The following is a 58,642-nucleotide window of genomic DNA, read 5'->3' as shown; positions in this document are numbered from 1 at the left end:
GAGCTTTGTTTTGTGCGGCAATCTTGGTCGTTGTTTCCATTGTGAAAATTACGATTAGTTTTTCAAGAAATGCATTTTGGATTTTTGAAGCCTTAGTGTCTGGGGAATATTTATTGAGCCACCTTGTGGTTCCTAATCCTTGTTCTAGAAACATCAGAGAATTACTAGAATTTGAGAGACCACAGTTATGTACAACCTCATTCAACAAGTGCACCTGTGTTTGAAAAGTGCTATAGTTTCCCTTCATCTCCTTTGTGGAAGCCCATATCCCAATTAAATATATTAATATTCTGACAGATTAATGTAGACATCTAAACCATCTCAATAATGAGTCATTCTTTCCTCGGACTGTTTAACTGTCTCATAGGCTCATCCATATTATATTAAATACTGTGAGTTTCATCCAGACCCTGCGATCATCATCTGAAACCTTCTCCATGAGAGATCTGGAAGGTGGCAACACAAGAACGGGCCTTTTCTGTGGTGGCTCCCCCGTTTGTGGGATGCTCTCCCCGGGAAGGTTCACCTGGCACCTTCATTATATATATCTTTAGGCGCCAGGCAAAAACCTTCCTTCTCAACTAGGCCTTTGGTTGATTAATATTCTAGTCTTTTAAATGTGTTTGTTTGAAGGGGGGCTTGTTGGTTTGTTTTTGTTTTATTATATATATATATATATATATATATATATATATATATATATATATTGTGTTACTGTGTTGTATTTTTATATTGCAAACTGCCCTGTGATCTCCAGATGAAGGGTAAATTTAATATTCTCTTTTCCTCTCCGTGAATAACCTTGTGGTGTGGTTTTTCCGTCCTGTTCTTCAAAAATAATTGCTCGTTCCAAAAAAGGAAAAGTATTATTTTCAGTGTAATTCGTGTTATCAATAGTTTAAGAAAGTGGTCCGAGCCACATGTAAGGACTTGCGTGATGTTGGCCTCTCGGCAAGGCTGGATCCGCATGCAGACATCTTTGCCCTGGAATGTCATTGCCACCTCCCATTGCCTCTGGCTCCTTTTAATTTCGCTCTAGATTTGGTGCTGATTGCTTTCTTTCTTGGAAAACTAAGTTGCGCAAATGCTCCCTTCAGCAGAGTTCCAAGAAATAGTGACAAAAGAAAAATGCCCCTTACTGCTACCCTGTCCAGAGGGTTCCCAGGGCCTCTTCCTTAAATCTCTTCCTACATTGTTTAGTAGATCTGGATCTGCTCTCATCCTTTGCAGACTGTGCTGTTTCTCTGCTTGCAGAGCTGAGCTAAGGGTGTTGCTTGATCTTTGGGGAAAATTTGAGGGAGGGAGCAGAGCTGTGAAATAATAATAATAATAATAATTTATCATTTATACCCCGCCCATCTGGCTGGGTTTCCCCAGCCACTCTGGGCGGCTCCCAACAGAATATTAAAAACAGGATAAAACATCAAACATTAAAAACTTCCCTAAACAGGGCTGCCTTCAGATGCCTTCTAAAAGTCAGGTTGTTGTTTATTTCCTTAACATCTGATGGGAGGGCGTTCCACAGGGCGGGCGCCACTACCAAGAAGGCCCTCTGCTTGGTTCCCTGTAAACTCGCTTCTTGGAGTGAGGGAACCACCAGTAGGTCCTGGGAGCTGGACCTCAGTGTCTGGGCTGAACAATGGGGGTGGAGACGCTCCTTCAGGTATACTGGGCCGAGGCTACTTAGGGCTTTAAAGGTCAGCAGCAACACTTTGAATTGCGCTCGGAAACATACTGGGAGCCAATGTAGGTCTTTCAGGACCAGTGTTGTGTGGTCTCGGCGACCACTCCCAGTCACCAGTCTAGCTGCTGCATTCTGGATTAGTTGTAGTTTTCTGGTCACTTTCAAAGGTAGCCCCACGCAGAGCACATTGCAGTAGTCCAAGCGGGAGATAACCAGAGCATGCACCACTCTGACTAAGCCCATGACTTCCAGGTATTCAGAGGCATAATGGCTCTGACAGCGGAGGTAGAACATTGTGGCTAGTGGTCCAGGATAGCCATGTCTAATCCTCTCTTAAAGCCATCTATGTTGGTGGACATTTCTGCCTCCTATGGGAGTGAATTCCATAGTTTAACTGTACATTGTGGTGCCCCCTTTGTACTGCTCTTTCCTGCGCAACTGCTCCTGCATTGGCACAGCTAGCAGGTGCCACAGGCTGCATGCGCCGAGCACTTATTTGTTTCCAAAGCTCTGGGAGGGGTTCCCAAGCTCCGGTTACACAAGCTTATCCACGTCCTGGTTCTCCACGTTGCTGATTTCCCCTGGTTTCTTTTCTGCCCCACCCTCCAAATATTGTCACTTGTGGTTGACATCCTGGGATGTTGGGAGGCACGTCCAGGGCTCACAGCAACTGCTGCCCATCCCTTTGCAAAACCGCTTTCATTACATATTATTAGGGCAACACCTATATAATTGCAGTCCAAGATCAAAGCTTCACTTCGGCCAGCACAGCCTTAAGGAAGAGACAGTCATGGCCATTCATAGCTTTGGATTCAATGAGTGGACAAGGCAAAAAGCGGGGGGGGGGCTAGACCAAGAAATGTGGAGCCAAATCCTCAGTTCATGCAACTAATGTAAACTGCAAGGGAATCTCATCTCCCCAGCCCCAACCACAAGAAAAGTCAGAGTTTGGAGTGATAGCCATGTAAGAAAATTCAGCACTAAGAAAAGAGAGAAAAGAATTCTGCAAGCTGTATACATTGATGTAAGTTTGAGTTAAGGCAATGTATTTTTAATGTAATTTATTCTGCATCATTCATACACACAGGCACAGACACACTATTTTGTAAATGTTTATTCCGGTTTCGCTAGTCAGAGTGGCCGGTTAATGGAATCAAACTCCTAAGCATTGAAAATCTTATTCAACCATATCTCTGCTCTCACATTTCCAAGCACATCTGTGCAGCCATGAGATCTAGAAACTTGCTTTTTAAAAAAAAAAGAGAGAGAGAAAAGAAAAGAAAAGAAAGCTGAAATTCTCAAGAAGCTGAGCCCTGCCCACTACTGCAACATTCTGTGCCTGCCCCCTTTTGTCTCCACATAACTGCCTTAGATACACAGCCCTGGTTGGGAGGCGGGGGGGGGGCCTCTTACAAGTCGGGGGGGCTTGTTATGTACAGGAGTTTGTATATTTTGCACCTTGAAATGGCTACATTCTGTACCACCAAGAATGAATTCTGCAACCTTTATAAATTATGCAAATTGGGCATATTTCCATAAACTAGCTAGCTTATTTATTTATTTATTTCATATAATTTATATGCCTTTTGATTGTTTAAAGCACAAAGCAGGTAAAAAAAAACCTCAAAGACTTGCCTGTTTTGTATACTTCATTCTGATTCTGCTAGTTGATAGCTCCTGGGCTTGTTTTAAAATGTGGAGTTTATAAGATGGGAGATGGAAGGCCAAAATAAATATCTCTTGTGACAGGCTATTCTCCTCCTTGCTCGCAAGTCTCTACCATGTTTTCTTTTAACCTCAGAATGAAGCTGTTTGGCTTCACTGGGAACTTGTTTTGCAAAAAGAGGTGGGGGAAATCTCTGCTTGGAATCAAGCCTAAAACGCAGCCTCCTTCCTTTGAGACACATACCTGCTGTACACCTGAGCATATCACCTCCTCTCCCAGCCACATAGCTTGCCCTCCCCAAATTGATTTAACTCCATCAAGTAAAAGGCAACTGGACTGCTTCTCAGAGCCAGTTTGACAAGGAGGTCAAATGTGGCACAAAGAAGCAGAACCATTATTGCATTGTAGTCCCGTTCCCTGACAGGAGCATATATAAAAATATAATAAACCATTAAACACACAAAAAAACCTCCCTGTGAAGGGCTTCCTTCAGATGTCTTCTAAAGGTTGTAAAGTTACTTATCTCCTTGGCTCAGGGGTCACATAACTCCATATTCTCCAAGATTTCGCCAATTAAAATAGGGACATCCTAAGAAAAAGTGAGTGGTGCTGTGGGTTAAACCACAGAGCCTAGGGCTTGCCGACCAGAAGGTTGGTGGTTCAAATTCCCGTGACGGGGTGAGCTCCCGTTGCTTGGTCCCTGCTCCTGCCAACCTAGCAGTTGGAAAGCACGTCAAAGTGCAAGTAGATAAATAGGTACCGCTCCAGCGAGAAGGTAAATGGTGTTTCCATGCGCTGCTCTGTACGCCGGCTCCCTCGGCCAATAATGCGAGATGAGCACCGCAACCCCAGAGTCGGTCACGACTGGACCTAACGGTCAGGGGTCCTTTTACCTTTAAGGAAAAGCAGGACATTCCAGGATCAAATCAGGAACTGGGACAGCTTCTGTAAATCTGGAGGTGCCCCTGGAAAATAGGGACACTTGGGGGGTCTGTAGCTCATGCACCAAAGCATGCTCTGTTTTCTACATCCAAGGAAGCCACCTTATTCCAATGGCACATTCCATTCAGATGCGGAGAATATCACATTAGTTTTCCTGATAATAATGCTAATATTTCTGTCCCACTTTCCAGTGTTCTTTCCACACTGCAGTGCCTGTTGTGTTGTAGAAGTGTGGTTTTTTGACTGATCTACAGGCATGTCGCATTGCATTTCATCAACCCCAGTGGATGTGGTATGACACAACGACAAATGTCATGGGACGTATTGTTAACCCTCCATGCTTTTTTTCACATGTGCATTTCTGTTCCCTCTATATTCCCCTGACAAAATCGGCGGGAAAGAACTGTGTGTTGCTATACTGCCCCACATTTCGCCACTTTGTTCCAGGAATTTTGCTGGGTTAATGGCGTTTCAAATGGTTTTTTTCTTTTCTTTTATACACAGAAATTAGGGCTAAACCTCCACTTGAGATTCCAATAGATTACCAGAAGTGTTTTTTATGTGAAAGCTCAAATACAGTGGTACCTCGGTTTAAGTACACAATTGGTTCCGGAAGTCTGTACTTAACCTGAAGCGTACTTAACCTGAAGCGAACTTTCCCATTGAAAGTAATGGAAAGTGGATTAATCCGTTCCAGGTGGGTCCGCGGAGTACTTAAACTGAAAGTACTCAAACCGAAGCATACTTAAACTGAGGTATGACTGTACAATGCAGAAATTAACAATGGGGGGAAATGTCTGGGAAATGGAATAAACTGCTCTGTGAATGCAGCCCAAGTCTGATCATTGGGTTCACCTAGCGCAGTATTGCATCTGACAGTATTGTATTGTATTTTTAGGGGTTCTGGCAGGAGTCTTTTCTGACCCTAACTAGATGCACCCAGGATTGAACCTGGAACCTTTTGGATACAAAGCATGTAAAAGATAAAAGGACGCCTGAATGGTTCAGTCCAGTCAAAGGTGACCATGGGGTGCAGTGCTCATCTCGCTTCAGGCTGAGGGAGCAGGCGTCAGCTTTCCGGGTCATGTGCCCAGCATGACTAAACTGCTTCTGGCGCAACAGAACACCGTGACGGAAACTAGAACTCACAGGAATGCCATTTACTTTCCCACCACAGTGATACCTATTTATCTACTTGCACTAGCGTGCTTTCGAACTGCTAGGTTGACAGGAGCTGGAACAGAGCAACACGAGCTCACTCTGTTGCCGGGATTCGAACCGCCAACTTTTCGATCGGCAAGCCCAAGAGGCTCAGTGGTTAGACCACAATGCCACCCATGTTCGATACAAAGCATATACCCTACCACTGAGCTGGAGCCCTTTGCCATGGTTCTCTCTGAAGGGGAATTTGCACAGCTGGGCCCATGTTGCCAGTGAATGACAACACCAGGAATTAATAATGCCTAGGGGTGTGCAGTGAGCTGGCCAAGTTCGCAGGTGATACCAACTTGTTAAAACAAACTCAATGAAGATGTCACCCTAGTATGCCGTAGCTGTGAAACAGGCAAATTCCACTCTAGAGATCAATAGGAAAGGAACTGAAAACAAAACTGCTGATATCATGGCACAGATTTAGGACGCAGCCACATTTGGAATACTGTGTACAGTTCTGGACACCTCAACTCAAAAAGGATATTGCGGAGTTGCAAAAGGGCAACCAAAACGAAATATCTCGGGAACCGCCCTGTGATCTCTGGACAAAGTGTGGTATATAAATTTAATAAATAGTAATAATAATGAATGAGAAGGGTATGGAGCAACTTCTCCACAGGGAAAGGCTGCAGCACCCGGGGCTTTTTAGTTCAGAGAAAATGCTAGTAAGAGATGACATGGTAGAAATGTATAAAATTATCTTGCAAGGCATGGAGGAAGTGGATAGAGGAAACTTTTTATCCTGTCATAACAATAGGACTTGCAGACATCATACGAAGCTGAATATTGAAGGATTAAGAAAGTATTTCTTCACGCGGTGTCACAGTTCAGCTATGGAATGATGGCCACCAACTTGGATGGCTTTAAGAAGGCAAATTCGTGGAGAATTGGGCTATCAGTGGCTATTAGTATCCATCCTTCTGAATGCCAGGTGCTGGAAACAGCTGGAGGGAGCTTGCTCTTGCACTCTGGTCCTGCTTGCAGCTTTCTGATAGGCATCTGGTTGGCCACTGTGAGAAAAGGATGCTGAACTAGATCTGGTTGGCCTGATCCAGCAGCATCGTCTCATGTTCTTACTGGAATTGTCTCCAATTCCTCCACAGAGGCTACGTGACGTAAAAGCTGATGTCACAACAAGTAGAAAACAATGGATGAATTATTTCCTGCAATAACAAAGAAAAACTTTGCCTGTTGATTTTGGACTGTGATGATGCCTCTCATAAAGCAGGGGTGAGGAACCTGTGGACCTTCAGGTATTGTGGGACTCCAACTCCCATAATCCATGGTCATTAACCATGCTGGCTGAGGCCAATGGGAGTTTGGAGTCAGGAGAGTCATGGATTTCCAACCCATCTTAAAGGCACAGAGCCTCTTTTCCATAAAAGTTGGTAGACTCTCCAAAGCTTCCCAGCCAACCACAATTCCTGGATGCAATTCCATGGGACAACATTGTGTCATGATGTAATGCTGCGTACCCTCCAACATTTCTCCAATGAAAATAGGGACATGGTATTCCATAATGATGATGGTGGTAATTATAATTTTACTATTTATACCCCACCAATTTTACTGGGTTGCCCTAGCCACTCTGGAAGGCTTCCAACATATATAAAAACATAACAAAACATTTTAAATTTTTTTTAGAAAACTTCCCTATACAGGGCTTCCTTCAGATGGCTCAGGGGTCAGATAACTCCATACCCCCCAACATTTTTCTGCTGAAAATAGGGGTGTGCTAAGGGGGTGGCGCTGTGGTCTAAACCACTGAGCCTAAGGCTTGCTGATCGGAAGGTCGGCGGTTCGAATCCCCGCAACGGGGTGAGCTCCCGTTGCTCGGTCCCAACTCCTGCCAACCTAGCAGTTCAAAAGCACGTCAAAGTGCAAGTAGATAAATAGGTACCGCTCTGGCAGGAAGGTAAATGGTGTTTCCGTGCACTGCTCTGGTTTCGCCAGAAGTAGCCTAGTCATGCTGGCCACATGACCCAGAAAAAACTGTCTGCGGACAAACGGCGGCTCCCTCGGCCAGTAAAGCCGCAACCCCAGAGTCGTCCGCAACTGGACTTAACTGTCAGGGGTCCTTTACCTTTACCTTTCTAAGGGGGACATTCCAGGATCAAATTAGAAGCTGGGAAAACCTTCTGTAAATCCAGGGTTGTCCCTGGAAATCAGAGACACTTGGAAGGTCTGATGTTGTATTGCGGATATTCTAGGAAGTGTGATCAGGCAAGAGGCAATATGTTCTGGAGAACCTCACAAGCATGCACAAAGCCAGGCTTTGTGTGTGTGGTGTTGGTGTTTAAAAGAAGAGATGCAACATCAAAAGTTAAATGGGTTAAGTGCAAAGTTCCAACTCCCATCTGTGAAAATCTCACCAAAATCTCCTCACCGCACGCACGCACACACACCCCTACTTCCCAAAGCAGCAGGAGACATTGTCAACGTTTCCTCCCTTGTGCTGACATGGTGGGGGGAAATCAGAAGCCTTTTCTGGGAATGCCCTAGGAGCCTTGGGGTGGTGGGGTGGAGAAGGTGTTGAACCATTTGCTCTGCCCAGAAAGTGGAAGATGTGGGGGGGTGAGGGGGGAGGATGTTGGCTCTTGCACAAAGAAGGAATTTTGCTCTCCCTGGTGAGCCAGTGATAACCAATTCCGGAGATAAACAAACATAATTTGTAACAGTCTGACCGGAAACCACTCCTCCACTCTCCTCTGGGTCATGTTTCAGTGATGCAATCTTCTTCTTCTTTTCCTCCAGGGGCACAAAGTGAAAAAGAAGGGGAATCTGAACCAGAGGTTTCTGATGAGGAAAAGGTGGCCAGAGAAGACGGATTATTTTTTGCAGTTTGCACTTTAACCACCCTCTTTCTAGTTAGGATTGCTGCCCAGCTGCTAGTGACATGCTCCTTGTATTATTAGAATATATATTAAACATGCACAGTGGTGTCATCTGCGGAACATAAGCAATACATATTGCCATCTCAATATGAGACAATCAAGTCCAGAATCTAAAAATACTTTCTGATCACACCTAAGACTTCAGAAAAATGAGGCTTGGCGGGTTTTCTCAGGGAGGAAGTTTTACAGCCTGAGTACCACTGCAGAAAAGGCCCTGTCTCTGGTATCCAAACCTTATTCAACACAGATATTCTAGGACCACAGTTCCCATCAGCCCCAGAAAAGATGGCCAATGGTAAAGGTTAATGGGAGTTGTAGTTCAACAACATCTAGCTAGTCCCAGATTCCCCATTCTGCTTTGAAGGGATGGGAGAGAACAAACCTGAAATGTTGTATGTCTTGATTTCAAATATATGTTTAGAGGTCTTTATCATGCCAGCTGCTAGATTTATTTGGGGACAGAGTGACTGCTCTTGGCACCCGACACACATTACTGCAGACTGCTAGAGCCATAGATGTTCGGCAGCATCCAATGCTCATTTTGCAGGTGCTGTGGCTGCGCATGTGCAAGGCCTTATCCAGGAATGGAATGGGGATGGACTGCTTTCGTGACCCTGAAGCCACAATTGAAAATGGTCTTGGCCCAACTGGGTAGAGATCTTTTTGATTGGTGAGCTCTCATGCTCCAAATCTCCCACTTCTGGAACAAGAAAGGTCGCTGGGTTTGCTTACAACGATGTTTTCAAAAGGCAGCTAAGGATATGCAATGCATCTTATTTATTATGGCTATTTATATGCTGCCTTTACAAACATTCCTTTGGAAAAGCCCCAAATTCAGGTAAAAGAAACTGCAAAAAAACTAATAAAACATAGAATCATAGAATAGAATCATAGAGTTGGAAGAGACCACAAGGGCCATCCAGTCCAACCCCCTGCCAAGCAGGAAACAGCATCAAAGCATTCTTAACATATGGCTGTCAAGCCTCTGCTTAAAGACTTCCAAAGAAGGAGACTCCACCACACTCCTTGGTAGCAAATTCCACTGCCGAACAGCTCTTACTGTCAGGAAGTTCTTCCAAATGTTTAGGTGGAATCTTCTTTCTTGTAGTTTGAATCCATTGCTCCGTGTCCGCTTCTCTGGAGCAGCAGAAAACAACCTTTCTCCCTCCTCTAACAGTAGAATCCAAGCAGTATAAAACAAAACAAAAGGCTTGGGAAAATAAGGAGAGCCTTGCCTGATAATAACAAGGTGAGGGCAAGTGTCTCTGAGAAGTCCCATTAATTCAGGTGCCCTCTTTTCAGTAGCCAGCTGTGCCCACTTCAGATGGTGGAGGCACTAGAACAAGGCTCTCTGTTTAAGGAAGGGCAAACTCACACTTTCTCAGCTACAAGCTGGCACAGAAGCAGCAAGGAAAAGATTAATAGGGATGTGTTGGGAGGCTTGTCGAGCTGCTTCTGGTTAAAATCACTGCAAAATTCTAGTGACTATAGCTGTGTAAATGAGCAGAGGAAAAATTAACAGCTAATAGTGGATAAGAAAGCTGCAGTTGTAATGGACAGTGTTTCGCATCAACAACAAAAATTCAGATTCTTGGGAGTCACAAGGTTCCCTATCATTATAGAGAAGGCAAGGCAGTGCTGCCTCAAATTTTAGTCAGAAAGTAATATGGCTTGTGATGATTTGGTAAAATTGTAGATGCCACTGGTTGGTATATGGTAGGATTTCATGCTGGAAACATGATGTGTAAAGTTATGTTGGTACTGGATCACTTGAATGAAACTCTTAATGATGATCCAGGACTTGGGAAGAGGAGGATAAAGAAGGCTTGTTCTTCTGTTGTTTGCCCTGTATGTGGACACTGCTTCATTGGAGGTTTTTAAGCAGAAATTGGATGGTCATCTGACTTGGATGCGTTAGTTGAGATTCCTGCATTACAGGGGGTTGGACTAGATGACCCTCGGGGGTCCCTTCCAACTCTGTGATTCTGTGGGATGCGCACCATTTTCGGTGCCCACACTATTAGAAGGTAAGAGATAAAAGGGGCTGGAGTGTTCTGACCAATGAGGTGAAAAGTACTGGGCTGGCCCTCCCCAAAGGCAGAGTGAGGCAAGAGTCTCGGATAGCTGATTCCCCACCCCCACCCCCACAATTTGTTATTGAGTTTAGGCAATTGAGACAAGGCGGACAATGGAAGTTTTTACATAATGTAACATCAGACAGCTGGTTTCAGGTATCATGGAGTAGCAGCAAGTTGCCAATCCTTTTATTTATTATTGGTGTATTTTTACTCCAGGGTGGGAGGTCAGGGGGAAACTCGTCCTTGTGAGATTTTCAGCCAATACTGTATAACTTGAACGGTACTATTATTACCATCCACTATGACTGGGAGGGGAGTGCCATTCCGCAGCAAGCTGCCTTGGGCTGGCCAGAGAGGAAATGAAGCGGGGATATAATTATTTTTTAAGTTTGTTTAGTCACTTGCCACCTAAGAAGGCTCCAAGCAGGAGAAATGATTTTGAGGAGATACAGAGGGTGTTTGTAGAATTTGTACTGTTAAAATGGAAAGGGGTCAAACTATTGCAAGAGGTGTTGAAATTTTGGGATGTTACAATGGAATGGTCCCGGTGGTGGGGTGCACTTTTTATTATTCTTATTACTTTGTAAAAATAAAATAAAATAAAAAGAACATATAAAATGTAAATAAATGTATAAAATATAAAGAAAGGAACGAATAAAAAAATTTAAAAGAAGACTCCGAGCAAAGTACAATATTTTAAAGGCATAAAACATCACATAATGTTGAAAAAAAGAACTTTGCAATAAAAGCCAACAAACCCAATAAAACAGCAACAATTGCAGCAGCTGAAACATTCTGCCAACAAACAGCAAAAACATCAATACCTGCCAAATGCCAGAGAATTAGGAGATGTTGTTACCTGCTGCTAATAATGGCAGCAGGCAGAACTCATGGAGTATATGACTGTTGTAGGAGAGGAAGAATTGATAGACACTTTTGGCCATCAAATTTTTGGATTCATATTTCTTAAGCTCTGGGACTTTGGCCAGTCCTGTCCTATACCTTAATATGCGCAAACAGAGTCTCAAGTGGGTGTTAAGCTATGCAGAAAATCCTGCTGTTTTGTGGATAGCCAGCACTTTCAGTAAAAAACAAAACTGCATAACTGAGAACCAAATGTCACTCTGCAGATTCTTTTAAATATGATGCATTCAGGACAGCAGAGAGATGGGGAGCTTCCAGCCCTCCAGATGTTTCTGGACTCCCAACTTGAACCTCAGAATCATAGAACTGTAGAGTTGGAAAGGAACATGGGGATCATCTAGTCCAGGCATCCCCAAACTGCGGCCCTCCAGATGTTTTGGCCTACAACTCCCATGATCCCTAGCTAAGAGGACAAGTGGTCAGGGATGATGGGAATTGTAGTCCAAAACATCTGGAGGGCCGAAGTTTGGGGATGCCTGATCTAGTCCAAGCCGGACCTGCAATGCAGGAATATGCAGCTGTCCTATATGAGGATCAAACTTGTAACCTTGGCATTATGAGCACCATGCTCTAACCAACTGAGCTATCATCCAGTCAGCATAGCCAGTGGGATGATGGGAGTCCATAGTCCAAAAACAATCGGAGGACCGTCGGTTCCTCAACTCGAAATAGCAACATCCAAGGAAAACACAAAATGTCCCAGTACTCAGGGGGCATATTTCAAAATATTCCAGCACTCATTAATCCTTACATGATCTCCTTTAGGTAGGTTAGCAGTATCTCTGCCCGGACACTGAGGTCCAGCACCGAGGGCCTTCTCGCGGTTTCCTCACTAGGCAGAGGGCCTTCTCGGTAGTGGCACCCGCTCCATGGAACGCCCTCCCACCAGATGTCAAAGAGAAAGACATCTGAAGGCAGCCCTGTTTAGGGAAGCTTTTAATGTTTATTATTTTATTTTATTATTTTATTGTATTGTATTTTAATACTTCTGTTGGAAGCCGCCCAGAGTGGCTGGGGAAACCCAGCCAGATGGGCGGGGTATAAATAAATTATCATCATCATCATCTCCATTTTGCAGATATGGGGGCAGGAGGAGCTGAGAAACAATAAGCTTGGTGAAGGATTTCAAATGCAAAAAAGCAGACCTTGTACTCCTAGGCATATTTACACAGAATTCAGCCCAGTTGTGGGCTTGTCTCCTAGGTGTGTGCGTATGACTGCAACATTAGTTACTATGTTAGACCAGCTCTACCATCTCTGTTGCCCCTTAAGCCAAGAGTGCACAGACTTCAAGTTTGTAGGATCTTCAGACCAGTGGTAGGACTCTCCTCTGACTGCTCGTGCTTGGACCAATGTTTCTCTGCTGAATTATGATGACTTTGGATCCAACACGGCTGCCTGCAACAAAATGACTGATGGGCTGGAATCTGGGAGGGCTGGGAATTAATTTCTGCTGAGCAGAATTTTGCTGTGCATCACCTGTGATTCTAGGATTCCCAATGCAGCTGAACTTTGCGACTTGAAGTGATAAGCAGAGTACCAAAAAAATGCCCAGGTTAGTGTAGCTTTCTGATGGGGGAAGAAAACCTTGTGAACTGTAGCATGCCTGCCACACACAGTTAGCTTTCACTGCACATTTTGGAAAGCAGCAAAAGCATACGAGGCTAAAAGAACTTTGCTCCCTGGGATGTGGCAAAGCAACCAGAGTTGGTCTCCGCACACTTAAACAGGTCCACCGCAAGCCAAAATAGGCTGGGCTTTCTTTGCGAAGCAACATGCCATTGTGCTGCTGTGGCTTCACTGTCTCTTCCAGCACCCTTGGAGCATTCAGACAATTCCTTTGGCTCCCCAAGCAGAGCAAAGTCTGAATGGTAAACCTCTTTATGCAGAACAGGAACTACCAATACAAGGTCTTAGATTTCCCAGACCTCCAAAAGGTACAAACCAGAGGAAGTGCCATTTATAAGCTGCTTCTACCAAGTGGCCCAATTTCCCCATCAAAATTTGTGTGTGTGTGTGTGTTTTAAGAGATCATTCTTTAAATTCAGGACTTCTGGAGATGTGCAAGGGGGAGAGTGGCACTCAGATAAATTATTTTATATTACCTGTACTGTCATCACCATCCCATGGGCTTATGCCTAGATGGTTGACGTAAGTTCCCTGCTTCTGAATTAGACTAAAATACCATCTAGACCAGCATTCTACTTCCCGCAGTGAACACGTATGCCTGGCCTAAGGAAGATTCTTGCATGTAAGGCAGGAGTGGGGAACTTCAGAACCAGGAACCAAATAACTGAACTTCAGGACTCTTCCCCCTCATTGGCGCTGTTCTTTGCCTGGTGTCAGGGCCTGGCTGCCTGAAGGAATGGTAGGAGGCACCAGCCGGGGAACCTCCCAGAGGAGGAAGGTTCAGAACCTGGGGAATGGTGGTGGGGTACCCAGGAGAGCCCAGAGGGAAAAGATTGAGAAGAGGTACTGGATACTGAAGGAGCAACATGGGTATGTGAGCAGGAAGAGCCAGTGACAGGGGGCAGTCCAGACTCTGAGGCTGAAGCAGAGGAAGGGGGTCAAGAGGCTGCAGAAGAATCCAGGGTGTCTCCCTCTCCTACTGAGACAAGCTCCCCTAGCCCCCCTGGTCTCCAAGAACATGCAGAATAATAAAGAGAGCAGAACAGAGGCCAGAGGTGTGCAGACACAGTTCAACACTGCTTGGGAAACATCCGGGAGGGGAGGAGCGTTAGAAAGGGTAGAAGGCCCCTTTGTCTGAAGAGCATAGCTGCCAAGTTTTCCCTTTTCTCGCGAGGAAGCCTATTCAGCATAAGGGAAAATCCCTTAAAAAAAGGGATAACTTGGCAGCTATGCTGAAGAGGCACTTCTACACGTTCTGTTGGTCCTATGGGGTCACCACTTTGGACTCAAAACAGACATCATGCACGCAAGGCAGGGCTAGAGCCTTTGGCCTGGTCCCTGTGAATAGAGGGAGATGAGTCAAAACCTCCCCATTATTCATCACCATAATACAATTATGCAAGAGAAAGCAGGGGTTGTTGTTTTTTTAAAGAAAGTACCAGTTTATTTTATCAAATCAGTGACAGTGAAAACAAAAGCAAATATACAAGAAATCTCATTTGAGCAATCAGGAGGCAGACATGTTTTCCAAGCAATCGTTATAAAAAAATGTGTTAAGTATATAATCCTCCCCACTCAGCCCCCTACCCCAAACTAAACAATTCCAGAAGCCAGGTTTGAAAAGACATGTGTTTGTGCCAAAGAAAAATCCATCGCACAGGCTTAAAATTTTACCCATATGTTCATCAGAGCAGTCTAACATACACATGATAAAAAATAATAATCGCATGAATTCACTGCCAAAAGTGTTTTGTTTTTGTTTTTAAGGGAAGAGCAGGTCGTACATTGTTCTGGTAATGTCTTATCAGAGAACCTTGCACAGGCCCCTTCCATTCACGCAAGGACCACAAAGTTAGGTGTTAAGACTATGTCACGTTATTAAAAGCTACAGCTCAAAGAGTGCAAGTAGTTCAAGATTATGCCAGGATCTGTGTGGTTAGGAGATGGCCCTGCGCTGCACAATACCCAATTTCCTGCAAATTACACAAAATGCCCCCCCCCACTGCATGGAGACCTCCCTTTGCTCTCAGAAGCAACAAGACTGTGCAGATGCAATCTAATCACATCGGAATCAAGCGGGGCCCTGAAAAGCAACTTTCGAAGAGACTCGCTTCCTAGGAAAACCCAGCTTACAGCAGATACACTGCAAGTCGCTGCACAGCAGCCGTAGTCCACGCATTGCAGCTTAAAGGTCCTTGTAATACCACTATCTACATCCCCAACCCAAAGAACTAGGATCTAAGCCTAGCTCTGCTGCAGCAGTTGCACACTTCCCTCTAAATGAGGGGTGAGGAATCTCAAGCCAGGATGCCAAACGCAAACCTCTAGGACACTACCTGACTCTCAAGACTCTCCCCAGACAACACACCTCTTCATACCCCCTTTTTGCCTGGCTAGAAGGTGTCCCTTCAATTCTGAGAGTGCCTTTGGTTGCCTGGAAGGAGCAGAGAGAAATTAGCAAAGGCAACATTTCCATTCACTGCTCCATCCACTTTTGCTCCTGGCTCCTGCCCACTAATAGCATGTGGTGGTCCTAGAAGTTTGCCCAGCTGGAAATGTGGTCCTTAGTCCAAAATGAAAAAGAAAAGGAGAAAAACCACTCCCGCACCCCCACTTTAATCTTTGCACAGCACAGATATGTTGTTCAAAACTTTTGTACCATCCTGGCCTAACCATCAGTGGATCAAGATTCTCCCCAACAGGTACCAGCATTTACAGTCTGGCAGAACCAGCAGCTGGAGAAAAAGCTTGGCCCTGAAGATGCTCTTCTTTAGAAGGGGAACAGCAATGTGCCATTCAGAGCTCTGAAAGCCAATAGCCTCAATTAAGAGCCCCAAAGAAAAACATAGCATGTGCATTAAAAGAGGAGAAGCAAACAGCAGCATGTGGCTGAATCATATCCACACACCCCAGCAGTGAAATTCCATGCTACCCATGCAGTGAAGCTGGGTGTAAAAGCTAGACTCCAACCCACACAGTTGAATTGTTCAGCTGCCATTGATTAGCAACACCACATGTGAAGGAATGACTCCATTGAAAAGAGGAAGACATTTAGGGAAACTCTGCAAGGATGAGAGGTACCCAGCACCCCTTGCAGGAAGGCTGTACAAAACCTATTCTGAAATTCTTGTGTTTTCATTTTGTAAGTGTGCATAACCTCCAATTACATTTTAGTCATGTTCAAAGAAATCTGATTTTTGCATAGAGACATTAATTCTAGCAGAATCTTATTGCCTTCGGGTATAGTACACAGAATCAAGCTTAAATAGTTTTCACAATCATTAGGAGTTTCATTATATTAGTGTTTTACGTATAAAAAGAAGAGTTACCAAAACAGAGCAGCCATCTTAGAAAGTATAAATAGCTCTATATAAAAACAACCCAGAAACTTATTTGCTCCAGAAAATATATTTATAATTATATATAAATATTCTCTTCTCAACTGCCTAGAATAGCCTATGATATGAGCTTAGAGAGCTTTAACGTACTGTAGCTGCTGCATCAGTTCTGGCAATGAGCGATATAAAATGCCGTTCATCTGGAGAGATGTCCAGCAAAGGGGAAAAGGGGACTTAAAAAAAAGAACTCATGAAAATTACAAAATATATATACTTTTTAAAATTTCGGAATACTTTCTACAAACTTGTATAGGCAGGGAATTTTTCTTAGCGTCATTTATTTAAGGAAACCCTCTTCTAAAAATAAAAAGGTTATTTCTTCAACTCAGCTCCATTTAAAAAGTGGGAGACATCCCCCCAGCCAGCCACACACATTCACACTCACTCACTCTCACACACACACCATACACACTGCTCTGCTTTTATAGGCTACTCCGCCCTCTCTCCATCAAGGAAGAAATCACTTCTTCACACAGCCAAGTTCAAAATAGTATTGAGATACTCAAGTCTGCAGAGAGCAAATTTGCTCTCTCCCAAGGCTAATGAGCACTGTAGCGCAGGAGATTTCATAAGTTCTTTACCAAAAAAATGAAAAAGCCTTGCAGAGCTGGCCTGCTACGCTACAGGTTAACCTTCTTACAGGTAGAAATTTCTGCAGACAAGGCAAGTTGGAGCACTGCGACCAAATGCAAACAGTTTCACATACGAAACCCCTTCACCCAACCAAAACAGAGCAATTGGCAAAATTTGCTTTGCATTTCAGGACACAAGCACACTCGCACACCCCACAAGGGGTTTTTTCTCCCTAGGACGCTGCCCTTTTTTTCTACTTTGCGTCCTCGTTGGCTAGCGGGATAGGAAGGGTCACAAAGTTTTTATAGATATATATATAAAATCACTTTGACGGTTAGATCCAAGAGAGCATTTGTCTCAGAGCTTCTTGTCCGCAGTCCAAATGCTTTTTTTTTTTACAAAGTCCGTTTCTGACTCCCCCATGGGTTTGTGGCGTTGGCAAGCCTTAGGCGTAGAATTCGTTTGTGGGTGCTTTCTTGTAGATCGGCTTCTTGCCAAGGTCGTAACTGCCCTCATCCTTTTTCTTCATGCGATAGATCAGGAGGAGGATTGGGAAGACAGCAAACAGCAGCAACCCAACTGCCCCACCTGCAATAAGAGCTAGAAGTGGGGGGGGGGGAGAGAAAGGAAATAGCGGCATATAGTAAATACTGTAGAAACAGAAGAGATTTGCACCTACTTCCAACACATCCCATGCAATGCAGCTTCTGTTTCAAGCTTCCGCTACACAGTACTGTAAGTGCTGGAAGCTGTTTTGTGCCCAACTTTAGTTTCAGTTGATACAATGTATTTATTATTATTATTATTACAATTAAATCATTCAACTGTTGCCCTAAAGAACTCAAGATGGAGCACAACGTTCTCCCCCTTCCCACCTATCCTTGCAACAACCCTTGTAGGACGGGCTGTGCTACGAGGGTCAAGGTATTGCCAGCCATGACTTTGAGAGTCATTCTAGTGCTCCAGGAAGTGTGTGCAAGAGATATCTCATCTACTGGAATCACAACTGCTGCATACGTCAGCTCCTTGCCCGGGTCGGAATGTCTGTTCAGATTCAGCATAATAATAATTTATTATTTATACCCCGCCCATCTGGCTGGGTTTCCCCAGCCACTCTGGGCAGCTCCCAACAGAATATTAAAAACACGATAAAACATCAAACATGTTTCATAAAGCATGCACAAGCACCAGCCCTACTAAAATTCAGAGCACAGTTGATGCTCTCAGAAGCTATGCAGATGTTCCAACCGATGGAAGGAAGCCGGGTGCATGGAAGGAGCATGGCCCTCTCTTTGTACTTATCGTCTCACTAGAGACCAAATTTGCTTCACGGGGCTCCAATCTCTAAACACAACTTCTTGTACCCACTCACGTGGAGTTGGGGAGAGGGGCTGCTTCTGTGAAGAGAAACTTGCGGGATGTTTAGGCTGAATGTAAGTTTAAGTAACAGAAATGCTTCTTATTTTGGGTAGCGATGTGAGTAGACGACCGTGAGTTTCCCAGAACTGTGGCTGCCCATCTACAGGCCTTCACATGGTTATAGAGAGGATTGGCCATGTTGTTTAAACAACAGTTAAAAATACATCCTCTCCCCACCACTCCTGTATATTTTCGTATTCCTCTTATTTGTGCAATACATATCCGTATTGTTAGTCCTTTGTATTCCTGATAAAAAGCTTCTCTTCAGCAAATGAAGCCTCTTCCCATTTTAAGGAGTGGCAAACTTAATTCTCCCATCAAAAAGAAGATGGTTACCTGCCAGAACTTCTGTCCTCTCAAAGATGCTGCCATTGGCTGTGCTGGCCATCGAGATCTTGTTGGATGGCTCGTCGCCTTCTTCGGAGGGTGCAGGTTTCTTGAGAACAGAATCGTTTTCTATTTCTATCACAGCAGGCTTGCTATCCTTTGTCTCTCCTTTGGAATAAGGGATGGAGTTGTCCATGGGCTCCTGAATGAAGTGAAAAGATGAGTCATGCCTTTGTACCTACACAGCTGAGGGCAATGCTTCACAGAACGGAGAAGAAAGAAGGGTGAACGGTTGAACCCATCTGGGCGCCAGCGCCTCCCTTTAAGTGTTCCAAGAGAAGGATAATAACCAAGTGTCAGCACATCTAGAGACAATATGGCAGGACTGGCCAGCAGCTGTAGATGCTGCTCCAGAACAGCTTTATGTTGTGCAGGCGGCATGAGGCGCTTATATAGCAGAGACACCCTGGTATTCTGGAAGCGGATAGCACTGTCAAGTGTTACTACACTGTAGAAACAGACTTGTCATGGACAAATTTTACGATGATTTGGAATTCATTTTTATAAATACCGTATTAGGTTAAGTTCTGGTTAAACTACAGTAACTTTTGTTTTTTGTAATATATATATAAAATTCCTTTTTGTTTTTTCTACTTTGTTTTCTGCATGGGTACTATTTCTTTTTCCTTTCTCGTGTCTTATCCTGCTCTGTGCATTTGTAATTATGTACTTTTTATTTTCCAATAAATAAAAATAAAAAAATAAAAAGTACTACAGTCGTACCTCGGGTTACGAACACCTCGGTTTGCAAACAGTTCGGGTTACGAACTGCGCAAACCCGGAAGCGTTTTCGCCGCGCGCGCACTTTGCGCATGCGCAGCGTTCGGTTTACGAACTATTCAGGTTACGAACTGCGATCCGGAACGGATCACGTTCATAACCCGAGGTATTACTGTACTACGCTGTACTGTTTACTACCATGGTACAATCGCAATTTACCTTGCATAGCACACCTTTTTTAAAAAAAAATGCCCAGGGCTCTTTAACATGCGCCATTTGCCTACGCCAAAGCCATGCAGATCTACACAATATGTACACCTACCCAGCAGTAACCCATCCCCTCATCCCCTCGCTAAAAGGATTGCCACTTGTGCAATGGGACTCTCCACCCCCTTTCCTTCTTCTCCCACCACATGTGCACCACACCTGCCCCAAATCTGCTCCAAAGGGCTGTGGGGGAAACCCCGGGACAGTTTTAGAGAGCGCACAGTGGGAGGAAAGTCCCATTTGACAGGCATAAATCCTTGTGCTGACAGGAGGTTCGCTCAGCCATGCAGCAAATACAAGCCACTGTCGCTTTGCTTTTCCAGTTTTCAATGTTCCTGCAGGGGTTCGGTAACATAGCTGGGTGGCCTGTTTGCAGAAGCCATGTAAAAGCAAGTCCTAGGTGGCACATCAACTGAATGACTTCTTCGCCAAGTGGAGAGCATTTGCAAATACCTACCATAGGACTTTCAGAGGCTGGAAGATAGGCATTCTCTGTATCATCTGCATAATGAGAGGAAAAAATGTATTAATTCTCACCAAAATGAAGGAACTGTGATTTATACTGCTGTTGGCTTGATTCGTGTATCCTTCAGAAGACTTCGGCAAACTTGCATCACCTTGCTTATCGCCTCATCGTGCACACTCCTCTTTCACATCTCCACCCAGCCCCCGACTTCCCTGACCTAGTGGGTTTTGCTCCAGGCAGCCAGTTGCAAGGGCTGCCACTGCAAGTCCACACACAGCGTGCTGTTTGACTTGTTTTCAAGAGAGGAGCTGCCCTTCTTTTCAAACACCCATTCCTTGAGGAGAACTGGCTCATGTAAAGCCCCAGATCTGCCCCAACTTGTTGCATGCTAGTTTCGGAGTTTGTTTTTCCTCCGTGTTGAGAACGCAGTTGTTGGAGCAAGGCTGTGTTGGGGGTTTGGGAAAAGCAAAGGGCAGAAAAAGCGAGGCTGTTGTGCCGTCAAAAGGCTGCAGTAATGAGAGGGGAGGGAGAAAGAAGAGCCATTTCCAAAGAAAGGAGGGAAGCTTCTTCCTAAACACAGCCGCAATGGGGGTTGCCCGACGGAACCACAACAATGTGGCAAATTTCCCTGGCAGGGCCAGCCCTACGCCCAGGCTGGGTGGTGCAGGGCACCATGGCGCCGGCCTGCCAGGAGGGCACCGCGAGCTGCGCCCGCCCGCTGGCCGGCCGGTCTGCCGCACAGTTGCGCCCATGGCAACCGCGTTGTGCCTGCCTGCCCGCCGTGCAGCAGCGCCTGTGGCAGCCACGCTGCGCCCACCCGCCCACGGAAACGGGGTGGGGGGGTGCCGGAGGGATCCGGCGCACCACGGCGCCAGGGGCGCTTAAGACGGCCCTGTTACCTGGCCAGTGACCAGCTGTCGCACGTCAGTGAGGATATTAACATTTCTTGGCTAGTTGTTTCAGACAAGTGCAGGCTGCATCCCCACACTGTTGGAACGGTGGTTGTGTGACAGAAGAGCATTTGTTTCCCTTTCAAGTTGGGCATGTGAACTAGAAGGTATAAGCAAGCATTCAGATTGCAGTAAATGATGGAGCAGCTTGGGTATCGAAAACTCCCATCCACACACACCTGGCTAAGGGTGGTTTTGCACTCACAAAGCCTCAAATTAGGGAGTACCATGCTTTCACCCCAAGTTCAGCCAGATGATATTCAGCAAAGAAAATAGGAGCACAGTGCAAACAACCTGTGTTCATCTCAGATTTATAACCTGCGGCTTACTACAAGCCCAGGCAAGAAGAGCACAGATTTTTACACATGCAAAAGGCTGTTTGGCTTGGAGCTAGAGGCAGTTTAGAGTGAAGTATATATACCTTCTTCATCTCCTGAACCTGAGTAGTCATAGCCATCTTCATCAATTACAAATTCAGGCCTCGAGTCCTCATCATCTGGCAAATCTCCAGATGGAAATTCATACAGCTGTGGGTCCATAGTCTCGGTTTCTCTCACCTAAGAAGGGAAAACAAGATTTAAAAGGAATGATAAATAAATAAATAAATAAATAAATAATAATAATAATAATAATGTTATTATTTATACCCTGCACAGCTGGCTGGGTTTCCCCAGCCACTCTGGGCAGCTTACAGCATATATAAAAACATAGTAAAATATCAAGCATTAAAAACTTCCCAATGCAGGGCTGCCTTCAGGTGTCTTCTAAAAATTGCGTAATTCTTTATCTCCTTGACATCTGAAGGTTTGATATTAGTAGTCCAGCGGGGGGGGGGGGATACTATAAGTTAACAGATTGGGTAATTAGACACAGTAATTTAATAAAATCTGAAAACTGGATGAAAACAAATAAAAGAAAACGGAGTTAGAATTAATTATTGTAAGAATTCTATTTTAAGTGTTATGAACTAGCACAAATGAGTGAGGAATTAAGAAATAACTGGAGTGTTTTATGCTGTATTAAGTAGGATTTAGAAATAAGTAGTTTATTTATGGAATGTAAGACAAAGCATTGTATTCATAAGCAGAAATTGGATGAAACTGTAGAATTGTATTTTTGCGCTCTCTCTCTCTCTCTCTCTCTCTCTCTCTCTCTCTCTCTGTGTGTGTGTGTGTGTGTTTATATATAATTTATATGAAGAGTCTTGATGGACCAGATGCCAAACGGGTTGTTCCAGAGATAGGCAGAATTCAAAGGTGTCTTGATAGCTTGATTCAAAGATGGCTTGTAGCTTGATCAACCAACTTAGAAGAACATGTTTAAAAGCCACAGGTGTTCACGGGCTACACAGCTGGCTCCTGCAGGACAGGGGCGTTTCTGCATCAAGTTGCAAGATGTACCATTGAAAAGCAGCAACACCAGTCACCATACCAGAGCCCTAACGTGAGCTGGCAAGGTGACACATAACAGTAGATCACCTAAGTGGCAGTACAACAGAGGCCTGCAAACCCGTTCATAATTAAGAGGGTTGCCAGGTCATTACCAGAACTAGCGCCAGGAGAAGATGTGGTCCATTTTATTTGCTGCCTTGCTCTTCTCTACCGGCGGAGTTTCATCCACTCTACTCTGAAACTTCCTAGGCATCAAAGTCAAACCTCTGTTTGCTACAGCAGGGAAGGGTGAAGAGAGCGTGCAACTTCTCTGGCTGCTAGCTTTAAAGGCACCACGTCATATGAAAACCTGCCAGTAGCAGCCATCTAAAGTTCTTGCAACCATCTTGCCCTATGCTGCCAGTGGGCAGAGGGAATGTCTGGCCCGTCTTCCCCCACAGTGCTGGTGCCTCGAGCCAGCTGCATGTGAAACGGCACTGTTTGCTTCCCCAAAGGCCTCCAAATTCAATTAACACAATTATACAAAGGTTGGAACTGACAGATTTGTTTGCTTCCCCCATCTGAAAATTCTGCTGACAAGAGGATCAAAGGGTGGTTTTTCTTTTTTCTTTTCGTAATAAATACTAACTCACTTGAATTAAGTGCTCCATCAAGAACATACAATTTAAAAAGCAAACTCAGCAGCTGCCCTTTGAAAATAAAAAAGAACTAAATGCTGGGGCCTAATGCAGCCACAGATATGGAATTAGCACAGCAACAGCAGCAATAGATAAGCTGTTGCACGGTACATAAAAGCCAAAGTGACTTTGCCAAGGTTCAGATGTTAAGCTACGCAGTTTCATAAGAGCCTGTTTACCTTCCACTGTTCAAAGAACCTGTAGCAACCTTCAGAGTTACTCCGAGGTAAGACAGCTTCCCTTGCAGCTCAGTACACCTTGGGTATCAAAAGACCAGTATGGCAGCTTACAACTACACACAACTCAATTCCAGAATCGTTAGGTCATTTGCCAGCTTGGGGACTGAACTATTTTTTGTTTCCGCCTGGGGGACAAATTTCCATCTGCCCGGATAGAGGAGGTAGAATTTCTCTATGTCAAGGTATCTGGAGTCACTGACTGAAGGAGCAACTGATTATTAATCTACTATTACCAGAGGAGAAAGCTTTTATGCAGGAAAAACTGAGAACCCATACAGCCAAAGAGGCTGCAGTACTGGATGGATGACCCAACAGCACTAATAATGAAGGGCATGTTGAGGGAAACAGATCAGAAAGTCCTTTTGCAAATCCTTTTGCATCAAAATAGTCTTGCCAGATCTAAGGTAAAGGTAAAGGGACCCCTGACCATTAGGTCCAGTCGTGACCGACTCTGGGGTTGCATGTTCATCTCGCATTATTGGCCAAGGGAGCCGGCGTACAGCTCCCAGGTCATGTGGCCAGCATGACAAAGCCGCTTCTGGCAAACCAGAGTAGCACACGGAAACGCCGTTTACCTTCCCGCTGTAGCAGTCCCTATTTATCTACTTGCACTTTGACGTGCTTTCGAACTGCTAGGTTGGCAGGAGCTGGGACCGAGCAACGGGAGCTCACCCCATCGTAGGGATTCGAACTGCTGACCTTCTGATCAGCAAGCCCTAGTCTCTGTGGTTTAACCCACAGCGCTACCTGCATCCCTTGCCAGCTCTAGTCTGATGCAAGTTCAGCACCAGTTATAGCAGCAGTCAATGGCAGCAGTAGCCTGTGGTTGCCTCTGATCAGGACTAGCCAAGAGATTCCAGATCTCTCAACCGTGTCATGCTACAGGATCTAGACACTCTGCATGCAACCCAGGTGGAAAACCGAACTCTGCAAGATGGGATGTATTTTGTGTGCAGAATTTGGTCCTTGAGGCCACAGACTTCTGAGAGAAAGAGTCGGTCCGCATACGGCGACCAGCTTTTGTCCTCGTTGCAAGGCAGTCCGAAGCAAGCAGTTCTTCACTGCTGTGGCACACCCATATGTCAACTAACACTACATTCAATGTGATGAATCACAGGTATAACTTTCCTTTGTGCCCATCTGCTGCTGACAAAAGGCTTGAAAGACTAAGCAGGCTAGACTAGAAAAATGGCTAACAGAAGTGGGCGGTGAGTGGGTGTGTTATCAGATCAGAGGATGAGCAAGACTACAGTCAGACATGCGCCATCTTTTGTGTGCTTTGATAAGCTATTACTTAAGCTCGTTTGCAAGAAAGTGACCGAGCTGGATACAAACACAGGCTTGACCCAGATGTGTTTGCTGCTGGAGGAGCCCATGCGATTGAGTGAAATACCATTGTCCTACAGCAGCCTTTCTTGATCTGGTGCTCCATTCCCAGACGGGAGTTGTGGTTCAAAATGCATGCCAGGAAGGCACCAGAATCAAGAAGGCTTTCCTCGAGCCCATGAACTCAGCATCAGCGCTGGCCGACTAATCCAAGGACAAAACTTCTTTATATGTATAATAATACAGAGAGGTTTTGAGAGTTAACAGAGACCTTTAGTGAGGCCAAAAAGGTATTGAAAGACAACTTATTTAGCAGTAGAGTCTGTATCTACAGAGCACCAGAAAACAGAATATTTGGGCACAACTTTAGGATAGAGCAGAAGATAGGATTGCTCCACCCACCATTTTGAATCTCTCCCCCAGCTGTGGCCACAGCCACAACCCCCAGGAAGGGCAAGCTTGTGCCATGTCCCGAGGGAGCGACAAGTCTAACCTTGAAGAACAGCCTCCTTTCTTGTTTGCTTTTAAGCACAGCTCTTTAACCTCAGGTTAGCTTCTCAGATGTGTTTCCTGCACACCCAAAGTTTAGTTATTCTGCTTTGGTTTATACTAAGCTACTCCCGATGCAGATGGGGGTATGGGTCACTTAGAACCACAGGGTTTATTGCTAGGCCTAAGGAACATTGGGCAGCTTACTTCATATGAGCAAGTTGTAAATGGAGACTGAGGCTCAAAGAGTTGGAAGGAACTCTGAACACCACCCAGTCCGAAATCCCCTGCAATGCAGAACTTTCAGCTAAAGCATCCATGACAAGATGGCCATCCAACCTCTGCTTAAAAACCTCCAAGGAAGGAGAGTCCACCACCTTCTTGGACAGGCACTCCTGTTGAACAGGGTGGTAACTACGTTTCTGTGCCCTAGGAAGACTGAAATCTGCAAGGCCAACCACCTTCCAATAAGAGCAAAAATGTACAAAACTATTTCAGTAATATGGTGCCCTGAGGGAAGAAAAGATTTGGTGCCCTTTCCTGAATATTTATTATTTTCACCATAATTCCTGTTGGTACAGTTGCTTTTTATGGATCTTCTCTATAACTACTGGTATAAATATAGGCTGTTTATTATTATTATTATTATTATTATTATTATTATTATTATTATTCCCTCAGCTCAGTGCAGCACCCTGTGTGAGGGAACCACCCATACTGCCCTAAATCCAGCACTGATTCTACGAAGGTGCATTATGTAGTCTTGCTTGGCCCTTGAGCTGCCATTCTTACTATAGGAAGCTGCACCCAGAATGAATCACTTGCCATTCATTCTGTCTACATGCAGTCCCATTTCCATGCCCCAACTGCCCCCAAATCCAATACACAAGACATTTTGATAACTATGTTTTTGGAGTTCTTAAAACTTTGGTCTCTAAAAAATTTATGTCTGAGCAGGGCCCCTCCGCATTTTCTTTGGGCCAATTTAAATGGCAACTCTGTCTGGAGATCCTTTAGACTTCCACTGAGTTTCAGGTATCAGTTTTGGAGTTTGCAGCTAGGTTTCTTCCTTTTCTAATAAAGGGGAATTGGGTTCTTTTCTGTTTCCAAAGACCTTACTGGTCTTAAGTAAAAGGTAAAGGGACCCCTGACCATTAGGTCCAGTCGTGGCCAACTCTGGGGTTGTGGCGCTCATCTCGCGTTATTGGCCGAGGGAGATGGCGTACAGCTTCCAGGTCATGTGGCCAGCATGACTAAGCCGCTTCTGGCGAACCAGAGCAGCACACGGAAACGCCGTTTACCTTCTCACTGGAGCGATACCTATTTATTTACTTGCACTTTGAGGTGCTTTCGAACTGCTAGGTTGGCAGGAGCTGGGATCGAGCAACGGGAGCTCACCCCGTCGCAGGGATTCGAACCGCTGACCTTCTGATCGGCAAGTCCTAGGCTCTGTGGTTTAACCTCCGTGGTTTACTGGTCTTACCTACCTGATATTCCAGAATCAATGAATGAATACATTGTGAATCTTTCATAATGAACTGGTAGCATTGAAAGGGGTGGGGGGCTAATCTCCAAGGCTTGTTTACCATGCTCTGTCCCACCCTAAGAGCCCTGCTTGGCTTTAGAAAATGAAAGCAAACTGTGTGGGTGCCAATTTTGGATTTTGCTGATTATTTTCTGCTTTTTGAACAGAGCTGCACAGGGTCAGCCTGATGGGCAGTTCTGTTTGTTTTTCAACCAGAGGGGCACTGCAGCTCCATGAGCTTCTGGCAACGTATACAAGCTTTGCTATTAATATGCTCTCCAGCTGAATCCTTTAACTACAGAAGCCTGTCACTTCTACATTTAATCCAGTTGCAGCGTATCTTCTGAGCATTAAGCAGATTTGCCCCTATCGAGTGCCAAGAGAGATTAACAAACATGGCTGGGAGGAGCATAGGGGCGGAGAAGCAGCTTTTCTAGCCTACAAACTGCTGAAAGATTTGCTTTGCAGCTGCCAGCCACAGACTGTGTGCAGGCACACATGCACACCTTGATACTGCTACCCACAAGCGCTGTTGCAGCAAGACAGTCAAGCATTTTAAGTGCCACAGAAATCATATGCACCAAGACATACCCAGATATTCTGAAGGATGATTGTTAGTGCAGGGATCATTAGCAAAAGCTATATTTAATGTGTATGCCCCCTGGAAAGGAGGTACTAACCACTGATTCCTTTCTCACTTTAACAGCAGTGTTCAAAATTAGCCAGGTGCTACACGGCTTTTGCAGTTGGCTTTGAACCATTTGCAACCAAGTGAAGATATCTGGGCACCAGGTTGATGCCTGACATCTCCATCATCTGGGGATCTTTGGATCTGGACTGCTTTCACACACACACCCAAGCTGTAGAACTCTATCAGTTGCATTTTATCTGCACAACCAGAATGAATTTCTGGAACAAAAATGCTGTTCCTGTGCAGCCTGAGCAGTCCCCATGAAGAAAAAGAGGTTGGAATAGGCCAATATACACGTGGACTGTCCCTGGATGAAGTGACTTTTGTTCTTTAAGTTTTCAAAGCTCTTAGCCTAGCTTAGGGTTGTCATCTGAACTAGCCAGATGTTTAACTGAGAATCAATCACAGCCAATCCATCTTTAGAGCCATCTTGCCCCAAAATGGCAACTAGACATTCCATTTTGGCGACTGCAACCTTGGTTTAAGGAGCCATTGGGCACCTAGCTTATATATCTTACTTTCTGTTCACGATTTCAGCTCAACCACCACTTCTTGGTTTTCCGACTGAACTACCCAAAACTGCTGCTAGCGCAGAAAAGGTCTGCCTAGCACAGGCATCCCCAAACTTCGGCCCTCCAGATGTTTTGGACTACAATTACCATCTTTCCCGAGCAATGATCCTGTTAGCTAGGGATCATGGGAGTTGTAGGCCAAAACCTCTGGAGGGCCACAGTTTGGGGATGCCTGGCCTAGCACATCAAAGGCCATTAGCTGTCTTATTAGGGGAATCCTGCTTGTGACTCTAGCAGCTTCCAGAACTACTCACTTCATTCTATAGAACCAAGCCCCAGAATCCAGATTCCCCTCCAGGCTCTGCTGAAAGACAGCAGACTCCAATTTACAAAATCTCAAGAGACAGAGCCCTGCCATGCGCTGCTTTTAATGGGGCAGGCAATTAAATCTTCCATAGCCTGCCTTAGCTAGTACTTCCCAGCAATGTGTACATAAGCAGGTGGGGTAAACTGTCAGACCGATTGGGCTGGCACAAGGGCCTGGACCAACAAAGAAGAGGAAGAAGATGGCAGTTTGCCGCTAACCATTTGCAGATGGAAAGCAACTCAGTTCGGGGGTGAGGGGTTGGGGAGCTGCGTTCCCATGCTGTGAATTCCTGGTATTCGCTCTGCTCAGAAGCCAAACCCCCCCCCCCAAATATATGGCCGACGCACACACTGAATGTCTGCATCTGCCCAACTTCAAGGCGACGCATTTAGGGTGCAGCTTTTACAAAAGTGTGGGAAAAGAAGCGGATACAGAATTGCCAGTCAGGTTTTGTTTATGGCACCGCTTTATTTGGTTAGCCGAAGATGCTAAAAGCTTCATTGGGTGCAGAAGATACACACACGAGTGACAGGCTATGTATGTGTGGACAGATGGATTAGGAGGAGAATTCCCAAGCCTGTGAAACGTTGGTTGTAGTGGCTCTACGACTCTCGCCAGTCTTGATTTTAAAGCATGCTTGTTCTTGGCTTCTGAGTCAGATAGGAGTGGCACCTTTGGGATCCAAGACAACACCCCTGGCCCCTCCCAGGCACTGTTAAGACGATCTACGTGTACCCTTCCTTTCGTAGTATGCCTTTAAGTGTTCGCTTAAATGTGCAAATCGTTCTAGGAGTTGTACTAGTAAATAGCTTGTGCTGCCTGAACCTAATTTGCTCAGTGTGCAGGGAGGGAGAGATGGGGCGAACAGCGGTTGTGCAGAAACTAGCACTTCACAGGATAGTTGTTTTCTCTTGCCCACAATTAATGATTGACCAGTATTTCCCCCACCCAGGCCATTATTACTTCCCCTCCATCTCGGCCTTCATCATCAGGGCTATTATTATCAAGCTTTTGATCTGACCACCCTTTCCCCAGTGTTGCATTCCCCGGGCTATTCTGCATATCCAATCAGGCCTGGATCCAGAGATTCCTGGGAGCAAATACTCCTGCCAACAAGATGGAGAAAGCAGAAACAAGATTTCCAACGATTCACCTCTCCTCTGTAGTTTGCTCTGGGAACCATGCAGGATGGTCTGGGTGGTGGTGCAAGAGTTAAGTTTCACAGCTAGTACACAGATGCAAAGGATTGAATTACATGTCACCAAAGCTCATGCAGGAATTGAGGATAAGCTAAGCTACAGGCATTGTCACCAATACAAGCACCAAGTTCATTTGTTTCATCTTAGCTCTGAAGACCAAGACCTATTATGTTTATCTGTATTACACTAATTATTCTGCCTTTATTAAACTGGATTTCCATGACAGGTAATTTATTGAATTCATCTTGAATACATACCTGTGAAGGGGATTTGTCACACAGGAATGGCTTTCAAGATAAGTTCTGGGGAACACCTCCGGGTTCCTCAAGAGCAGGCATCCCCAAACTTCGGCCCTCCAGATGTTTTGGACTACAATCCCCATCTTCCCCGACCATTGGTCCTGTTAGCTAGGGATCATGGGAGTTGTAGGCCAAAACATCTGGAGGGCCGCAGTTTGGGGGTGCCTGCTCAACAGCTTATCAAAGACTCTTCAAAGGCAAGTTCACCAATAGCTTCCCTGCAAAACAGATTGCTACCCCACCTTGATCATACACTGCAACGTGCTGCTGCATGGGAATGTTCTAGACTGCACCACCAATTTACATATGAGGCAATGGCAAGGCCAGGTGCATAGGTGCACACACCTGTGAGTGGGCAGGTGCCCAGAATATTCATGAAGGGCACCGCAGAGCAGGACAGTGTTGGTCAAGCAAGTCAACATCAAATGGGTGCCCTAAAACAAGCAAGTTTAGGAAGTTTTCCCTGTACAGTATAGTTGTCTTCCCAGTCATTTCTACGTGTCTTCCTAAAATGGTTAGGGGGAGATTTTAGAAAATAATAATCCTATTATGCATAAAGTTAAGAGATCTCGTTCAAATTGACGTTCAAAATCTGCTCCTCTTTGAGACATTTTTTCATTAAGAGTCTCTGTCCTTGCTATCAGGGAAATTTGGAGAAAGGTCAACATTTTCCCTGACCTGATCTGAATTAGCCCACCTTCCCTTCCCTCCCGCCCACCCAACAGCTGCATTTTCCTTTTCCAAACCAGTTTGCCAATTCAGATGTAAAACTATGGTTTGACTAAACCAGGAGCTAATTGAAGCAAAGGACACACTATGCATCCTTCTTGTTCCTGCAGTACTGAGCCAATGCAGTGTCTTAGCGGCAAAAGAAAATAGACTTGAATCAATATTTAGAGGACTGCTGCTTTCATGATGAAAGTTGAAGCTATTTACATTCTGAAGGGATGTTACAGCCATTTTAGTTCACCCCCTTTGGGCCAATTTCTTCTGCTTGCAAGTCATGTGCAAGCTTCAGCCAACAGCATTGCCCTACAGGACTTCAAATCATATTAGCCCATATAGGTCAGCTTTACAAGTGTGCTAAGCTCACTAGATTTACCTAACGTGACTCAAGTAAACAGAATATGATGTTTGGACAGAGCCGTATTGACAATAGCTGCAAAGGCAATCCTTAAAAAGCCCCAAACTGGCACGTCCCCATCATTTCTTCCCCCACCTGCGCTGGGCTCACATAACAGCTTGGCAGCCTATGTGGTCCCTCAGCCAAGGTAAACTTTTATGCTTCTCAGGTTATTGGATTCTAAGGCCTATGCCTTAGAAAAGTGTTGCTTAAGACTTTCAGAGCATTTAGGAAACTTGCAATCAGCAGTCTGCTCTGACTCACCAAACTTCCTTCAAAATGCCTTTTTGATAAGGTGAAGGGTGAGGTCACATCTGACAAGGCCAACCATGGCGGGAAAGCAGAAGTATTACTTGGTTCAATCTTGTGACTCGCTAGTTCCAAGGAAGGAAGGGAATCCTCCCGTCAGCAGACTCTGGTGAAATTACAGTCATGCATACTGTCTTACGTATCCAAAGAAGGTCTTACTCTGCAGAAAGCCCCAAAAGCTACACCAGCACAAAGGTTACATGGCGTTTTGAGACACTGGCTTTCATCCAGGTAGGCAGAGGAGGAACCAGCCTATGGGGGCCCCTGCGAAAATGGATCAAATTAATATTGATTTGATCTTGAAAGTACTGTAAGCTACAGTCAAGCTTTCTTAGTTCAATGTGATTTTGCCCTGGGATTTTGACTGCCTAGCGGCCTCCACAGAGTTTTATCCAGCACTGCTTTCATGAGCTGAGACCATGTAGATAAGCTTTTTAGGTTTTCACACCTGCACTCACTCTGCACCATGTTCCAAGCACTCTGTTCGGGACAACAGAAACAGTACGGGGTAAGGATTTACCTCACCTACCCATACAACTCTCTTTGTGCACACACTTGTGTTCACGAATGACTACTTGCAAGTTGCAGATTCCAAGAAAACAACGCAGGAAGGGAGGTGAAAATGTTCCGCTTTTCTCAGCGGGTCGAAGACATTTTTTAGGTGATCTGAGTGCAATAAATTGTCCGTGTGTGTGTGGAAGAAGAACTAGATCTAAATTACAAAAGATTGGGAAAATGAGATGGCCTGCTTAGTGCATCATCCTGTTTGCCACAGTTGCCGGCCAGAGGTCCAAAAAGAGCCCACAAGAGCAAGAAACCTCTCCCATGGTTGTTGTGCAACTGGTACCCAGGGACATGTTATCCTATCCTGGAAGCTGGATACAGCCATCTTGACTAGCAACCATAGCTGATTCATAGCTCCTTGCGACCTTTTGAGTTCTCCCCTACGCAAAGATGCTCCATGCTTTACTGTTTAACTACCATCCTCAACTCGTTTCCAATATCCTATTAGCTTTCCATTGCTAAGTTACGTTTAATTGTTCGTCTATCTGGCACCCCCACACTTAAGTCCCGATGAGCAAGGTACCAGGAATTTTTTTTTACAGGTAGCAACAGTTTGTCTAGGTTTGTTTACACAGCTGTTTCTTGCAGGGGTTTCTGCTTTACATAATCTAATCTAATCAGGGGGCCTAGAGATTAGCACAACCTTCCTCTTCGATATCTAATTAATACTGTGACTTTTCCAGACAATGATGCTTTCCAGAATCACAGGAAATACGTCCAAAGCATCAGGTACTTTCCACTATTATAACAGCACACCTAGCAGTGCACTGAACCAATCTTTGCATTGCCATAGCTGAAGGAAAATGGGCAGCACAAAGAAAGGAGTCATTGGAACTAGGGAATTATTCCATTAAATGAAGCCCACCTACATGAATCCCTATCAAGTCTGAGGAATACCAAACAGTGTGAGGATTAACCAAAAGTGGGCAGTACAGAACAAGGGAAGAGAGTGGTCAAAATACTTTTTTAGATGCCCTTGTTTTGGATTTTTTATAAAATGAAATCATTTGCTGAGCTACAATGGCAACGCCACTTTTGCCACATATTCGCTCCTAGTGCTGTTTTGCTGGATGCCAAGCCTTTTGTTTATTTAACCGAAATCTAAGCACGTGCAGATCAACACGTCAACCCTTTTGGCATTCTGTAAAATTTATAGGGTTTTAGTGTTCAGAAAGGGAATCTTGAGAACTTATTGACTCTGCCAATCCATTGGCTGGGTAGAAGAGGCCAACCAACAGAAGAAGCTCTCTGCAATGACTCAAGACATTACCATACGAGTCACCATCCCTTCGCTGTTAGGAGGCAGCATGTCTCTTAATACCAGTTGCTGGTAAATATAAGGAAGTGTCTGCTACTGAGCCCATGTCTTGCTTGGAGTCCTCCCAGGGGCGTCTATTGGCCACTGTGGAAAATAGGATGCTAGGCAAGATAGGCATTTGACTTAGTCCAGCAGAACCCTTCCTATGTTCACAGGAGCACCCAAACCTGGGGAGTCAAAATTAGAGGCATTCATAACATAATCCAGCAGATTGCAGAGTGCTGCTTAAAGAGTGAGAGAAGAGTGTCCGCCTTAGCTTGGAATTTTTGGACAAGAGAGTTCTGGTCTTTGCCAGTTCCCAGTCTTTTACAGTACATATGCAGCTTCTGCAATCACTTGCCAGAACTGCAACACATCAATGGAAGCTGATTCAGTGTCACTTTTATATGAAAAGAACACTCATTCACATGCTCAGTTGTAGCTACTGAATCAGGGAGTTTTCCAAACAACGTGCAGTTCTCAGAAATCTGAGTCAAGCACAAGACCTGCTACCATTACTAATGAATGGGTGGGGGTGCTGACAGTTAGCAATTCACAGCTTCAGAAAGGCCATCCACAAAACGCACACACTGGCACATATGTAATTCTGGGGCCACAGATCTTTCCATGGATTAAGGCCAAGCAAATACACAATTCCTTCTACTGGAATTCAACAGGACCTTTGGTCCTACATACATGTCAAATGTTTGCTGTCCTAAATAACACCTGCTCACTGTAAATATGTGTGAGCCTCCAAGAGCTTATACACAGGTTCTGCCAAGTTTAGTTAATACAAATTATTTTGTGCACTCACTTAGGTGAAGAGTAAGCCCTATTCAGCTTAATGGGACTTATCAGTGTAGAGATGCAAAGGACTGTGCTGCAAATCTCTAAATTTTTCATTACCAAGATGCAGTAGTTGTGTTTTTGTTTAACTTTACTTCCAATGAAGCTTTTATGTTTTCCATAATAAAGTTAGTCCCTACCAGCTATTCTGTTCCTTCCCATCCTTAACCATCACGTGTCAATGTAGCTGGGGAAGAAATAAATAGGAAAACAAAGAGAAATAATAAGGGAAATAAGGGGGGAAACCACTGTTGTTGTCTTTCGTCTAAGCTTCCTGCACTGCAGACAGCTATTATTTTTCTCAGGTAGTCAGAAATACCTTGGGAGCAGAAGAGCAGACCCTAGTCCTTTAAAAAAAAAGCCAATAAAGAAGATGTATTACTCCAAAACATTTATTCTAGTGCAAGAAGCACTAGGGTCGGAGATGAACTGAAAAAGGCACTTGCATGAAGGTGAACAGATTCTGCCATTTCCTTCTGCCTCTACAGACAAAGTTCTGCTGAACTGGTCACAGGAATGCACCTCTGTTTTAATTTAAACTGATTTGAGTTTGGTAAAAACAAAAATACATTAAAGGGGCTTGCAACATGAAAAATGTGTTATTTCAACATGGCCAAAGGTCCTATAATTAAGTTATCCGCTGGGTATCAATGCATTCAAGTTGTTGCTTACACCTTAAAAGACACAGGAACAACTGTTGCCTCTTCTTAGGGAATTATTTTCCAGACTGTGTCTCTGCTCTGTTCTGAGGAGCTGAGCTTATCAGCCTCCTCACAACAAACCCATTTGAATCCAAATATTTTCAAGCTTCTTTTCTCAGGGCTTGCATTACTCCGTGTCTAAGCAATCAGCCCAAATGTCATCAATAACAGCTGCCAGAAGGTCAGGATCACTTGGGACAGTTTAACGTCTCTGGTTTACAATAATGTTTCTGATACAAGAGGAAAACTTATTGTACATTTGACATGCACTTAAGACTCTATAGGAGTCCTCCACAAGACCCTCTCACCTCAATCCATTCCTGTTATTGGCATAACAAGAAGCCTTCTTTGTACTCTGTATCACACACAGATGGGAGGTCAGCCCGTGTTGCAATGCCTTCTCCTTCCCCTACTCCCCCCCAAATTCCTATGTGACATAAGCACAATGCTTGGAGGTTGTCCCTCCCTTCCCCCCAGTAAGTTTCCATTAACTCATCTTCAGTCTCATGTAGGAACTTGCCAGCAGCACCAATGAACCGCAATCGTGTGTCATACACTTTCCCACATGCTGGCATCTTTCCCAACCCAGTTTGACATACTGGGCAGAGACAGCGCTCTCCAGTGCTCTCCAAGGGTTTTTCTAATCAGTCACAAGGCACCACAGCTGCCATGCCAACCACTATTAAGATTTATGGAACCACAGATGTATTTTCAAGCACCATGAACATCTTGGCTGAAAAAAAGTGGTGACAATCATGGCAGCCCAGGTTGTTGAGGGATGGCAGCAGAACTGGATAGCAAGAGTCTTATTTTCTGGTACCGAAATCTGATAAATTACACATATGTGGAGGGACCTCTTGGCTTGACAATGCAACTACCTAGCACTGGGTGTTCTCACTGTTAGGCTAGTATAAGGTGCAGGTTTGCCCAACTCACCCTTTCTTAAGCAGGGGGATATGGCAATTCAATGCAAAACTAAACCCAACAACATTTTGCAATGGATTATCACGGCCACGGCTCTGAACTGCTTTCACATAACGTGAATCTAGGCCTGAAAGTACTAGAGCGTTAAAGGAAATCAGCAAGCCATAAATGTAACACTCCCAGCTAGGTGGACGGTTTAGCAACCAAGTTGTTGTTGTTTAGTCGTGTCCAACTCTTCGCGACTCCATGGACCATAGCACGCCAGGCACTCTGTCTTCCACTGTCTCCCGCAGTTTGGTCAAACTCATGTTCGTAGCTTTGAGAACACTGTACAACCATCTCATCCTCTGTCATCCCCTTCTCCTAATGCCCTCAATCTTTCCCAACATCAGGGTCTTTTCCAGGGAGTCTTCTCTTCTCATGAGGTGGCCAAAGTATTGGAGCCTCAGCTTCACGATCTGTCCTTCCAGTGAGCACTCAGGGCTGATTTCCTTCAGAATGGATAGGTTTGATCTTCTTGCAGTCCATGGGACTCTCAAGAGTCTCCTCCAGCACCAAGAGTCTCCTCTGGAGCAACCAAGTAGTGCCCAAGAATTTGAAATAAAGCTGGTACCAACCCATGCAGCTATTCCTCTAGAGACCTCCATGATGTTTGTCATATCTGCACATCCCACCCAGACCCATACATTAATTATGAGACACTGGCAGTGTAAAGAGGCCTAGAAAGCATATCTGATGGGGCTACCACTAGGCCAGCAGCAGTAAGTCAACACAGTGTGAGAAAGTGGCTGAAATCCTACAGCATCACAAGACTTTGGTATACCTGCTATTAGATGCTATGAGAGTAGTAACAGGATCCCATTGGAAAGCTCGAGAGCTGATGCCGAAAGAGATGTGGCATCACAATAAAAGGAATATAGCTCTCTCGGAAACCTCCAACTTATCTCCGTCAAGCAATTCAAGGAGAGACTGAACTCAATTTGTTTGATAAAGAATGGTATCTTTTAGAATACTGTAACTGAATGAAACTTTATTATAATACAAATGCCGGGACAATTTTTCATTGTAGTTGAAAAATTTGTTCTTTCATGATTGTTATTGTAATGGGGGAGGGATGGGGAGAATGGTATCCATTTTATAAGTTTATTAATGGCAGCTTTAGACAGTCTGTATCAACCGTGTGTTCATCACACAGTTATTTGAAAATATAGGGATATGGTTTCGGTTTTTAGACATATAGTGTACTTAGCATTTTATGTAATTATGTTGCACTCCATAATACCCAAATTGCACGTATTTTTGTCTTTTGTTACTGTAGAAGACATTAATAAACATTTTTTAAAAAGAGATCAGTGTTATCACACTGTGGGGCAAAACTTGCATCACAAATAGAAATTAATATATATCTACCGCTTGCTGCCCCAAATACATTGGCCAACAAGCCCACCCCCCTTTTGCTGCTTAGGGCAGATCCAAACAGTAGCATTTAAAGCATGTCCAACGCGCACACACACACCCAAAAAAACTTCCTGGGGGTGGTAGCTTGAGCAGGGTGGTGAGAATTGTATCTCTATGACAGGGAAACTACAATTCTTAGGAGTCTTGGGGGAAGGAATGTGCTTTAAATGTGTGTTGGATGTGCTTTAAGTGTATGGGTCTTAGTAACAGGGTCTTGATTTGCCAATCTCACAATGCTGTGAACCTCTTTCCTCCTAAACACAGTGAGGAGAACAGACTAGTGAGGATGTTCTCTCTAAAACAGGGATGTGGAACTTGTAGTCCTTCAAGATGCTGCTAGACTTGAATGCCCATCTGCTTCAGTCAGCAGAGTCAATGATTATGGATAATGGGATCTTGAGCCCAGCAACATTCCCCATCTCTCATGTAGAACATGTTCAGATAACTTGCAAACAAGGTTATACTAGCAGTCTTTGATGAGCTCAAGAGCTACTCAATTTACACTTTTAACTGCTTGTGACCAAAGTGAACTGGACTTAACAGCCTAGCAGCTGTTAATTTTTCATAGTTATCTTGACTTACAGTGTTCTTATTCAGGATCCACCCCCCTCCACCGCCAAGTGTGGAAGAGACACTCCTAATGTTGGTAGATGCTGGAAAACAGAAATCAGAACTGTACTTCTTACCATGTTTCCAGTTCCTCTGCATTTTCTGCTATTTGATAACCCTGCAACCATGAGGACTAGAAACTGCTAAGAAGTGAAAAGCTGGGATTGTCCAAGTTCTAAATGGCTCCCACTGGCCACACAAGAGCTGCGTGTGCCTATATGGGGAAATGTTGTATTAGCATCTAATTTGCCTTTGTGGTGAAGCAAGAACATTTGGAATAGCTGTCAAGGCCCATTCTTATTTTGCCTTTGCAGAACAGGTAGTTATATCACATCAGGCAAATGAGGGCACACCTGAACTCTGCCCGAGCCTGTCCAAATCATATGGTACAAACAAAAAATAAAGTTACATATTCAGGTTAACAATGCCGATTTGATTGAGAGAGGCAGAAGAAAAAACTGAGAAAGAACAAGCCTGAGGGGTTCATGGCAGCAGGACGGGACAAACCAGTTTGTTCATTAATAATGCTGCAGTACTTTACAAAATGTGAAGCGGAGCCAATCAGATACTTACATTTTTGGAAATTCTACTACTGTTTTAACACTGCAGGGGAAAGCCGATTTCACTGGCTCCTTTACTCTTGTAACACTGGGGACCTGGTTGATTCTCCATGACAAAGACTCATGTATGCATTGGATGAGCGGCTTCAGGAAATATGTGTTTAGATTTACACCCTTCCTTTTTATTGCACTACTTGGAGGGTAGTGAATTTACGAGACAATTTTTTTAAGTGTTATATGCCAATCAACAAAGTAGTAAAATACAACATTTTAAAAAAGGAGACAACTGCCACAAGTAAATACGTGGATTAGTCTACTAAAAACTCCACATAATCTTCCTGTCACTAAATGAGGCCATTGCAAAAAAAAAAAAAGCTGGGGGAGTACATTCCTGTGTATTTGGACACACCATCTACTTCAAGCCAGGTAGTTAACAGCACTGCAAGTAAAAAGCAGAAGATGCCCAGATATTTTGATGACACTCAAGCAGCATGTCAACAGCATCTCTGACTGATAAGGGAGCTGAAGGAATGTTTAAAGATAGTGGCAAGTCTCCGAACAAAAGCTGCTGATAGATCCTAGATTCAAAATTACCTGAGATTCCCTCAGACCTACTGAAGGGGGGGAGGGAACACACCCAAAAATCTAGATCCCCTGGAAGAAGTTTCCCAACAGGGTTTCTTTACTCGTGCATGAAGGAATCTCCGCGACAAACGAAAAAACAATTGACTACTTTGCAGTAACAAAATGAGTTCATATATGAAGAAGTTATGTTTTCCACAAACTAAATGCAGCACATTAAGAGCAATCAGGCAAAGTAGCAAACACATGCTGTAGTACTTCCAGGCAACTTATTTCCGTCGCCTATGTCCAACTACAGCAAAATGATGTATGCTGAAGGAACCTGATCTACAAGAAGGTCAAAGAACACCCCTGACATTTGCAGAAAAAGGCTCATGTGATAATAACACAAAAACTTCATCATGAAGGTGCCAGACCCAACTCTAAGGGGAGGGAATTCCACAAGTTGTGCTTTTGGTCTAAGGAAAAAAGAAAGGCTTGGATTGGTAAGGAGACAGCACAGGTAAATGTTAAATAAACCACAGAGGGAAAGATTAAAAGAAATCTATCCCCATCAAAAAGGGAGATACTATGGAACTTGTTCCCACAGGAGGCAGTGGTGGCCACCGACTTGGACGTTTTAAAGAGAGGATTAGATAAATTCATGAAGAGCAAGGCCATCAATGGCTACAGCCATGATAGTTATGCTCTGCCTCCACAGTCAGAAGCAGCAACTTAACATCAGTTGCTGGAAACCGCAGGAGGGTAGAGTGGCATCTGTTTGGCCACAGTGAAAACAGGATCCTGGCCTAGAGGGGCCACTGGCCTGATCCAGCAGGCTGTTCTTATCGAGGGATTAAAGAAACCAATCCGTATTTTATGAACACAACCACTCCCAACTTCAGAAAGAGGTAGCGAAGTCTCTTGATTGGAGCTGCTAAAATAATGTCACGTCCTTCCTAGGAGCAGTCTGCCCGGAGTCATAACTCAGTCAGAATTATTCTTTTATTCCACCCCACGCACTCTTCAGGACCTTCTCCCACGCCTTCAGATGCAAAGTTTCTCCTGCCAAGCCTATACAACACCATTAAGTTAACTGAAACAAGGCTCTCACCACCCCACAACGGTTTTGCATAGTCTTAGCAAATATATTCTAGCGAGTGTGTGTTCGGCATGGTCAAAGGTCAAGAGGCAAGGGTGTTCACCTGAGAAATAACTACCTGTACAAACAGCTAAATGTGTATTATGGTTGGCGGGGGAGAGGAGGGAGAGGAGGAGCAAAAGGGCAAAAAAAAAAAAAAACACCAAGCAACCCAACCCAAGGTCTCCTATTGTCAGAGAACAACAGAGGGAAAATTATCAAATCCAGACCTACAGGAAAAGTCCCGATTTGTACCATGCCAGAGCCCTGGGGATTTCACTTAATGGGTTCGGCATGACGTTAGGGAATTGCAACAGAGCCAGGCTTTCGGTCAGCGGTTACTCATTCCACAGCTATGAGCGAGAGGAAGTGCTAAATAAGGCAGCGGGGCACGTTATTTGCCAAAATGTGCTGGTATTTGGAGACTTGAGATGAGAGGGTAGGAGAAAGGGAGGAAGGGAGGGAGGGAGGGAGGCGAGGAAGCCGCAAGGCAAGTCAAGAGGATGACGAAAGCCAGCGGGCGAGCGAGCGCAAGGGGAGCAAAGCGGGGGATAGAGGAAGGGTCGTCAATCCCACCCACCCCTATCAGCCTCACTGTAATAAGAGGGGGGGGAGTGTTAAACAGCCGCCAGGCGTTTGAAGTGAGGGGGGGGGTGCTCCACTGTTAACTAAGGGAGGGGGTCAAGCGGCGATGGAAGAGGAAAGCAACAAGCGAAAACCGACTGGGAGAGGGAAAAGGAATGTGCACGTTCCTAGCTTCACGCGGCGGGGGGGGGGGGGGGTCTCATTCCCAGCTCCCATCCAGGGAGGCACTGGATAGCTCCAGGGATTTGGAGAGGGGCGTGCATATGGGAAAACAAGGGGGGGAACCCAGCCCCATCCCACGTTCCCAAAAAGAGCCATGCAGAATTTCGCCCCAACGTTACAGAGGACAGGCAGGCAAGCAGGCGACCTCGGCGCGCCCCCCGTACCCCGTTACCGCGCCCGCAGCAGCAGCACCACCAGAAAAGGTTAAGGAGAAGTAAGCGCTCGTTCCAAAGTCCCGTTCCCAAAGCAAGGGGGGGAGGGAATGGGGCGGTTTGCAGACTCTCCTTCTTCTCCCCTCGTGCAAAAGTTCACAAGTTAGCGTGTGCGACGGAGGGGGAGGGGGGAGCGGCAAAATCAACACATTCCAATTATTCCCCGCTACCGACTTCCCCCCCCCTTCGGAAAATACCAAGCCTTGCCTGCCTCCTTACAACCGCGCGCCCCCGCTACCAAATCAATGCCAGCAACTCCCTAGCGACCGCCACCCCTTCTTCCCGGGACGCCCCGAAGCGACTTACCGACTCGGCGGCGGCGGCGCCCAGCAGCAATAGCAGCAGGAGAGCGGGGGCGCACAGGCCGGCGTGGCGACTGGGCTTCATGGCGTCGTGGGGTCCGCGAAAGAAGGCGCAAGAGCAAAGGCTGGTCCGGTGGCGGCGCGGTAACCAAGTGTCCCGTCCTTCCCCGCCCCGCCGCCGCTCAGCTTTCTTATACACGGCCTGGCCTGGCCCGGCCCTCTGGAGGTGGAGTCGCCGAAGCTGCGGCCTCCGCTTGGGAAGAGGAGGCGGTGGTGACGACAAGGGGAACTCCCCCCGGCTTGAACTCGGGCTTCTCCAATCGCTTTCGAAACGTCCCCGCCGTGGGACTTTTTTCCTTCAACTGCCGGCCTAGTCCTTAGTATCTCGGGGTCCCCGTCTTTAACCTTTCGCTTGCTTTAAGTTGACAGCAAAGCAACAGAAAGTTAAGTTGAGCTAATGTTTGTTTTGTTTTCAATACGTCCTTGATTTTAAGTGAGAAACACATAGTTCCAACGATACGGACACAAGGGCCCCAACTTGAATAAAATATAGGAGGGGGGAGAGATAAACCCCGCCCTTCATAATCGATCACAACACACACACTCCATTTGAATGGTAGTGGCCAAAAATGGGGGGGGAGGCCCCTCAGAGGGGCTGAAGGGACCTTGGCCCCTAGGAGTTGGCTCCTATGGATACTGACGCTCCGAGGATAAAAGGCCTCGGATATAAACTAGTAGACACTTCGCGTACATAAATCGTTGCAACCTGCGTCCAGTTCTAAGGCTAGTTCTGTATAAAAACATAGCCCCCCTCCTTTACGCACAAACATGCACTGTTGGGAGGGGGGCAGGTGAGAAATGTGAAAAGGGGAAACCACAGATTGCCAAAATTATCCCATTTCCAACTCTACAATTCTATTATTCTAACCCCCTCTCACTGCTTTCTGTGTCTCCAACTTGAACACTTGCCAAACATTATTGATCCAATTGTGCAGAGGAATCTCCTTTTCCGGTTTCCAATGTTGCACAATTACAAGCTGTGCTGCAGTTAAGACACTTGAGCTAATGTTTTAATTTTCTTTCAACTGAAAGGTTATATTCCACTCATGCACACCATATACTGTATTTAAAGCGCATGGCTTCCCACAAAGAATCCTGGGAACTGTACTTCAACTCTCACAAAGCTACAATTTCCAGCACCCTTAACAAACAACAGTTCCCAGGGTTCTTTGGGATGGGGGGAAACACATGCTTTCAATGTGTGGTGTGGATATAACCACGTCAGGCTCCAGAGCACCTCAGATTTTTGTCACTTGTTGGCTTGGGTGCTTTAATGCTGAGTGATGACTGACCACCACAAGGATCTGCAATTGGGCTTCGAAGTGTGTGAGGTGCCTCAAAACAACCCATGAAGCCCTCCTAAGAATTCCACCTCTAACAACAATCCTATAGGTATTCATTTTCCAGACAGGGAAAGGCTGAGAGACCTTGTTTCCTGATGTGCCAGGCTGTGGGACAGAGGGAAGTTCCATAGGTGTGATGGTTCCACATCATGGAGTTGCAATGATGCGGAAATTTAGCACTTGAGTAGGAAGTGGCAACCCTACACAGCACATGATCGATAGCTGCTGCCAGGTAGCTGCAATTTTCAGGCAGCCTATGGAGGTTGCAGCCAACCCACACCAGGTTTTAGCAAAAGAAGATAAATAGCAGAAGATTCCAGATGTGGAGTCCAGTGTACATAATTTCCCTTTCCTAAAATTCCAGACAGGTGTCTTAAAAGAAATTTCTGCTCTATACAGCATGAAACAGCCCTGAGAGAGTAATTTGCCCGAGGTGAGACTGTCTGCCAACCCATCAGCGACTCTTGCATGGGGAAGTAATCTGCTCTAGAGGTGTATACGTAATTATAAGATGCCCTTGCAATGTACTTTACATTGGATCGACCACAAGAGCAGTCAGTGTCTCTATAGGAGAGCATCGATCCCACATTAGGAATCAAATCATGGAAGCACCTCAAGTTGAGCACTTTGTGAAACACCATCATACAGATACAGACCTACTTTATACGGTCCTTTGGGTTAATCAGAGAGAATTTGGGATGAGGAGAGATTATGTAAAATTACTACACCAACAAGAAACTAGATTGATTTACCTATTTAAATCCCTCCCTCCCCCCAGGGGGGGTATTGAACACTGAATTAGACTTCAATTGTTTTATTTAAGTTTTCTAACAAGATGGCTACTATTTGTGTTCTCTGTGCTAGATTTTGGATACTGTATCTTTAAACTTCCTGAATTGTATGTGATTCAGTGCACCTGTGGGTAGCCTTTACTGTATAATGCTACTAGGGTTCTGCCTACAGCATCTGCTTATTACACTATCAAGTGATTGCTGATCCATTGCTACCTGATGTACCTTTGGGGATAATTAATTTGGTATATATTTATTATTGGTTGTTCATATGAAGGCCTGTCATTTCAATCTCTGTACAGTATTGCATTTGAAGGTAATGTATTGTGTTTTATATCATTGCCAGCTGATGAAGAATTATCAATGAAACAGTTCATTATCCTGGAAGAACTGTTCTGTTTGCAGCTGTGCTCAGAATACCCTACTGCTACGTTCGGAGCACCTATCTAGGATATTGACTGTGGAAAGGCTTTTTGCCTCCATCTTAGTGATCTTGGACAGTGACTTACCACGCCTACTATTCTTGTTTATGGGACATTTATTTGATACCTATTATTTGTGACTGCATGCACATAACCGTATAATGTTATAAAGATTTTGTTAGTATTTATTAGCCGACGTGTTGCTTGTTGTTGTTTAGAGTGTTCTGTTTTGCAACACAGGGGATTTTCTTTGGTGTATTAGGCAGCAGAAGGGCAATAGGCACACCCTATCCACCCCTCTGCTTTCACTGCCACCAGAAGACATCCTGCTCCATTGCTGAGTTTTGGTGAGAGGGAGGTGTTCCAGCGCACATTTGTCTTCCCCATCTATGGGGCAGAGAAGACGAGCTGCAAAGCCTTGTGGAAGGAATGCCCCACTTTTGCTAAATTTCAGCATGGCGTGGCAAGGGGAGCTAAGGGGTGGTGCATTCCTGTCTCATCTCAGATGCAGAAATGGGATGGGCCACCCTTGGAGGGAGGCACACACAAACTCCCCTAAATGTTAAAAGAAAAGGGTAAAAGGTGTTCCTCAAATAGCAGGTCTACTCTTTGACACTTAATCAGTGTTCCTGCACATGTGTACAAGTGGGATTTCAGGAGGGTTGTAGTGAGGTTGCAGAACATACCAATGCATAGCATCTTAACAAATTTCAGAATTAAAGGCAACAAGGGGGGGGGGTCACAAAATGGCAGGGACTGCAGTCACTAGTAATAAATTCACAGGGAGCTTCTATAATAGGTGCCTGTATCAACAAACAAAATCCATGACGAGCACAATGGAAAGTGATGGGTGAGGTATAAAGTTTTCCAAAGTACAAAATACTGTGTAGAGCGAGTGCTTAGAAAATGCCATTTCCCCAGAAGCACAACCACAAGGGAAGTTGAGCGGGTGGTAAATATCCAAATCTGTAAGTAACGCACACTTATTGTACAAAAGACTGATTGTGTAGAAAAAGTCGTAATCTCCCTTCCTGGTCTTCCCTCTTTATTTCCATTAACCTACCTTTTCCATCTTTCATGCTGTGAATGCTGCCCTTTAGAAGTAGCCTGTTCGTATTTGTGTTGCACTGTGCGATTTGTTGCCAGTAAACAAGTAATAATAACCAATTATAACAAAGGGGCGAGCCGGAGTTAATGTTGACAATAGTTCATTGGGAAATTTAAAAGGGCTGCTCACAATGGGAGGTTCAAGGAACAACAGAAAATACATAGCAGATGCTTCCCTGCAAGTACTTTTTGTCTGCACAATATTATCCTATCCACACATCTGAAAAAGTTCACAAAGGCTGTTTGTTAAGGGTTGTTCAGTTGTGAATTTAGGGACTCCCTTCCAACCTCCTATTTCATGGAAATAATCACATACTACTAACATAACTATTTCCACATCCTGATATAAATACAGAACACTGATTACTTAGCTTCTACTAGCAGGCAATATATCTGTGGATGACAGAGCAATGTCTACATTGAGTGCAGTGGGACTTACACCATGAGAAGGGTAGGCATATAGAACTGCGGCCTTAAGTTGTGTACCCATTATAGCTTTAAATAAACATTCCTGCCCCTTCTCAAAGAATTCTGGGCGCTGAGGTTTGTTAAGGGTTGATGAGAATTGTAACTCTGTGAGGGGTAAACTACAGGGCCCATAATTCTTTGAGGGGTGTGTGTGGTTTGAATGTGCTTTAATTGTGTGAACGCAGCCCTTGTCTGGTGATTTGGGTCAGCAAATCTGTGTGCAATGCACCAACATGTAGGATCTTCATGCACATGCTTGTAAATGGTAAACAACCATGGCAAGAAATGGGGAATATGAACCTGAGTGCTCAATGCCAAGGAAGTGATTAACTCTAACAATGCAAGTTTTGTGTTAGGAATGGGGGCCGAATCAAGGAAGGAGTACTGTAGCCCCAGATGTTTGTGTGTGTTTAATCCCACACACAACCCTTTTGCATGCCCAGGATGTCACTGCGGTGAATCTGTGTGCAGATCATCTTTGCTCAGTCAGAGTGGATATTTTTTGTCAGGCTAGCTGCACTGTTCATCAATCTGATTCATAAACTCAAACCTTCTAGTTGACTAAATTGCTAACCTACGGTAGTTCAGTGATATGAAATAAAATCCTTACTATGGCAGATGTCATTCTAGAAGAGGCATTCCCCCTTTTGTCCCAGAATGAACACCTCTTTTAAGATACTGTGACATTCATCAACTAAAATACTCTTATCTATTCAGAACAATTCGTATTCAAATCTAAGCAAATTTGCTCATCCATTGAAACTCATCTGACTTAATTAATTGCAAAATCCTGTGCAAATTTCATTAGGAGTAAATCCAGGGGGGGGGGACAATTGGATTTGCTTCTGGGTAAACATGCATAGGATCAGGCTATAAGAGATTTATTTAATTTGGTGACAGTTCAGGTTTTAGGTGTATAGAAGTTTTTTGATGACTCATACCAAAACCAAAAACTACATAAGGCTATTAAGTCATTTTCTCTTGGTCATTTTAGTGGAAAATGCAATGGCATCTAATAAAGGCAGGCTAGGAGATGGAAAGTGAAATAATTACTGTACTTTAATTTATCCTGTATAATGAGAAAATGTTAATTTTCTTATCTTAAAGGAAAAACAAGGTGCCTGATATCATAACAGTGTTTATCTGATCATTGTTCGGTTAAATTCAGCAGAATACTTTGTCTAATATTCTGTAAGGTCTAGTAAACAGATTTCACTTTGTTATTTTATAGCCCATTGTTACTTTTGACAGTTTGATCCTTGTTACTTGCCTTGTTATGCATGCTGCCTTTCCTGCAAGGACGGGCTGAAGGAGTGTAACTGGTTCAAGGTCACCAAGTGAGATTCATAGCTGAGTGGGAAAAACTTCTCCTCCTGTCTCCTCCCTGAACTGCATGATGTTGCTTTAATGTTTCCTGGCGCAGCTGTGATGTCAGTTGACACCTGGTGCTATCAATGTGGTTGTTGATTAATGCAACTAAACTGTGGCCCCAGACCTCAAAGTCCTAAACTTGATCGGTCCCCCCCCCCTATGGCTAGCAGGATTAATCTCAAATAATGATTCCCTGCCAAATAGTTTTCTGTAGACTTCAGTAGCCTGTACATTTACAGACTGGGATAAATCTCTGCGACATGAATGAGGAAGCTGTATCTCTGTCCTCATGTTTTAGAACCCCAACTCCTATCATAGAATCATAGAGTTGTAGAGTTGGGAGTGACCATGAGGGCCATCATGTCCAGCCTCCTGCAATGCAGGAATCTTTTGTCTGACCACTGACCATTCTGGCTGAAGCATAGGAGCTGTGTTTGCTTAGTTAAGTTGGAAATCAACTATCTTGTAGAAACTACTACCAAAGTTTAGACTAGAGATATAGATATATACGCACACAGTTAATACCAGTCATACCTCATGTTAAGTCCGCTTCAAGGTGTGTCTTTTCGGGATACGGATGCCCCAAACCCGGAAGTCCCGGAACGGGTTACTTCCGGGTTTGGTGCACGCGCATGCACAGAAGTGCTAAATTGCGCTTTGCGCATGCGCAGAAGCGCAGGATTATGTCACACACCTGCGCAGATGCAGCGCTTCAGGATACGGCCCTTTCAGATTGCGAACGGGCCTCTGGAACGAATCCCGTTTGCAACCAGAGGTACCACTGTAAGGGGGAAAGAAGCACTAATTAACTACAAAAATAGCTAAATTCAAAATTTATTAAATCTTATGTACCGTATTTTTCTGTGTGTAAGACTCAGTTTTTTTCCTAAAAAATAACTTCAAAAATTAGGGGACGTCTTATACTCTGGGCCATCTCCCCCCATTTTCTTAATTTTGAGTCCCCCAAAATAGGAGGTGTCTTATACCTGTGGGCATCTTATAGACAGAAAAAGACGGATACAATCAATCCCTGTCCTGGATAAATCCAGGATGGCTGGTTTGGTTTTTTTTTACATATTCCACAGCTGGTTTCCAACTATTTAGTACATCTTTACCTAACTTTTTAAACATTATTTTCAGTTTAATTATCCCCAGCTGTCCCCATATTTTCCTAAGTGTTTCTTATTGTCGCTGCCTTCCAGGTATTTGCATACAAAATTATTGCCAAGCTTAACATGTATTAAAGCCTGCCTTTGAATTTCTTCTGCTACTATTACTTCTACTGCTCCTTGCAAGGCTCGGGTAGAGAATTAGAATACAAAAGGAGCAACATATATATAAAAAATAGAACATTTCAGAGATAATAGGAGACAAACAATACCAGGAGATAAGACAACCTAATTATCATAAACAGCAGTAAAAAAAGGAAGGTCATTCAGCAGATATCTCCACTCTTGGGAAAGCTGCAAACATTCACTTCACATAGCAATGTATATTAAATGTGTGGTGTGTAGGCAACCAAAAGTAGTTTGGTTTATTGTTGTATTATTCTCACTTTTCTATTAAAATAATGCCTGGAGAACATTACAATAATATATATACAATAGGTGGTAGCCAACTAAGTTTTATTCAGAATTGACACACTGAAATTAATGGACCTATGTTAGACATGTTCATTAATTTCAATGTGCCTTCTCTGAGTAAGACTAGCACTGGCTACAACTCAACATAACAATCGGCATTAATACATTAAAAGAGAACAATAGTGCTAGATATGCTGGGGCTGCAACGAAATGTTGCAGTGTGTGATGATGGCTTGTTCAGCCACTCGGTTCCATTCCCCTTCTCTCATCTTCCTCTTTTCCTATTATTCACAGAACTAAAATTCAGCTCCTCTCTATAGACAACGTTGGGTTGCAACAGCATTTTTAATCACGTACAATATCATCTTATTAGCAAAGGGGTTTTGTTCCCCTTTAATATTTGCATTCAAACTGAAAGTGCACACAACTAGGTTTTTCTGGTCTGTGACCACAATGATTTTTTTATTTTTTGTAAAGTCTCTGGCTTGAGGTCACTGGGTAATAACGAAATGCTGGTGTGCTTCCCGACCTTACAGTATTTGCATGAATTCAGCAACGTTTCCTGAATATGCACTGAAGTTTTTTCCTCCCCATTTGCAAGTTGAGACCATTCTGGGTTGCATCGATTCCTACCATGTGGTTTTCATACTAAGAACACTTTTCAGTCATACACAGCATCTGGTCCCTGAAAGGTTTTCTTACGATAAATTGGTATTCTTGCCTTGCTTCACAACGCTGGAAAAATTTTATGGCCCAGTTTACACATCACAGTAAGCCACAGTTATGAAATGCTCAGATAACTCCTGCTTTGCTCTTCCCCTCTAGCCAGTGGGAGCAACATTTGGATTAGAGCACATTTGAACCAGGGATCGTCGTTTGTTGTGCTCAAATATTTAGTGAGCCAAGAACAAACCTTGGCTAGATATTGTGGCTTGTTTGGAGCAAAAACAACCACAATCTCCAGTTCAGATGCAACGCTATTGTGATTTGTTTGCTCCTGCTGGTCTGAGAGTAGGATCAAAACAAGAGACTTCAACATGGTCATGGTAGACCATAAACGATGCTTTATTGTGACAGGTGAATGCTGCCTATTTATATGCAGAAGTCATAGAAAGTGACAGCACATATGGGTACAGGGGGAAATAGTACAGTATATGAAATATACTCGGAGTCGAGAGTGAATTTCATGCTCTTTATTCAGCTCATATTCATCAAGGAGAAGAAGAGAAGACGAATGGCTCTTTTCCCAAAACCATCTGCTTATATACATTATTTACACAATGGGCCTTGCGTGATTGGCTACTTCAGGGCTACACCTGTGGGCCAATTATATTGTGGATTGACTTCTGCCTGCAGCCTGATTGGCTGCTCCTACAGGCCAATCAGGTAGCAGATTCACTTCTGCCAGCCGCCTGATTGGCTGCTCCAGCAGGCCAATCAGGTTGCGGATTCACTTCCACCTGGAGTTGGATTGGGTAGCTCCCGCTGATTCTGAATCCTATTGTTCTAGGATTCAGCTCAGTACATAACAGTATATAACTGAGGACTGCATTGCTCAGGGTCCTCTGGCATTAAACTGGGTAAAAAGCTACAACTCATGATTAGGTTTCCACCAGAGCGCTCCATGGGCGTAGCCAGAGAGGATCAAATAAATAAATAAAAATACTTAACTAACGGACCAATTGAGTCGCAGATACCGTAGCTTAGTTCTGCATCCTCCCCCAAAAAACGCCTGCCCGCCCCCAACAAAAATCCTGGCAACACCCATGGAACGCTCCCTCAAGGCACAATGCCTTATCAATTGCCCTTGTTAAGCCACATACAATTGCTCTTTGAAAAGCAAAGGAATCAGTTTGACACCCCCCCACACACACCTCTCTCCAAAACCCCAAGGTCAGGAGGTCATCAAATCATAGAGTTGGAAGAGACCCATCTAGTCCAACCTCCTGCAAAGCACAGTAGTCTGCAGTATCTTTGTAAGGGAGATAGAAGTCTCTAGGGTTGCCAGACCTTCAGGGCTGACCTGAAGTCTCCAGGATTGCCTGGGCGGGTGGCGGGTGGGGGCTTAAATCTGCAAGTGGGAGAGGGTGTCTTTTTATTTAAAGGAGGAATGTTTACGCAGCTTACAACCTCCCATCAGAAACTGGCTGCCAATTATTGCATAGACTCTTGATGGGAGGTTTGCTCTCATCTCTGCTTCCAATTAGCATCCACTTCTGCAAATTATTGCACAGTATAGAATGTCTTGTAGTACCTTAAAGAGTTACAAACTGTATATATGGCATCGGCATTGTGGAAGGGGGTGCATAGTGAGATCAGAATGTGTACAGCATTGGCTGTTCACAAGAGCAGCCCACAACAAGCACAGGAATGCCTGCTTTACCTAATATTTCTATCCTCATTTCCAGTCAGTGGCATATTTGCTTATTTGTTAGACTTTGTCTTTGTTGTTGTTGTTGTTGTTTCTATGAGATACTCGCAGCAACTGTGGTTAACAATTAATGTGTCATGCTTAATTACATCACTGGGGCCCATCCTGCTGTGACATCGCCTGGGTCCACGCTACGGCACCCCCTACATCTCAGGTTTGGACCCTGAAATCTCAGCAATCCTTTAAGTGTCTACAATATCTGTGCAACAGAGGAGGATGGAGTGAAAACCTGAACAAGAAGGTTACACAGCTAGGAACTCATGCACCCATAACTTCCTCACAGCCCTGTCGTTGGTTGAAGAAGCTAGATTAACACCCCCACATACATGGACTAAAATAATGTGCAAGGGGCTTGTGGGGCAACAAAGGCTGGTCTGCCACTGCCGAGAATATGCACATTGTCCATACCCCACCAGCTACATATCTGTCAGATATAAGAAGCCCCTGCTTCCACAGCAGGTATTGACAAAAGACAATGATGGTTGGTGCCTGTTGGGACTACCGTAGTAGGGCAGATGTCAGGGAGGCAGCTAGCCCTCACAAAGCACAAAAACCCTGATCAGGACCCCCAGCAGCTGCTTTTAAGCAAATGTTTAAAACCGGGCAGATTGGATCAAGGAACTCCTACATCACATCTGTTTTGGCGTTTGCTCAGCTGCAAAACCTATGACTGGCTTACACCAACAGGCTGCAGGGGTGTGGGGATGGGGGAAGCGTCACATGGCTGGAGGTGTCCCTACTTGAGAAGTATTCACTGCACATAGAAAACTAGCATGGCAGGGACAGAAAGCTTGCCTTGAACCTTCACCTGGAGTTTAATGCCTAGCAGTGATTGTGTTCTTGTCATCTGCAGTGACACTAGATCACGTTGTCTGGTCTGCCGTGGTGGAGGCCACCCGCAGCTTCTTGACTTTTGAGAACTGGGTCATGGTTCCAAACCTCTGATCAAGTGTTCAGAGCAGAACTAGAAAATGGAAACTAATTGCTTCAAAGAAGTGCTAAAAAGAGGAAGTGATGTGGTTTGTGGGTTTTTTTGGAAGGAGCAGCCGATGCTGAGCTGGGACTTTCCCAAGCTTTAATGGTTTATTACAGGGGTGTCAAACTCAAATTCATCGGGGGCCGCATCAGCAGTTTGGTCACCCTCAAAGGGCCGGTTGTGTCTGTAGGACTATGTGTCCACTCTTTATTATCATAAATTTTTGTCACTGCATTCAATTATTACTGTTTTTTGTAATAATGTAAGCTCATTCCCGCCCCCACGCGGATCACATTCCTGCGTCGTGGCGCGTGTGTGGGAGGGGATGTAAACGAGGGAAATTTGAACAAAAGGTGGGAATTGACGGCTTCCGGGGGGGGGGGGGCTCAACTAAACCTTCAGCAGGAAGGAGAAAGCCACTGCTGGGATTAAAAACCTGCAGATGGAAAGAGGGCTTCCCTCTCCCGCCCTGCGCACACCCAAACCCCGCTAGGCAGGATGCCACACGCTGCAACCCACCCCATGCTTTGGAGAGGGGCAGGAACATGCGGTGCAGCGCCAACTCCCTGCTTTGCTTTTGCATCTTCCCTCCTCAGCGCCAGAGTCCCTTCCCCTCGCGCTGAGGGAGGGCAGCGGATTTCCCGAGGAGGAAGGCGGCGGCAGCCCCAGCGGATGTGCATCTTCGCCTCAGAGCTGCTCTTCCCCCCACCCGCGCTGTTGTCGTCTTCGCCGCCGCCTCTCCCTACCGGGACTGCAGGCAGAGGAGGCTTGAAAACCTCCCCCCCCCCAAAAAAATTCCCCTCCCACCTACTCAAACCGCGAGGCGACTCCATCTGGAGCCCTACATCACGAGGGGCTGAGAGGAGGCGGCGGCAGAGCAGGAAGAGCAGGAACCCGTGCCGTCGCCGTCACCTCCCTCCCGGCCGCCCCCCGGGGAGCAGCTCCGCCAGAACTGAGCAAAAGCCAGGCACCCTCCCGAGTGTCTATGAGGAGAAAACGGGGGAAGAGGGAAGAGAAACCTGGCTCCATCAAGCGAGCGGCTGTTGCGCTTCGCCTACTTCCCCCTCAGGCTCACTCCACGTCCCTTTCGCCCGCTCGCTCGCCCACCTCCCGGATGCAGCCGAGGAGAGGAAGGGAAGCGGCGGGCGGCGGCTCCCCAGTGCCGCCTCACTCACTCTCGGAGACAACAGCAAAGCCCGCCAAAAAAAAATCCAGCGCTGCTCCGTCCCGGCACCAACTCAACTTTGCCGGCGGCGCCTGTAGGGCTTTCCTACCTCCTCGGCGGGCTTCCTCCTCCTCCTGCATCTCACTTCCCCGTCTGGCCGCTGTGCCACCGCCTCCCTCAGCCTCATTCGAAATTGAAATTCCCTGGCCAAGGCCGTCAGCGCGGCTCCAGCGCCCCGGCCTCCGCCTGCAGCCCCGCCCCGGTTTTGACCCACAGCCAATCGCAGGCTCCAGAACTACTGTCAGCGGCCATTGTCAGCGGCGGCTACGCGGGCCACATGACGAGGTCTGGCGGGCCGGATTAGGCCCCCGGGCCTTGTGTTTGACACCCGTGGTTTATTACATCAGAATCCAATTATTTGGAAAGCACAGTGCCAGCCCCCTCCCTCTTTTTTTTTTTTGCCCGGAAAACCTTCAGCCGTGTGATGTTTCCTCCTCTCTGCAGAGAAGAAGTGCTCTTGGGAAAAGTTGGCCGTGTTTCACAGCTGTGATGTCACACTGAATAACAAAATGAAAACAGTAGAATTTCTGTTCCAAGCACTGGGGAAGACCTGAGCTGCCCAGAGGAATCGGAGAAGAAAATGATACCAGTTCTCTCTCTAATCATACAGTACCGGAACTTTTGAAATATCCCACGGAGACTCCCATCACCAGCTGATATCCACATAAATAACATTGTTGGAACTTTCTCTTTTTCATTCCATACAGATGCAGTGAATTCCTCAATTTCTCATCCAAACCTAAGAGTCCTGCTGGATTAGGCCAATGCTCTACAGTGGAACCTCGGTTTATGAACACCTCGGTTTATGAATTTTCGGTTTACGAATGCTGCAGACCAATCTGGAACAGATTAATTCATTTTCCATTACTTTCAATGGGAAAGTTCGCTTCAGTTTATGAACGCTTCAGTTTATGAACAGACTTCTGGAACCAATTACACCTATGCTTCAGTTTATGAACGCTTCAGTTTAAGTACTCCGTGGACCTGTCTGGAACGGATTAATCTACTTTCCATTACTTTCAATAGGAAAGTTCTCTTCAGTTTATGAACGCTTCAGTTTAAGTACTCCGCGGACTGTCTGGAACAGATTAATCCACTTTCCATTATTTTCAATGGGAAAGTTCGCTTCAGTTTATGAACGCTTCAGTTTATGAACAGACTTCTGGAACCAATTACACCTATGCTTCAGTTTATGAACGCTTCAGTTTAAGTACTCCGTGGACCCGTCTGGAACGGATTAATCCACTTTCCATTACTTTCAATAGGAAAGTTCTCTTCAGTTTATGAACGCTTCAGTTTAAGTACTCCGCGGACTGTCTGGAACAGATTAATCCACTTTCCATTATTTTCAATGGGAAAGTTCGCTTCAGTTTATGAACGCTTCAGTTTATGAACAGACTTCCGGAACCAATTGTGTTCATAAACCGAGGTACCACTGTATCTTGTCCAGCAACAACACTCACCACACTTTTGATTCCCAGCAACTGGAATTCAGAGGCATATTGCATACCCTCCAACATTTCTCCAAAGAAAATAAGGGTTTTTCTACTATACCCTCCAGCATTTCTCCAATGAAAATAGGGACGTCCTAAGAAAAAGTGGGACATTTCAGGGTCAAATCAGAAACCAGGACGGCTTCTGTAAATCTGGTACTCTCCTTGGAAAATAGGGGCACTTGTGATATTGCCTTCCACCAGTGGTGGCACCAGAAAAAAGTTTCCGGGGGACACAGATGGGGCAAAGTGTATTTCTAGGTGGGTGAGCTGTTACAGTCATTTATTTATCTCACAGCTAACCTGCCACAAAAAATATATATGCTAGAAGTTGATATAAATTATGTCTCCTAATATTGTAAAAAAAATGCATACTTTTTTACTTGTTACTGTATAAGTTATGTTGGATATTATGCTGGAAATCAATTAAAATATTGCTTAAAAATGAAACTTTGTATAAAAATAATATATTGTCCTACTAGGGAAGCTTTTAATGTTTGATGGATTTCTGTATTTTAATATTTTGTTGGAAGCCGCCCAGAGTGGCTGGGGGAACCCGGCCAGATGGGTGGGGTATGAATAATAAATAACTACTACTACTACTACTACTACTACTATTTATGCCTTGACGAGCAAATGTGTTGAGGTATATCTGGGTGTATGCACCAAATTGGGTCTTTGACCAGGGTGAAATAAAGCCTAGTTTCGCCCCTGGCCTTTCTTCCCTGGCAGGGAGCAGGGCACCATTTTGTGGTTCGCCTCAGGTGCCAAAATGTCTTGGGCCCTGGACTCCAAGAAAATACACATTGCTGGATGTGCGGACACCTTTTTGGAGTGCTGTAAACCCATTATGCCCATGTCGTCCCTGTTGCGCACCATTCGTCAATCAAAAGGACATTATGCTGGAACAGTTGCAATCTGTTTTGTGCCAATGGTGCACTTCTCAAGTGTTTGCTGCCTACATGCGTGCACAGAGAGCACTTTCTCAGGCTACATCCTATTGGGGCAGTGCCACTCTTCCTTCCCGTGTTTAATTTGTCTATGTATGAAATAGGCAAAATAGGAAGCAGCACAGTATCTTAGCTACCTCTGTAACCTGATATAAATATCCTCTGTACATCAGTGTTTCAACACACCTGTTTCCAGCCCCTCTCTTTTGAAAGACAGTGAATTTTATTTTTTCAAACCTATGGAAACACTAATTGAGGGGAAGGGGATAGAGAAAACTGCTGCGTACTGGTTTGTAAACACACCCACCATGTGTGCAGACAACAGGACAGTAGCTGCCACTTTGGACAGCATTATCATGTGACAATGTGTCCAACTGTAAACGGCTGTGTACAAAATCACACTGTGATAAAATAGCCTCTGTGCGTTTTAAAGGCTACCTGTGTACATAGCCTGCAAACCATCTCATGCTGGAGGACCCTTCACATACTGAAGACTCAGCAAAACAAGAACTTGCTGTTGAGCACAGTCTGACTAATATCCACAGATCACTGGCTGCCGGGTATTCCCCTACATGATTTTTTTTTTCTCAAGCTTAAACTGGGAAGTCATTTCTATTCTGGGTGTTGGGTGGATTAGATTAAGATGGTAGATAAATCTGTGCCAACTAACTTCTGCCGTGAGCATAAAAAAAAGAGATGGACTTTCCATGGTTTAATTAATAGCAAAATATGTTAAATAACACGGCAGCATTCAGAGAACCTCAAGAACTGCTTTAGTGAGTCATTTGTTACAAGACATTAGCAGTAGGGAACCTGCACCCCTGTTGTTGGTCTACAGCAGGCATCCCCAAACTGTGGCCCTCCAGATGTTTTGGCCTACAACTCCCATGATCCCTAGCTAACAGGACCAGTGGTCAGGGATGATGGGAATTGTAGTCCAAAACATCTGGAGGGCCGAAGTTTGGGGATGCCTGGTCTACAGCTCAGTGAAGAGTCCAGCAACCATTGACCATGCTGCCTGATGGGAACTGAAATGCAACAACATTAGAGGTACCACACCCCTACAATAAACGCACCTGGGCGGGGGGGGGGGGTTGGACTGATGTGGGAGGCGGTAAAGTTTCAATACTAAATAAATTCATTGAACTATTAGAATCAGTTGGAAATAAATTGGGTCAAGCTGCAAACATCAAAGCCATGTGTACAGCTGCTCTGATAATGTTTATGAAACCCCAAGCCTGATATGGAATTCCCAATATATTTGTAGAAAGGAAAACTTGCTGTCCTCAATGGGAAACAGCATTGGATATACTGTACTCAGTATTTCTCTTTCAGAGACAACCAGAAAGAGGTGGGCCTCTAAATCACTCCCTAGAGATGTACATGTAGACATCTGAGGAGATGGGGCCACTGCCACATCAGAAGTACATAAACAAGAAAACGTATACATTTAAAGAGTTGAAGCAACTTCACATTTATACATTAGCATACTTAACCATCCTCTCTTACTCTCACACACCCCAGTATAATAATAATACCAATTGTTGTAAGATAGTTACTAACAGAAAATAGATTAAGGCAAAAAGCCAAAACCTCTTAGCCAAGCTTCACCTGCAAGCCAAAGCGGGAAGTTCATCCATTCAGAAATCCAATTATATATTTCAATGGTGGGCAGTTATTCTACTGAATCTTGTGAGAACAGTTTCATCCAGTATTATGCAAAGCTTACATGTTTGCATCTGTATTTCCTTTTGTTGTTATTAGTATTATTGTTGTGTGTTTTTACATTTGTGCTTGAATATCTTAAAATGAGACCAGGGTTATATACATACAGGAGTGGTCCATCAGATGTTGCTTGACTACAACACTAATCACCCTTGACTAGTTGGGGCTGATGGGAGTTAAGAGTCCACGAGTGGAGGACCATAGTATCCCCATCACAGCCACATGGCAATCACAGTGATTATACTACAGGGGATAAAAATCAACTTTCTCACATGTAAAATAAAAACATATCTGGGGCTAGAAAAATGAAATGTCCCTATAACGTAAGACTAGGGTGGCCAGACTCAATAGGGGACAGGACTTCTGTGCCTTTAATTGCCCTGCTCTCTTTTGAGTCTGGAAACCTTAAAGAGAAACCAGCAGACCCTTTGCTTGGAAATTAAACAAAGAGTCTGCTGTTTTCTCTTTAAGGTTTCCAGACTCAAAAGAGAGCAGGGCAATTAAAGGCACAGAAGTCCTGTCCTCTATTGATTCTGGCAACCCTACCTACCGTAAGACCCACCTGGGTTGTTTGCAGTGTTTTAACAGCTGGACACTTCCTATATTGAAAGCTACTTGTGCAGAAAGGTCTTTAAAATTGCTACTAAGTGCATAATAGATTTGCCACCTAGTGACAACAAAGAAATATGACATCAAGATAAAGAGGCATCGGTCCCTGCTCCTGCCAACCTAGCAGTTTGAAAGTGCAAGTAGATAAATAGGTACCACTCCGGCGGGAAGGTAAAGGCTTAGTCATGCTGGCCACATGACCTAGAAGCTGTACACCGGCTCCCTCGGCCAGTAAAACGAGATGAGCGCCGCAACCCCAGAGTCGTCCGCGACTGGACCTAATGGTCAGGGGTCCCTTTACCTTTACCGTACATTTTAGAGCAAGACTTCCCAGATTGTAGGGACTGATTTCCTATGGTGTGGGAGCAGGAGGGATGAGAGTGTGGGAGTGTCAGGAGTATGGGCAGGAGTCAGGCTCTGGGGCCTGTAGTGCTTTGCAGGACTGGGGCCTGCCTCAGCTTGTGCTGGAGAAGCAAGGAGTGGTCACTCAGGTGAGGCCACTTGATACCTCACTGCACCTGGTGGCAGGAGCTGGGAGGGATAAAAGCCCAGCATTTCCCTTCAGCTCTTTGCCACAGCAACGCTATCCCTGCCTGGTTGCATCTGGCCTCCTGCTCCTTGGACCCTTGCCTTGCTGCCGCCTTGCTTCTTGTTCCTGGATCCTCCGCCTTGCTCCTTGCTCCTTGGACCCTTGCTTCGCCTTCGCCTTGCTCTTGCCCCATGGACCTTCGCCTTGCTTCTTGTTCCTGG

At 44.9% G+C, this 58,642-nt stretch overlaps 1 protein-coding gene across 1 annotated transcript; it reads right to left on the bottom strand.

Moving 5' to 3' along the window:
* Window positions 1-14,444: 14,444 nt before the first annotated feature.
* On the bottom strand, window positions 14,445-41,528 carry SDC4 (syndecan 4). The gene is made up of 5 exons (XM_035122499.2): window positions 41,343-41,528; window positions 21,631-21,766; window positions 20,251-20,294; window positions 18,756-18,948; window positions 14,445-17,600 (listed from the first exon to the last, which is right to left on the bottom strand). The coding sequence occupies exons 1-5, from the start codon at window positions 41,421-41,423 to the stop codon at window positions 17,446-17,448; spliced, it is 609 nt and encodes a 202-aa protein (XP_034978390.1). The 5' UTR covers window positions 41,424-41,528; the 3' UTR covers window positions 14,445-17,445.
* Between the last annotated feature and the right edge of the window lie 17,114 nt (window positions 41,529-58,642).

The sequence above is a fragment of the Zootoca vivipara genome, chromosome 7, assembly GCF_963506605.1.
Source record: "Zootoca vivipara chromosome 7, rZooViv1.1, whole genome shotgun sequence".
Lineage (NCBI taxonomy): Eukaryota > Metazoa > Chordata > Lepidosauria > Squamata > Lacertidae > Zootoca > Zootoca vivipara.
Note: the sequence above shows the minus strand (reverse complement) of the source record. Positions and strands in the feature narration are given on the sequence as shown.

What these genes read in the sequence shown, in the direction of transcription:
- SDC4 (XM_035122499.2), bottom strand. Translation starts at nt 41,423, where the DNA reads ATGAAGCCCAGTCGCCACGCCGGCCTGTGCGCCCCCGCTCTCCTGCTG. An exon ending in GCGCCGCCGCCGCCGAGTCG is followed by an intron (nt 21,767 to 41,342) that starts GTAAGTCGCTTC and finishes TTCCCTTCTTAG; the next exon opens with GTGAGAGAAACCGAGACTAT. An exon ending in GAGGACAGAAGTTCTGGCAG is followed by an intron (nt 17,601 to 18,755) that starts GTAACCATCTTC and finishes CCCCACTTCTAG; the next exon opens with CTCTTATTGCAGGTGGGGCA.